Here is a 69,411-nt window from a genome sequence, read left to right as displayed (position 1 = left end):
GGTCAGACTAGAAGACCTCTAAGGTCCCTTCCAACTCTTCTTATCCTTTAATTCTGGCTCAGCAGAGCCCCTTTGCAGCTCTATTCCGATGAATTGCTTGTGGTTTTGAAGAGAAGGGGGAAAAACGGAGCCTAGAAATTCAGTGATGAGTGACAGATTTAAAGAAGATTCTTTGGCGTGACAGTTGGTGCAATTGTGTAATGTTTCTCTGAGTCACGCTACACGGTTCTGGACCATCCCAGCGAAGCTGCCGTGAGCTCACACGTGTGTCCTGACACCGTCATGCAAAATGTCCAGCGTCACACAATGGGCGTCATTTGAGGAACGTCATGTCCCTCATGGGCTGATTCAAGTCCACCTCAAACTTACGACGATAATGCAGCCCTGGAATTTCCTCCATCCGTCAGAACAGTCAAAGTTTAAGAAACTCATGTGACCACATCTGATTTCCTTCCTTCCTTCCTTCCTTCCTTCCTTCCTCCCTTCCTCCCTTCCTCCCTCCCTCCCTCCCACCCTCTCTTCCTCCCTTCTTTCCTTCCTTCCTTCCTCCCTTCCTCCCTCCCTTCCTTCCTTCCTTCCTCCCTTCCTTCCTCCCTTCTTTCCTCCCTCCCTCCCTTCTTTCCTCCCTTAATTCCTCCCTCCCTCTTTCTCTTTCTTTCTTTGTTTCTTTTTTCCTTTTCTTCCTTCTTTTTTTTCCTTTCCTTCCTTCCTTCCTTCCTCCCTTCTTTCCTCCCTTAATTCCTTCCTCCCTCCCTCTTTCTCTTTCTTTCTTTTTTCCTTTCCTTCCTTCTTTTTTTCCTTTCCTTCCTCCCTTCCTCCCTCCCTCCCTTCCTTCCTCCCTCCCTTCCTTCCTCCCTTCCTCCCTCCCTTCCTTCCTCCCGTCTTTCCTCCCTTCTTTCCTCCCTTAATTCCTTCCTCCCCTCCCTCCCTCTTTCTCTTTCTTTCTTTTTTCCTTTCCTTCCTTCTTTTTTTCCTTTCCTTTCCTCCCTTCCTCCCTCCCTCCCTTCCTTCCTCCCCTTCTTTCCTCTCTCCCTCCCTTCCTTCCTCCCTTCCTTCCTCCTTTCTTTCCTTCCTCCCTTCCTTCCTTCCTTCTTTCCTCCCTTCTTTCCTCCCTTAATTCCTTCCTCCCTCCCTCCCTCTTTCTCTTTCTTTCTTTCTTTCTTTCTTTCTTTTTTTCTTCCTTCCTTCACTACTTCAGACAGATGGTTATCCAACATTTTAAAAACTTCCAGTGTTGGGGCACTCACAACTTCTGGAGGCAAGCAGTTGCACTGATTAATTGTTCTCACTGTCAGGAAATTTCTTCTTAGTTCTAGGTTGTTTCTCTCCTTGTTTAGTTTCCACCCATTGCTTCTTGTTCTACCCTCAGGTGCTTTGGAGAATAAGTTGACTCCCTCTTCTTTGTGGCAACCCCTGAGATACTGGAAGGCTGCTATCATGTCTTCCCTGGTCCTTCTTCTCATTAAACTAGCCATGCCCAGTTCTTGCAACAGTTCACTATTTATTTATTTTATTTTATTTTATTTTTATTTATTTGTTTCATCAAGTAGGTATTGGTGGTATACAAAGATATAATATTTATATACATGATACTAGTAAAAGCTCCGAGTCTTCGGTGAGGGGCGGCATACAAATCTAATAAATTATTATTATTATTATTATTATCATCATCATCATCATCATCATCATCATCATCATCATTAAAAGAGAAACATTAGGACAGGGGACGGAAGGCACTCTGGTGAACCTCTTCCTGGGGAGCAGATTTGGGTCCTTCCAAGAGCTGACCGGGCACTTCCCCCCACCCCCAAGAAAGGGGGGTGGGCAGGAAAGACCCTCCCCCTCAAAGCACCAAACTTTCTAAGTTATCACAAGTCCGTGGGAAAATTTGCTTGCGAAAGCCGGCAAGCGCCAAACCGCAGCTACGCGTGCCTGACTCGATTGCAAAACGAAGTGGGGTGTGTGTGTGGCAGCTGGATGAGGGTTCAACACACAAACACATACACACACACCGAGAGGGCTTGGCCCACGAGGCAAACAAGGCCCTGCCCTGAACCCTTGGCTGATTTTGGCGGAAGAGGCAAGAAGGGGGACAGAAATGTGCCTGCAAGATAGTTTTTTTCCCCTAGTGTACTGTTGAAATTTCTCTCTTCAATTGAAAGAAAGAAGGAAAGAAAGAAAGAGAAAGGAGGAAGAAAGATGAAAGATGAAAGATGAAAGAAAGAAGGAAAGAAGGAAAGAAAGACAGAAGGAAAGAAGGAAAGAAGGAAAGAAGGAAAGAGGGAAAGAAGGAAAGAAGGAAATAGCAATAGCATTTAGACTTATATACCGCTTCACAGTGCTTTTACAGCCCTCTCTAAATGGTTTACAGAGAGTAAGCAATCTGGGTTCACATTTTACCAACCAAGTGAAAGCAAGCAAGGAGGAAGGGAGGGAGGGAGGGAAGCAGGGCGGGAGGAAAGAAAGAAAGATAGAAAGAAAGAAGGAAAGAAAGAAAGAAAAAAAGAGAAAGGAGGAAGGAAGATGAAAGAAAGAAGGACAGAAGGACAGAAGGAAAGAAGGAAAGAAGGAAAGAAGGAAAGAAGGAAAGAAGGAAAGAAGGAAAGAAGGAAAGAAGGAAAGAAGGAAAGAAGGAAAGAAGGAAATAGCAATAGCATTTAGACTTATATACCGCTTCACAGTGCTTTTACAGGCCTCTCTAAGTGGTTTACAGAGAGTAAGCAATCTGGGTTCACATTTTACCAACCAAGTGAAAGCAAGCAAGGAGGAAGGAAGGAAGGGAAGGAAGATGAAAGAAGGAAAGAAAGAAGGAAAGAAAGAAAAGAAAGAAAGAAAGAGCGAGGAGGAAGGAAGGTGAAAGAAAGAAAGAAAGAAAGAAAGAAGGACAGAAAGGCAGAAGAAAAGGAAATAACAATAGCATTTAGACTTATATACCGCTTCACAGTGCTTTTTACAGCCCTATATAAATGGTTTACCAGAAAATAAGCTTATTGCCCCACACACTCTGCGTCCTCATTTTACCAATCAAGAGAAAGCAAGCAAGGAGGAAGGAAGGAAGGAAGGAAGGAAGGAAGGAAGGAAAATTTTATTGCAGGAACTGGGTATATCTAGTTTATACCTTCGGCCCAGGGGAGACATGATAGCAGCCTTCCACCATCTCAGGGGTTGCCCCCAAAAGAGGGAATCAAGCTATTCTCCAAAGCACCAGAGGGTAGAACAAGAAGCAATGGGTGGAAACTAATCAAGGAGAGAAGCAACTTAAAACAAAGGAAGAATTTCCTTACAAATAGAACAATTAATATGTGGAACAAAAGTTGCCTCCAGAGGTTGTGAAGGCTCCAAGACTGGATGTTTTAAAGAAGGCGTTGGATAACCATTTGTCTGAAGCAGTGTAGGGTTTCCTGCCTAAGGAGGAGGTTGGTCTAGATTCTAGAAGACCTCCAAGGTCCCTTCCAACTCTGTTATCATCATCATTATTAAAGGTGATTTATCCAACCTGCCTCCCTCACCTTGGCCAGACATCAAGCAGGACAGGAAGGGCTGTGGTCCTTCCCACACTTTCCCATCCTGGAGGAAGCTTTGAAGGACCAACTTCAATAGAGCTCTGAGCTCTCCACCTCCTCCTCTTTCTCTTCCTCCTCTTCTCCAGTTTCTTTCATCTCCTTCCAAACATCCCTCATCACAGGTGAGGGCAGGTAAAGTTCAACCTCGTGGGAACCGGTCTGTTTTCTTCAGAAGCTGCTGCAGGAGACGGTGGGTGAAGAGAGGGGGGGGGGGGAGAGAGAAAGACATTTATAGTCCTCAACCTATGACCAAAAGGAGCCCAGATATTTCCTTTGCTATCTTGCTGTTTCCTTCTTTCCTTCTTCTTTTCTTCTGTCCTTCTTTCCTTCTTCTTTCCTTCTTTCCTTCTTTCACTCTGTCCTTCTGTCCTTCTTCTTGCCTTCTTGCCTTCTTTCTTTCTGTCCTTTTTTCCTCCTGTCCTTCTTTCCTTCTGTCCTTCTGTCCTTCTGTGCTTCTTTCCTTCTTTCCCTCTGTTCTTCTGTCCTTCCTTCTTTCCTTCTTTTCTTTCCTTCTTTCATCCTTCCTTCCTCCTTTTTTGTTAAGGGAGTTTAGGCCGCATTTTTGGACCTTCCTGGCCACCATTGTTAACTGAATCACTGCACAGGGTTCATTAAGGGAATCCGGCTCATCCCCCTTCCAATCTCCAAGGTCGCTAAGAGGGGAATCACGTGACCCTGGGACATTACGACCTTTCATAAATGTGAATTGGGGGACAAACGGCTGGATTTTGGTCGCGGACCATAGGAAGAGCCAGCAGTTTGGAAAATGGTCCTGTCATTTTTTTTCACTGCCGCTAAAACGTCAAATGGTCAGTTTAAAAAATGGCTGTGAGTCGAGGACTATCAGTAATAACAGAATAATGAAGTTGGAGGAGGATTTCAACCCCCTCCTCAATCTGGAGACCCTGCAGATGGTTGTCCAATTTGGGATAGGACAGGGTAGGGCAGGATGGAACAGAATGGAATATAGATTGCAGAATATAGAATATGGAATATGGAATACGGAATACGGAATACAGAATATATTATAATATATTAGAATATATTAGAATATAGAATGTAGAATATGTAGTAGAGTAGAGTAGAGTAGAATAGAATAGAATAGAATAGAATAGAATAGAATTAATGGAAAATTGAAGAGAAGAGAAGATGAAATATGAAGTGGAATGGAATGGAACGGAAGGGAAGGGAAGAGAAGAGAAGGAATGGAGTGGATTGGAGTGGACTGGACTAGAACTGGACTGGCTACCCATTTAACGACCGCATGGTTTAACATCGTTATAAAATGCGGCAAAACTCATTTAATAACTCTCCCAGCCATGCAAATTTTGGGTTCAATCACATCCATGTCGAGGACTATCTACTGATCACAGTAGAAAAAAGTACATTTAAAAAAATTTTTTTTTATTGTTTTAAAAAGCTACATACGTAATGTATTTACGGTACAAAAATAACTTACAATATATATAATCATAATAATGGCAGTAATAATGGTAGTAATAACAAGCAAGCAACATTTTGATTGGGTAGCAAAGACCATCCTTCCCATTTACAGCCTAAAAACTCAGCATCTACTAATACTTAAGCAGAACCAGTGAAATATATTAAAAGCAGAAGTGGGGAGGGGGGGGAATTAAAAATAATCTGGGAAAGGACCTTCGGAGTCCCAAAGAGTCATTGTAAACAGATACAATTGCCTTTTAATAAAACCACCAGGACATAGATGAATAATCCTTTGTTACTTCAGCCTGAGAAAGTTCTTATTTTGTGGTTGTAAGTTGCATCAATTCGGTTGCTAAGCCACAAAACTTCTGCATTCCATCAAATTCAAATACAAATTCAGAATTGAGCTGGGAGGGGACCTCAGAGGTCTTCTAGTCCAGTCCCTTGCTCAGTGGTAAGCTGTTCCACTGGTTAATTATTCTCACTGTCAAAAAATTCTCACTGTCCAAACTTGACTGTAAAAAATATGATTTCAACAATCGAGTTATCGAAGCGTGGAACTCATTACCGGACTCAATTGTGTCAACCCCTAACCCCCAACATTTCTCCCTTAGACTCTCCACGATTGACCTCTCCAGGTTCCTAAGAGGCCAGTAAGGGGTGTACATAAGTGCACTGGTGTGCCTTTCGTCCCCTGTCCAATTGTCTTTCCTTTCTCTCACTTATCATATATATTTTATTTCTTTCATATATCCTCTCCTCTAAGTTCAGTTTTACCCTTATATATATTACTACATGTCTATTTTTCTTCCTATGTATTTGTGTATTGGACAAATGAACAAACAAACAAACAAACAAATAAATAAAATTTCTATTTGATTACTACATTAAATAAGATTATCATTCAATGTAAAAAGGACAGACAGTTCTTGATTGACAATTTGCATCCAAAATTTCCCATCGCTAAGACGGACGGTTGTTAAGTGACATTTTAAATGTTTTTCAGTCCCGTTGTAACTTTGAATTGTCACTTAGTGACTGGTTCTAAGTCAAATAGAGTACAATAAAACCCATGTTGCTTGGCTCTCACTATCCTGGCCTTTTATTTTCACATTTTTCCTTGCTGTTTCTTTTCTTTTTTAAAATTTTTACAGATTTTCTATTAAATACAATTCTTGGCGCTTAATAAATATCGTATTGTCTGGGTATTTAATTTGCTCAACAATACAAATGAAATTCTTAACCTCCACCCTTTTGTTCCAACCATTGGTAAAATAAATTCCATGTTTGATAATATTCCACGTCCCCTTTTCTGTTTAATTTTCAATGTCAAACTTCCCAGTTCTGCATAATTTACCAGTAGTATCTTCTTGATATATCTTTATTTTTTCCCAATATTTGGGGGAAATAATCTTCACTGCTGTTGAGGCATGATATATTAAATACAGTGATACCTTGTCTTACAAACTTAATTGGTTCCGGGATGAGGTTCTTAAGATGAAAAGTTTGTAAGACAAAACAATGTTTCCCATAGGAATCAATGGAAAAGCAATTAATGCGTGCAAGCCCCAAATTCAACCCTTTTGCCAGCCGAAGCGCCCGTTTTTGCGCTGCTGGGATTCCCCTGAGGCTCCCCTCTATGGGAAGCCTCACCTCCAGACTTCTGTGTTTTTGCGATGCTGCAGGGAATCCCAGCAGGGTAATCCCAGCAGCGCAAAAACGGGTGCTTCGCTGGCAATGGAAGTCTGGAGGTGGGGCATCCAAGCGGCGACGATGGGTTTGTCATGGGGGAAAATAGTTTGTAAGAAGAGGCAAAAAAATCTTAAACCCCGGGTTTGTATCTCGAAAAGTTTGTTTGACGAGGCGTTTGTAAGACGAGGTATCACTGTATATACTTTTCTCATCAAGTTTTCCCCCCTGATATTATACCTAATAAAAACAAATTAGGTTTAAAAATCTACATGTTTTGCTATCATCCTTTCTAATTGCCCTTTTTTTTTTCTTTGACACAAGTCCACCACAAATGATAAAATGTGCCTTTTTTTTGGTAACCGTTTCAACATTTGCTAGGCATATTTTTAAACATGTCAGCTGTTTCTTGTTCTTGTCCCTGATTTTTGTTTTCTTAGAGTTGGTCAACACTTGAGTCAATATATTCCTTTTATTTATTTCCTGTTCCACTGTCAGTTCTCACCTAACCTGCCTTCCACTGAGGACCTGTATACTGCACGAGTCAAAAAAAGGCTGTGAAAATATTGACTGACCCCTCATATCCTGGACATAAATTGTTTCAACTCCTACCCTCAAAACGTCGCTACAGAGCACTGCACACCAAGACAACCAGATACAAGACTAGTTTTTCCCCAAATGCCATCCCTCTGCTAAACAGATAATTCCCTCAACACTGACAAACTATTTACTAGGTCTGCACTAGTATTATTACAAGATTTTTGTCATCATTCCTCTCACCCATTTCCTCCCACTTATGACTGTATGATTGTAACTTGTTGCTTGTATCCTTAAGATTTTTATTAATATTGATTGTTTCTTCATTGCTTATTTGACCCCTACGACAATCATTAACTGTTGTACCTCCTGATTCTTGACAAATGTCTCTTTTTCTTTTATGTACACTGAAAGCATCTGCACCAAAGACAAATTCCTTGTGTGTCCAATCACACTTGGCCAATAAAGAATTTTATTCTATTCTATTCCATTCTATCCAATTCCATTCTATTCGATTCAATTCTCGATTCTCGATTCTCGATTCTCTCTCCTATTCTCTTCCATTCCATTCTCTTCTATTCCTTTATGGATTTTAAAATTATTACTTTATTCTTTCCTAGAGCGTGGAAGGATTTTTCTCCGTTTTCACCCCTTAATCCTTTTTTTGGGGAGGGGGTAATATTTGTTTTATTTTTTCCTCTATACAAAATTGAACGGGTCCAAAGATGGGCTACAAGAATGGTGGAAGGTCTTAAGCATAAAACGTATCAGGAAAGACTTCATGGACTCAATCTGTATAGTCTGGAGGACAGAAGGAAAAGGGGGGGACATGATCGAAACATTTAAATATGTTAAAGGGTTAAATAAGGTTCAGGAGGGAAGTGTTTTTAATAGGAAAGTGAACACAAGAACAAGGGGACACAATCTGAAGTTAGTTGGGGGAAAGAGCAAAAGCAACATGAGAAAATATTATATGACTGAAAGAGGAGTAGATCCTTGGAACAAACTTCCAGCAGACGTGGTAGATAAATCCACAGGAACTGAATTTAAACATGCCTGGGATAAACATAGATCCATTGTAAGATAAAATACAGGAAATAGTATAAGGGCAGACTAGATGGACCATGAGGTCTTTTTCTGCCGTCAGTCTTCTTTGTTTCTATGTTTCTGGTGTGAAAAATGCCCGCCCATCACTTTTATCTGTCGTAACTTGTGAACAGTCGCTAAATGAACTGCATCGCGTGCCTGTCAGTGTGGATCAGAAACTTGGACTTTCCTGGATGAAACGGTGGTCCGTTTTTTTCTTACGATCAAGTTCAACCATGCCAGGGGTTGAATTAATGACGTTCACTTCCTTCTTTATCGCCTTTGTATTGACAGAGATGGGGAAATACGGGTTTTCCCTCTCGCGCCTGGATTGACATCTTACTGGCAAATCCTTCTCAAGAGGAGGAAGTCTACCAAGGTTGACTTGAAGGAGATATAAAAACCTTCGGGTGACCCAAAAAGGATCATTAGGTGATGCTCAACGGTTGCATTGGCACCCAAGCCAAAAGAAGTGTCCTGCTGGAATCTTAGACCTTCGTAGTAAGTAATCTGATTTTTATTTTTATTTTATTTTATTATTAGAGTTGGAAGGGGCCTTGCAGGTCATCTAGTCCAACCCACTGCTGGTGCAGGAGACCCTACATCACGCTAATCCAATAGCAGTCCATTCTTTTATTTTATTTTATTTTAGTTTATTTTAGTTTATTTTAGTTTATATTTTATTTTGGTTTATTTTAGTTTACTTTAGCTTAGTTTAGTTTAGTTTAGTTTAGTTTAGTTTAGTTTATTTAAGTTTATTTTATTAGTTTAGTTTAGTTTAATTTAGTTTAGTTTATTTTATTATTTTATTTTATTTTAGTGTATTTTATTTTATTTTACTTTATTTTACTTTATTTTATTTTGTTTTGTTTAGTCTGTTTTATTTTATTTTATTTTAGTTTTTAGTTTTTAGTTTTTAGTTTTTAGTTTTTAGTTTTTAGTTTTTAGTTTTTAGTTTTTAGTTTTTAGGTTTTAGTTTTTAGGTTTTAGGTTTTAGTTTTTAGGTTTTAGTTTTTAGGTTTTAGGTTTTAGGTTTTAGGTTTTAGTATTTGTTTGTTTGTTTGTTTGTTTGTTTGTTTGTTTGTTTGTTTATTTATTTATTTATTTATTTATTTATTTATTTATTTATTTATTGTTAGAGTTGGAAGGGACCATGCGGGTCATCAAATCCAACCCCCTGCCTAAGCAGGAACCCTATAGCATCCCAGCCAAATGGCAGTCCAATTTCCTCTTAAAAATGTCCAGGGTATTGGACTTCACAACGTCCGCTGGTAGGTTGTTCCACTGGTTGATGGTTCTGACCGTCAGGAAGTTCTTCCTTATTTCCAGGTTGAATCTCTCCTTAGTCAGCTTCCAGCCGTTGTTCCTCGTCCAGCCCTCCGGTGCCCTGGAGAATAAAGTGATCCCCTCCTCTCTGTGGCAACCCCTCGTATACCTGTAGACTGCTGTCATGTCCGCTCTGGCCCTCCTTTTCTCTAGGCTATCCATGCCCAGTTCCCACAGTCTCTCTTCGTAAGTCTTGGTTTCTAGACCCCTGATCATTTTGGTTGCTCTTTTCTGCACCTTCTCCAGAGTTTCAATGTCTTTTTCTTGAAGATCACTAGTGTTCGAGCATTTACCACCTCTGCAGGCAACTTCTGTTCCACTGGTTGAGCGCTCTCATCATCAGAAAGTTCTTCCTTATTTCCAGGTTGAATCTCTCCTTGGACAGCTTCCATCCGTTGCTTCTTGTCTGGCCCTCTGGTGCTTTGGAAAATAATGTGTTCCCTTACTCCCTGTGGCAGCCTCTCAAGTATTTGTAGACTGCTATCCTGTCCCCCCCAGACCTCCTCTTTGTTAGACTATCCATGCCACGTTCCTGCAACCTCTCCTCGTATGTTTTGGTTTCGGGTCCCTTTATCATTCTGGTTGCTCTCTTCTGCATTTTTTCTAGAGTATCAATGTCTCTTTTGTAGTGTGATGACCAAAACTGAATGGTTTACTCTAGGTGTGGTCTAACTGGGACATTATATAGAGTGGGTTTTTTTAAAAAAAATTTTTTATTGAATTTTTAAAAAAATGTAAGACAGACAGAACTAACAACATTTAACATATATAGGAGCTACCATTGCTCCTCTTATTATAGAGTTCTTCCTAATACAAAAATAAAAAGCTAATTCTATTTTAGACCAATACAGAAAAGTAAGCTTATCGGTGAAATATCTGTTTGTATACAATACTAATATGCAAAGAAAAATAAACCTACAATTTCAAACATTTTCTATTAATTATATGATTATGATTAAATAGTTAAACTCAGTTATTAGAAATAGTGTTGTTCATTGAATTTCACTGTAAGTTGTAGTCTCAAATATACATTTTACTGTTTCATACTTTGTTTTATTATATTCAATAATCTTTTTTTCTCAAATTCCACCATTTATACACTTTCTCCCAAATTTTATAAAATTCAAATTCCACTTGATTATTTAACCTTCTCGTCATCATATCTAATTCTGCACATTCCATAATTTTCCTAAAAATCTCTTCATCTTTTGGAATTTCCTTTTCTTTCCATTTTTGTGCAAATGCAATTCTAGCTGCTACTAATATATGAATTATTAAATAATATACTTCTTTTTTATATTTAATATCCGTGATACCTAATAAAAAGAATTCTGGTGTCTTCCTAATTTCCTTATTTGTAATTTATTTCAACAATTTTTTCCACCTTGTTCCAATAAATTTTAGATTTTGGACATGTCCACCATGCGTGGTAGTATGTGCCAATTTCCTTTTTACATTTCCAACACAGAGGTGAAGCACTAGGAAACATCTTTGAAATCCTGTTTGGTGGAAGATGCCATCTAAAACACATTTTAATCTGATTCTCTTTGAAAGAAATCAATCTAGTTATCTTCCAATTATATGTCCACACCTTTCCCCATGTATCTAAGTTTATTTTATCTGCCGCATGAATCCCAGAGACCAGTTAGGTCCCACAGAGTGGGTCTTCTCTGGGTGCCGTCAACCAAACAATGTTGCTTGGCGGGACCCAGAGGAAGAGCCTTCTCTGTGGCGGCCCCCACCCTCTGGAACCAACTCCCCCCAGAGATTAGAATTGCCCCCACCCTCCTTGCCTTCCGTAAGCTGCTTAAAACCCACCTCTGCCACCAGGCATGGGGGAACTAAGATACACTTTCCCCCTAGGCCTTCACAATTTTATGTATGGTATGTTTGTATGTATGATTGGTCTTTATATAATGGGTTTTTAACTGCTTTTTTAGTATTGGATTTTGTTGTACTGTTTTACTGCTGTTGTTAGCCGCCCCGAGTCTGCGGAGAGGGGTGGCATACAAATCCAATAAATAATAATAATAATAATAATAATAATAATAATAATAATAATAATAATAATAATTATTATTATTATTATTATTATTATTATTATTATTTCTTTTCCAAAATTTTTACACCAACTAATCCTATTATCTTTCAATATCCAGCCTGTCATCCTATAGTTTATTAAAAATTTATATAGGGACATTATATAGAGTGGTATTAGCACCTCCCTTGTCTTGGAGTGCACTCTGTTCCTCTGTTGATGCAGCTCAAGGTTGTGTTGGCTTTTGTAGCCCCCGCTGCACATTGTTGGCTCATATTTACTCAAAGATCTCTTTCACATTCAGTGCTGTTGAGAGTGTTTTCGCTCAGTTTGTATGTATGTTTTGGGTTTTTCTTACCTAGGTGTAGGATCCTACTTTTCTCTGCATTGGACTCCATTGATTTGATTTGAATTGAATCCAATACTTTGCATGGGCGTGCAACACTGAAATTTAGTACTTTATTTGGCTGAGGGAGATTGGAGGCACGAGAAATAAATTTGGAAAAGTGCAATTAGATGCAAGAGGAATAGACTCAATACTTTATTTGTCCACGTGTGATTAGACGTACAAGGAATAAATTCAGTATTGTCTTTGGACGAGTGTGATTAGATTCATAAGGAATAAAATCAATACTTTATTTGTTCCAGTGTGATTAGAGGCACCAGGAATAAATTCAATTCTTCATTTGGTCACGTATCATTTAAACACACAAGAAATAAATTCAATTCTGTATTTGTCCAAGTGTGATTTGGGGAAAAAATACTGCACGAGGAATAAATTCAATTCTTTATTTGTCCAAGTGTGATTTGGGGGGAAAACACTGCACAAGGAATAAATTCAATTCTGTATTTGTCCAAGTGTCGTTAAATGCACAAGGAATACATTCAATTCTTTATTTGTCCAAGTGTGATTCGAGGCATGAGGAATAAATTCAATACTTTATTTGACTGAGTGTGATTAGACACAAGGAATAAATAGGATAGGATAGGATAGGGAAGGGTAGGGTAGGACAGGACAGGATTACAGAATAGAACGGAACAGAATAAAATAATAATAACAACAACAATAATAATAACAACAACAGAGTTGGAAGGGACCTTGGAGGTCTTCTAGTCCAACCCCCTGCGTAGGCAGGAAACCCTACACTACTTCAGAGAGATAGTTATCCAACATCTGCTTAAAAACTTCCAGAGTTGGAGCCCTCACAACTTCTGGAGGGAACTTCTGTTCCACGGATTAATTGTTCTAACTGTTGGGGCATTTTTCCTTTACTTTGAGGGTAAGTTACAGTCATACAGTCATAAGTGGGAGGAGATGGGTGATAGGAATGATGAGAAAAAAGTAGTAGAAATAGAAGTGCAGACTTAATAAATAGTTTGACAGTGTTGAGGGAATTATTTGTCTAGCAGAGTGATGGCATTCAGGGAACAAACTGTCCTTGTGTGTAGTTGTCTTGGTGTGCAGCGCTCTGTAGCGACATTTTGAGAGTAGGAGTTGAAAGTTTGTGTCCAGGATGCGAGGGGTCAGTCAATATTTTCCCCGCCCTCTTTTTGACCCGTGCAGTCTACAGGTCCTCCACGGAAGGCAGGTTGGCAGCCATTGTTTTTTCTGCAGTTCTGATTCTCCTCTGAAGTCTGTGTCGGTCCTGTTGGGTTGCAGAACCGAACCAGACAGTGATGGAGGTGCAGATGACAGACTCAATGATTCCTCTGTAGAACTGGATCAGCAGCTCCTTGGGCAGTTTGAGCTTCCTGAGCTGGCGCAGAAAGAACATTCTTTGTGGTGCTTTTTTGATGATGTTTTTGATGTTAGGTGACCATTTTAGGTCTTGAGATATGATAGAACCTAGGAATTCATTCATTCATTCATTCATTCAATTCATTCATTTATTCAATTCATTCATTCATTCATTCATTCATTCATTCATTCATTCAATTCATTCATTCATTCAATTCATTCATTCATTCATTCATTCAATTCATTCATTCATTCATTCAATTCATTCATTCATTCATTCATTCATTCAATTCATTCATTCATTCATTCATTCATTCATTCAGTTCATTCATTCAGTTCATTCATTCATTCATTCATTCAATTCATTCATTCATTCAATTCATTCATTCATTCATTCAATTCATTCATTCATTCATTCATTCATTCATTCATTCATTCATTCATTCATTATCTTCTCTTCCAGAATTCTCCAAGGCCGGAATGTCTAACCAGCACCTAACCATAATGTTGTGGCTCCTTTTCCTGCCGTTCTTCGAGCCTCGCCTCCTTTTTAAGGAAGAACGGATGCCCCCAGGAGCCTTGAAACTCCAAATCAACCAGAGAGGGCTGGTCTATGGTGAGTTGCCCCTTGGAGTCCTCCGGTAGCAGACAAATTAAGCCAAAAAAGGGTCTCTGCACAATAGGCATCATGGGAAGGAGGGCCTCATCAGCCAATCATGGCTTTTGGCGGTTGGCATGATGGCTCATTAGATCCTGATTCTACCTACAATCTTTGGTTGAAGCTCCATCCTCTGGTGGAAATTAAGTGGGACGGTATTAACTTCAGCCATTTTAAGGCCTATGGACTTCAACTCCCAGAATTCCCCCACCAGGATGCTGTTCTGGTCAAGCGGAAACTGCTCCAAAAACTCTCTTTCCAAGGCTTGGATTTTCAAAATAATAAGTCTTTATTTCTCTCCCATTCTGGAAAATCGTCCAGGTTACAATACTGTATGCTAAAGCACTTTCCAATCTCACAGGCTCACAAAGCTATAAATTCCCTCTAATGAGCTGATAAAAGATTACTTGGCAGTAGTTTATCTCTGATTCATGTTAAACCTAATTTGGCACAGTTTATCATAAAGTATCAAACGCTTACTTCTCGGAAGCGACAACAGATGTCCATTTTCAATATGCAGTTTGCACGAAAGTGACTTTCTTTTCTGGGCATTTCAGGATGTGATGTATTAATTGATTTACATATTAATAAAAGTCTGGAGGACAGAAGGAAAAGGGGGGACATGATCGAAACATTTAAACATGTCAAAGGGTTAAATAAGGTTCAGGAGGGAAGTGTTTTTAATAGGAAAGTGAACACAAGAACAAGGGGACACAATCTGAAGTTAGTTGGGGGAAAGATCAGAAACAACATGAGAAAATATTATTTTACTGAAAGAGTAGTAGATCCTTGGAACAAACTTCCAGCAGATGTGGTTGGTCAATCCACAGGGACTGAATTGAAACATGCCTGGGATAAACATATATCCATCCTAAGATAAAATACAGGAAATAGTATAAGGGCAGACTAGATGGACCATGAGGTCTTTTTCTGCCGTCAGTCTTCTATGTTTCTATGAAACCAATAAATAAAACCTTTAACCTTCGTTTTAACTCTCTGCAGCGAAGGACGTGTTGATGCAAATGATTTTGCCACAACTGAGGAAGGAGCCAATCAAATACCATAGCAGCCGTTACTACCTCCCTCCATTGGGAGAGGTCTCCATATCGTTCTCAGAGTAAGTGTGGGCCCAGTTTCCTCCTCCCTGACTTACGACCACAATTCACCCCCAAAGTTGTTAAGTGAGGCATTTGTGAAATGAGTTTTGCCCCAGGTTATGACTTTTCTTAAGCGAATCACCACAATTGTGGAGTTAGCCTGGCGGTTGTTAGGTCAGAAGGTTTCAAACGGAGGTCGTGTGACCCCGGGACACTGCAATGGTCATAAATCCAGCTAGTCCTATGACCGGGGGTGGGCTACTGCCCGGACTAGAGGGGGAACGCAGTGGGGTCCTGTCGACCAAACAATGTCAGCTGGCAGGACCTACAGGAACAGCCTTTTCTGTGGGGGCCCCGGTCCTCTGGAATCAGCTCCCCCCGGAGATTCGTACTGCCCTGACCCTCCTCGCTTTCGGAAAGAGTTTAAAAACTCATCTTTGCCGCCAGGCCTGGGGTTTTTAGATCTTCCCCCCATGACCAATGAATGTTTTTAGTATGATTGTCGAATGAATGGTAATGATAGCTTTTTAAAATTAGAATTTTAAGGATTGTTTTAATGTACTATTATTAATTGGATTGTTTATTACTGTTTTCTGCTTTTTGTATATGCTGTGAGTTGCCCCGAGTCCTTGGAGAGGGGCAGCATAAAAATCCAATTAAATCTAAATCTAATTCTAAACTTTATGACCATTGCAATATCCACAGGTTCTCGGGATTGACAATCAGATTTATTATTTATTGATTGATTGATTGGGTTTCTATGCTGCCCCTCTCCGAGGACTCGGGGAAGCTCACAACATATAATACACAGTATACAAAATCTTGAATCCAATTAATTAATTAAGAATGTAACAACCCCCCCCCCAAAAAAGGCATATAAAACAATCATTCCATTCACTCCACATTCTGTCAACACGTTCATTGGCCAGGGGGCAAAGATCTAGTAGCCCCAGGGCTGGTGGCACGAGTCTTCGGATGTTTGACAACTGGTTTGAATAGAATAGAATAGAATAGAAAATATGGAATGAAATGGAATGGAATTAGAATAGAATAAAATAGAATAGAATAGAATAGAAAATATGAAATGGAATGGAATAGAATAGAATAGAATAGAACAGAATAGAATAGAAAATATGGAATGGAATGGAATAGAATAGAATAAGGAATAGAATAGAATAGAATTCTTTATTGGCCAATTGTGATTGGAGACACAAGGAATTTGTCATTGGTGCAGATGCTCTCAGTGGACATAAAAGAAAAAGAGACATTAGTCAAGAATCATGAGGTCCAACACTTAATGATTGTCATAGGGGTCAAATAAGCAATGAAGAAACAATCAACATTAATAAAAATCTTAGGATACAAACAACAGGTTACAGTCATACAGTCCTAGGCCAAGTGGGCTCTTCTACGAACTTGTGGACTTCAACTCCCAGAATTCTTCAGCCAATCATGCTAGCTCAGGAATTCTGGGAGTTGAAGTCCACAAGTTTGTAGAAGAGCCCATTTGGGCTACCCTTTTCCTAGGGCAGTGATGGCGAACTTTTTGGGGTTTGTGTGCAGAAAGGGGAGTGTGTGTGTGTGTGTGTGTGTGTGTGTGTGCTAGCATGTGTGCACATGGCCACACCCCTTCCCTTCCTCCCCACACATGCGCACCCACTGCGCACTGCCCCCAGGTTTTTCTGAAGCCTGATAGGTGAAGCAAACCAGAAGTTCGGGAAAATGCAATTCCAGTTTGCCGTTGTGTTGTATTTTTGTACTTTGGAGGGTTCAGGGAAGCTTTCCCTGAAGCTTTCAGATGTCACTGCACAAGGGATGAAGACGGGTGTTTGAAATTCTCTCATAATGATTTGACTGTTTTGCTGGGGCTGGGGGTGGCCAACGTCCCAGCGCTACGGGTATCTCCGCACTCCCCGGGGGAATCCCCCAATCCCAGCTGTTTGGAGAGCTGGGACCGTATTGGAACCGGGTCAGATAATATGCATGCTCTGAGGATGAAAAGCTTTCAATCGGCTGACGTCCCTCTCCTGTTCACAGCACCAAAATCCAACAACTTCAGATGAATGATTCGGTGGCTTCTTTCGATGAAGGCACAGGTGTCCGATTGACCATCCGAAATGCTCAGATTGTGCTCAGTACCAACTGGAAGCTAAAACATTTATTTGGGTAAGTAATTTTTGTAGGATGAGTGCAGGGCCGCCATCAGGAATTTTGGGGCCCCAAACAGCCTAAGTGTCTGGGGGCTCCCCCGCCATTTTAAAACTACTGCCCTCCAAATCCCGTGCCATGCCACCATGGCCACACACCCTGGGCAAGCCCTCCCCCAGCCCTCTGAGGTCAAACACAGCCCTGATGTGGCCCTCAATGAAATTGAGTTTGACACCCCTGGCCTAGAGGCTAAATCCTATGATCAAGGGCTAAGAGAACGAGTATGTTTAGCTCAACAAATAGAAAACTGAGGGGGAATATAATAGTAATTTCCCAATCCTTAAAGGGCTGCCACAGAGCAGATGGCATCTATTTATTCTCCATGCCACCTGAAGGTAGTACAAGAAGCAATGGGCGGAACCTCACCAAGAAGAAATGCAATCTGGAAATAAGGAAAAACTTGGGACTGGGCTGCATATAAATAAATAAATAAATAAATAAATAAATAAATAAATAAATAAACAAACAAACAAACAAACAAATAAACAAACAAATAAATAAATAAATAATAAATAAATAAATAAATAAATAAATAAATAAATAAATAAATAAATAAATAAACAAACAAACAAACAAACAAACAAACAAACAAACAAATAAATAAATAAATACTCCCTTCTTTTTTCTTAAAAGAAATTAATAATTTAAAAAAACCAAAATCCATTACTATTAAAATTAAAACAAGCAGCAAAACTATTAATAAAAACAGGTGAGGGCTGGGTTTTTTTCCTGTTATTATTTAAGTGCTTTTACCATATGCTTTAAATCAAGAGTCACTTCTCTCTCTGTTTCTCTCTTTCCTGTCATTCTCTGCCTCAATCATTTTCTCATTTCTCTTTTTTTCTTCCCTTTTTTCTATCATTTCTCTCTCTCTCTTCCTTCCACTCTTCTCTCTCTCTTTCTTCCTCTCTCTCACTCTCTTCCTTCCTTTTTCATCTCTCTCTCTCTCTTTCTTTCTTTCTTTCTTTCTTTCTCTTTCTCTATCTTGCTTTCTTCCTCTCTCTCACTCTCTTCCTTCCTCTCTCATCTCTTTCTTTCTTTCTTTCTTTCTCTATTCTGCTTTCTTCCTCTCTCTCACTCTCTTCCTTCCTCTCTCATCTCTCTCTCTCTCTCTTTCTTTCTTTCTTTCTCTCTCTTTCTCTATCTCTCCCCCTCTTGCTCTCTCTTTTTCTCACTTTGCCTCTATTGTTTTCTCTCTCTCTCTCTTGCTTTCTCTCTCTCACTCTTTCTCTCTCTCATTCTCTCTCTTTTGCTATCTCTTTCTCTCCCCCCTCTTTCTCTCTCTCTCTTTCTCATTTTCTCTCTTTCTTGCTCCGAACACTCTTCAAGGGTAGCCCCATGTAGAGCCCATTGCAGTAGTCAAGACGGGAGGTGATGAGGGCCTGAGCGACTTTGCATAGAGCCTCCTGGTCCAGAAAGGTCCACAGCTGGTACACCAGGCGAACATGGCCAAAGTCCCCCTAGCCACAGCTGAGAGATGGTGGTTAAAGCTCAGCTGTGGATCCAGGAGGACACCCAAGTTGCGGACCCTTTCTGAACGGGTTAGAGTTTGATTTGAGCAATTCACAGATTCTCTCCACCCCCACAGACAAGATAACGGCACAGTCCAGGTCGACATCACTTCGTTCTCCCTCTCGGTTCTACTCGGGCTGGATGTGGATACTTTGGGACGGCCTCTGGTTCAGTCCATCAGCTGCTCGGCCGACATTATGGGCTTTGAGTTGAAATTTTCTGGACCAAACAGGTAGGTCACAAACCGCTGTCCTTGTTTGCTGTCATTGTCGTCTTAATAATAATAATAATAGTAATAATAATAATAATAATTTATTAGATTTGTATGCTGCCCCTCTCCGAAGACTCGGGGCGGCTCACAACACAACGCCGATACTATATAAAATCTAATGTTAAAAAAACTAATTTAAAAATATATTGTTATTAAAAAATTATCTGCTACACAATCATACACAGTCCAGCTGAACATAAACGTAATAAAGGTCAAGAGAATAAAGGAGGGGGGAGATTAATCCCCCCCAGGCCTGACGGCAAAGGTGTGTCTTCAACATTTTACAGAAGGCGAGGAGGGTAGGGGCAGTTCGAATCTCCGGGGGGAGTTGATTCCAGAGGGCCGGGGCCGCCACAGAGAAGGCTCTTCCCCTGGGTCCCACCAGATGGCATTGTTTTGTCGACGGGACCCGGAGAAGGCTGATTCTGTGGGACCTAATTGGCCGCTGGTATTCGTGCGGCAGATGGCGGTCCTGGAGATATTCTGGTCCGATGCCATGTAGGGCTTAAGTCATCAAAATCCAACCATGTTGGGTATAAGATTTTTAATTTTTTTTTCTCCACCTAAAACGTTTCGTCTTGCACAGCAGTCAGTGGGTAGTAAGCCCCAAATTAAAACTCAAACACAAAGGTTTCAAAATGAACAAGACTCTATCGACAAAGGCGCTTGTTGAACTGCACAAACACGAACCGAAACAAAGTCTAATACAGTAGTACCTCTAGATACCAGCTGCTCCACATGCGAGTATTCCAAGTTACGAGCTGAGACGCGAGCAAAATTTCTATTCGACACCCGAGCTCAAATTTGGGATACGAGCCGAGCGTCCACTAGGTGGCGCAAGAATTCCATTTTTTCCAGTTATCTCGGCGCGAAAAGCCAAATCTAAATTGATTCGTTCGAGATACAAATTGATCGACATACGAGCTCGGCTCTGGCACGAATTAAACTCGTATGTCGAGGTACCACGGTAATTTGAACATTCGATAGATCTTTATGGTTATTGACCTGTCTCCTTGTATGCAGTTTCAGCCACTGATCAGGACAAGAAAAGAAAATCCCGCCTCTTCCCTCTCCCTCCCAATTTGCCTCCTTGCAGCTAAAGCTGCTCTTTAGTTTCCCTTGAGGCTTTCGTAAGACCCTCCCCCTGCTGAAACATGCCCCCTCCCCATCAAAAGCCATGGCAGTGACCCGGCTGGGATGGAACCTGTTTCATCCTGAGATGCTTCCTTTCTTCTTGCAGCCAACTCTACAACTGGATGGCTCAAGGTCTGAAGAGGACCCTCATCTCCGATCTCAAACAAGAGGTAAGATTTGGGGGCGGGGGTCCCTTCCTCCCAAAGGAGGCCCTTCCCTCGACCAAGGTCAAAAGCCACCGGGTGCCTATCCATCTTCATTATCCAAGACAGATAAATTTTTATAGCCGATAAACTATAATCTACACAGGTAACATATTTTTGCTGATAAATGATCTAGGTGCTAGTGCTATTTATTCATGTCTCCCCCTTCTCTCTCTCTCTCTCTCCATATTTATCTGTCTAATCTGGACTGTCTGTCTGTCATCCACCCACCCACCCACCTACCTACCTATCTATCTCTCTATCATTCTAACTATATCTATCTATCCATCCATCCATCCATCCACCCAATCTACCCACCCACCTACCTACCTACCTACCTACCTACCTACCTACCTACCTACCTACCTACCTATCTATCTATCTATCTATCTATCTATCTATCTATCTATCTATCTATCTCCAAATCATCTAAATATATCTATCATGAAGCATATCTATTTACCATCTAACTATATCCCTCCATCAATCTATCTCCCTCTCTCTGTGGTCTGTCTGTCTATCCTATCTATCTTTCTGTCTGTCTGTCTGTCTGTCTGTCTGTCTGTCTGTCTACATACTGACCTACCTATAATCTAAATATATCCATCTATCCATCCATCTATTTATCTGTCTGTCTCCTATCTACCTAACTACCCCTCTATCATCTAATTATATCTATCTATCCATCAACCCACCCACCCACCCATCCATTTATTGGCCTGCCTGCCTGCTTGCCTGCCTATCTCTATCAATCTATCTATCAATCTATCTATCAATCTATCTAGCTATCTACATCTGTCTGTCTGTCTGTCTGTCTGTCTGTCTGTCTGTCTGTCCCTCTATCTACCTACCTACCTACCTACTATCTATCATCTAAACATATCTATCATCTAACTATATCTATCTATCTATCTATCTATCTATCTATCTATCTATTCATCTACATCTATCTGTCTGTCTGTCTGTCTATCTATCTATCTATCTATCTATCTATCTATCTATCATCTATCTACCTATCTACCTACCTACTATCTCTATATCATCTAAACATATCTATCATCTAACTATATCTATCTATCTATCTATCTATCTATCTATCTATCCATACATACATACATACATACATACATACATACATACATACATACATACATACATACATACACCCATCTACCCACCCACCCACCCACCCACTCATCCATCCATCTATCTGTCTGTCTGGTTGGTGCAGTGGTTAGGAATCAGTATTGAAGGCTGACTCTGCCCACAGTCTGTCGTTTGATCCTGACAGGGTTCAAGGTCCACCCAGCCTTCCACTCCACAGCTGGGTAAAATGAGAACCCAGATTGTTGTGGAGCAAGAGGCTGGTTCTGTAAACCGCTTATAGAGGGCTGTAAAAAGCCCCATGAAGTGGTATATAAATCTAAATGCAATTGCTATCAGCAACTTTTTTTCAGCAACGCAACTTTGAAGTTTCACCAAACGAATGGTCGTAAGGTGTAAGGACTCCCTCCAAGTTATGGGTCTGCTTCTCTACCAGTGCACCTATCGGGAGTGAATGGCTCCCACAAAGAGCCCGGCATAGGATCTTCCGGCAGGCGTGAAATCTGCATCTGTCAAGTGACAGGCGTCAGATTCTTGGCCCGCACACGGTTCTCATGAAGCTTTTTGGAACGAGATTTATGGAAACGGGGAAGGCGAGGGGCAGTTTCCCCTGATTTCAACACATAGATTGTCTTTCATTCGAGAGCCCGATTTTGTTAGCGCCGAGATTATTCTTCTCCAAGTTGGGGGCCTCGGTTACTATTTCTCCCCGCCAACCAGGTGGAATGAACAGGTGTGGGGCGATATTTTCCCAGCCGTCCTCCTGCATCGTTACGCAGAAGATGGGCAGGTGGCAGGTGGAAGGAAGGGCTCTGATTTCAATCAAAGAGCTCACCTGTCCGGTGGTGGAAGATAGTGAGCAGGTGATGTGCCAGACAGTGAACCTAGAAATGGTCCATCCATCGTCCTCACCCTACCTGTTTACCTGTCCAATTTGCACACTGTTTTTTGATTCCAAAGATTTCAAGGTAGTCTAGAGCAACCCTTTGTCCACCCTGCAGTGTAGCCTCCCAAAGTCCTTCATGATTGGACGGCATACAAATCTAATTAATTAATTAAATACAGATAGATAGATAGACAGATAGACAGATAGACAGACAGAGATAGATAGATAGATAGGTAAGTAGGGATGGATAGATAGATAAATAGATAGATAGATAGGGCCTTCTCTGTTGTTGCCCCAGCTCTGTGGAATCAACACACATACACCCCGATGTCCATACTGCTCCCACCCTGCGGGCTTTTCCTGAGCCCACCAAGACCTTGTTAAAACAGTCATACCAGCCAATTAAACCATGGGTTTTCAGTAGTTTGCGAAAGGCAAGGAAAATAAATAAAATAAATACAATTTATTTTAAGAAAAAGAGAACATTTGATACAGGAGTTTCTGGCTTTGGTGGCCACTTGACTTTTAGTAAAATAAAGGTTTCACTGCAAACAGAGTTGACCAAGTCTTTTAACATCCTGCCTGTCAATGATTACTTCAGCTTCAACCGCAGCAACACAAGAGCACGCAACAAATTCAAACTTAATATTAATCGCTTCAGGCTTGACTGTAAAAAATATGACTTTAGCAATCGAGTTGTTGAAGCGTGGAACTCATTACCGGACTCAGAAGTGTCAACCCTTAACCCCCAACATTTCTCCCTTAGACTATCCACGATTGACCTCTCCAGGTTCCTAAGAGGTCAGTAAGGGGCGTACATAAGTGCACCAGTGTGCCTTTCGTCCCCTGTCCAATTGTCTCTCCTTATAGATTAGAATAGAATAGAATTTTATTGGCCAAGTGTGATTGGACACACAAGGAATTTGTCTTGGTGCAGATGCTCTCAGCGTACATAAAATAAAATATACATTTGTCAAGAATCATGTGGTACAACACTTAATGATGGTCACAGGGGTCAAATAAGCAACGGAGAAGCAATATTAATAAAAATCTTAGGATATAAGCAACAAGTTACAGTCATACAGTCAACATGGGAGAAAATGGGTGCTAGGAATGATGAGAAAAAGTAGTAGAATAGAAGTGCAGATTTAGTAGAAAGTCTGACAGTGTTGAGGGAATTATTTGTTTAGCAGAGTGAGGGCGTTTGGGAAAAACTGTTCTTGTGTCTAGTTGTCTTGGTGTGCAGTGCTATGTAGCGATGTTTATCTCATATATCATATATCTTTTCTTCCTTTCATATATCTTCTCCTCTATTTTTATATCTTTTCTTTATATATACAGTAGTACCCCCAGATACGAGCATAATTCGTTCCAGAAGGGAGCTTGTATGTCGAGGCAACTCGTATCTGGAACAAATAACTTTAGACGTTGTTTTTCCCCTCCGAGATAACCAAAAGCAAGGATTCTTGCGCCACCTAGTGGACGCTCGACTCGTATCCCGAATTTGAGCTCCCCTTGTGGCTCGTATCTTGAAATACTCGCATGTAGAGCAGCTCGTATCTAGAGGTACTACTGTATAATACTTCATGTCTACTCTCTTCAATATGTATTGTGTATTGGACAAAACAAATAAACAAAAAATAAATAAATAAGTTGGGGCCGGACTGACAGCAGAGAATTGAAAAAGTCTATTTTTCTGTGCTGCTTTCCACCTCTACGTCTCTTTCACGAACAGGTTTTTCCTTCCTTTCCAGGTGTGCAGAGAGGTCAAGGAAGCCGTTGACGACTTTTCACTGAATTTGAGAAAGACAGAGAGTGAGTTCGCCCACCACCACAGTCCAGTTCAAACCCAGCTCCTTCTCCCATCCCAGGCTCCCTTCAGGTCTTGAACGTTGCTTTTCTCTTGTTTTCTTTAGTCTGGGCCCAGATCGACTCCATAGCGGGACTCGACTACTCCTTGGTGAGCAAACCAGAGATTACAGAAGACCAATGCAGTCTGGACTTCAAGGTAATTGACCGGTGGAGGTACACAGCATCCCAGGTCAGGTTGGAAGGATGCAACAAAATGGACAATGCAAAATTGGTCTTGGATGCTTGGCTGCATAGCTAGAGGTATAACAAGCAGGAAGAGGGAGATTGTGATCCCCTTATATAGAGCGCTGGTGAGACCACATTTGGAATAATACTGTGTTCAGTTCTGGAGACCTCACCTACAAAAAGATATTGACAAAACTGAACGTGTCCAAAGATGGGCTACAAAATGGTGGAAGGTCTTAAGCATAAAACGTATCAGGAAAGACTTCATGAACTCCATCTGTATAGTCTGGAGGACAGAAGGAAAAGGGGGAACATGATCGAAACATTTAAATATGTTAAAGGGTTAAACAAGGTTCAGGAGGGAAGTGTTTTTAATAGGAAAGTGAACACAAGAACAAGGGGACACAATCTGAAGTTAGTTGGGGGAACGATCAAAAGCAACGTGAGAAAATATTATTTCACTGAAAGAGTAGTAGATGCTTGGAACAAACTTCCAGCAGACGTGGTTGGTAAATCCACAGTAACTGAATTGAAACATGCCTGGGGTAAACATATATCCATCTTAAGATAAAATACAGAAAATAGTATAAGGGCAGACTAGATGGACCATGAGGTCTTTTTCTGCCGTCAGTCTTCTATGTTTCTATTACCGGACTCCATAGTGTCATCCCGGTTGACCTCTGCAGATTCCTAAGAGGTCAGTAAGGGGCATGCATAAGCGCACTAGAGTGCCTTCTGTCCCCTGTCCAATTGTCTCTCCTATATCTCCTATTTCTTCTCTACTATATCCTCTATAACCTTCATTATCTATTATTGTGTATTGGACAAATAAATAAATAAAATAAAATAAATAAATATAAAATAAAGCTAGTGGAACTGCTTGCCACTAGAAGATGCGGGTGCTCCGTCATTGGAGATTTTTAGGAAGAGACCTGATGTAGATTGTTCTGAGTTCGGGTTTTGCCCTGTGTAATATTTTGCATGTTTATGCGATGTTTCGGCGAAATCACATTCACCATCATCAGGCTAAAGTTCCAATCTTTGTGTTGTTGTAAAATGGAATGTTAGCAACTGTCATTTCTTCCTAGTATATAGTGTGGGGGTGGAGATTTGTTTTGAATGTAGCAAATAGATTGGGTGATTATGTTTCAGTGATCTGATTGGTTGGTGTAATCATAATTATTAGAAGGAATGACATGGAGATTTTTATGAAGTGTTTTGTTTAAGGCTGATTTCCAAATATCAAATTTCTAAAATCATAATTAATGATCTGATTGGTTAGTGTAATCATAATTATTAGAAGGAATTATAATTATTAGAAGGAATGACATGGAGATTTTTATGAAGTGTTTTGTTTAAGGCTGATTTCCAAATATCAAATTTCTAAAATCATAATTATTAGAAGGATTGACATGCTGATTATTATGAAGTGTTTTTTTTGTTGTTTAAGGCTGGTTTCCAAATTTCTGGTAGTCGGGACGTGTCATCTCTTTTATTTATGCAAAGGGGTCTCCTCTCAATTTCTATAGCTTCTAGAGCAATTCTTCTGTATAAATTCTCTGTCAATTTCGTGCCCTGTTTTTTTAATGTGCTGGACAAGGGAGGAGGTCTTTTCTTCTTTTTTGACTGCATTCACATGTTCTGCTATGCGTTGGCTCACTCTTCGGTTAGTTTGTCCAATGTATGTGGCTGCACATGTTTTGCAAGGGATTTCATAGATTCCTTGGTATTCCAATTGGATTTTATCTTTGGGGCTCCTTAGGATATTAGATATTTTTTGGTTGGTGCAAAATGAAGTTTTGATGTTATGTTTGTGCAGAATTTTACTAATTTTATCCGTGGTGCCTTTGATGTAAGGAAGGATGGTGGTGCCATTGTCCTGTTCTTGATCTTGTTTTTTGGGGGGTGTCTCTTTTTTGATTAGGTTTGTTATTGTTTTCTCTTTGAATCCATTAGAAATTAATACATCTTTGAGTTTGTTCATTTCAGTTTTTAAGTGCTCATGGTCAGCTAAGCGTTTGGTTCTGGTGATGAGAGTTTTGGCCACTGAGGTGATTTGTGCGGGGTGGTGGTGTGAGTGTGCATTTAGATAACGGTTGGTATGGGTTTTCTTTTGGTAGATAGTATGTCCTAGGCTGCCATTGGGTTTTTTATAGACCAGTACATCTAGAAAGGGAAGTTGATCATTGATTTCTGTTTCCATAGTAAACTGTATTTTGGGGTGTAGGCTGTTGAGATGTGTGAGGAAATTGTCTAGTTTTTCTTTACCTTGTGGCCAAATTACAAAGGTATCATCAACATTGTAATTTGGACACATGGTAAAGAAAAACTAGACAATTTCCTCACACATCTCAACAGCCTACACCCCAAATTTGATATTTGGAAATCAGCCTTAAACAAAACACTTCATAAAAATCTCCATGTCATTCCTTCTAATAATTATGATTACACCAACAAATCAGATCACTGAAACATAATCACCCAATCTATTTGCTACATTCAAAACAAATCTCCACCCCCACACTATATACTAGGAAGAAATGACAGTTGCTAACATTCCATTTTACAACAACACAAAGATTGGAACTTTAGCCTGATGATGGTGAATGTGATTTCGCCGAAACGTCGCATAAACATGCAAAATATTACACAGGGCAAAACCCGAACTCAGAACAATCTACATACATATATATATATATATATATATATATATATATATATATATATATATATGTTAAAATGTTTTCAGCTGGAATTTTAAAATTAAGGGAGACTAGGATGGTCCCATTCCGACATAAGAAAAACATATATATATATATATATATATATGTCACATGTTTAAGCTGAATTTGAAAATTAAGGGAGACTAGGATAGATCTATTTCGGCCTTATTTTGGCCTCATCAGCTAGCCATACCCACTGGGACTTGAACCTGCAACCTTTGCCTTGTAAGGCAGTGAATTATCCTCTAGGCTACAGTATCCAATCCCTTCAGCTCTGTACCAGGGAAGGGTTACATTTTGTGTCGAATCACCCTGGTATATGGAAGGAACATCACAGCTCCTGTTTTGCCTCTCGGCCCAACCCAGGGCCATTTCCAAGGCAGTTAATTTTATTGATAGCCGACAATTCTATCTGTATGTGTCACATGTTTAAGCTGAATTTGAAAATTAAGGGAGACTAGGATAGATCTATTTCGGCCTTATTTTGGCCTCATCAGCTAGCCATACCCACTGGGACTTGAACCTGCAACCTTTGCCTTGTAAGGCAGAGAATTATGCTCTAGGCTACATTATCCAATCCCTTCAGCTCTGCACCAGGGAAGGGTTACATATTTAAATACTTTACTTAATACTTTACAATTCTGTTTCCGTGGATTCCTTCTTTTTCTTAAACGTTAGTTCAATTTTTTCCCCTTTTCTATCCAACTATATAATTTTTCCCAAACTGTGTAATAGTCTTTATTTTGTTTATTCTGTAATCTGTATGTTAATTTGCTTAGCACTATCTAGCATTTTCCTAATCACCATTTCTTCCTTTGGTATACATGTATTTTCCTTTTTTCCAAGTTTGTGCAAACACCAACCTTGCTGATGTTAATATATGTGTTATCAAATAGTAATCTTCCTTATTATGCTGTCCTCTACTTATTCCCCAAAAATACGTTTCCAGTTTCATTTTCAGTTGATAATTTAACATCTCTTTCAACCAGTTTTGAATCCTAGACCAAAATTTTCCTGCTTCCGGACATAACCATAATCCCCAAACTTAGCAACTTTAAGAGTGGTGGACTTCAACTCCCAGAATTCTCCAGCCAGCACAGCCACCAGTCTTAAAGGTGCCAAGTCTTAAGGTCTTAAGCATAAAACGTATCAGGAAAGACTTCATGAACTCAATCTGTAGAGTCTGGAGGACAGAAGGAAAAGGGGGGACAGGATCGAAACATTTAAATATGTTAAAGGGTTAAATAAGGTTCAAGAGGAAGTGTTTTTAATAGGAAAGTGAACACAAGAACAAGGGGACACAATCACAATTACCCTACTCCTCCAGACTTCAAATACTAAATCTAGAAAATTTACAACTACGTTGTCTCCGAACTGATTTAACTGTTGTTCATAAAATCATACATCATAATGTACTCCCTGTCAGTGACTACTTCACCTTTAACAACAACACAAGAGCATGTAATAGATACAAACTGAATGTAAATCGCTCCAAACTTGACTGCAGAAAATACGATTTCAGAAATAGAGCGGTCAACGCCTGGAACTCATTACCTGACTCTGTTGTTGCTTCCCCCAACCCCAAAATCTTCAACCTTACATTATGTACAATTGACCCTTTTCTAAGAGGTCTGTAAGGGGCGTGCATAAGTGCACTTTTGTGCCTAATGTCCCTGTCCTACTGTCTTATTATCCTTTCTATTACTACGTTCTACTTGTGTTATGTTATGTTATGTTCATATGTACTATAATACTATACTTGTTTGACAAATAAATAAATAAACAAACAAACAAATAAATAAATAAATAAAAATAAATCTGAGGTTAGTTGGGGGAAAGATCAGAAGTATTATTTGACTGAAAGAGTAGTAGATGCTTGGAACAAACGTCCAGCAGACATGGTTGGTAAATCCACAGTCACTGAATTTAAACATGCCTGGGATAAACATATATCCATTGTAAGATAAAATACAGGAAATAGTATAAGGGCAGACTAGATGGACCATGGGGTCTTTTTCTGCCGTCAGTCTTCTATGTTTCTCAGTTTGAAGCCCTCTGGTGTAGGGATGACTCTACCGTTTCTCCGCTTGTCTTTCAGGGGGAATTCTTCTTGATGGAGCCATACAAAAGACGCCCCCACATCGTGCCAACCCCCATCCTCCTCCCCAACCGGTCGCACTCCATGGTCGTAGTAGGGATCTCCGATTCTTTGGTCAACTCGGCAGCCGCTGTGTACTTCGCTGGAAACGTGTTGCGGGTGAACTTCACAGACAAGAAGGTAAGGGTCCCAGCTTGGAGGAGACCTTTCTCCTTTGAGGAGGAGGGAATGAGGAAGGAAGGAAGAAGAGAAAGAGGAGGAAGGAGGAAGAGGAGGAAGGAGGAAGAGGAGGGGAAAGGGAAAAAAGAGGAAGGGGAAGGAGGAAGAAGAGAAGGAGGAAGAGGAGGAAGGAGGAGGAAGGAGAAAGAAGAGAAGAAAGAAGAGAAGGAGAAAGGGAAAAAGGAAAAACAAGGAGGATGAAGGGGAAGGGAGGAAGAAGAGGAGGAAGAGAATGAGGAAGAGTAGAGGAAAGGAAAGAAAGATGAAGGGGGAGGAAGGAGGAAGTGTAGAAGGAGGAAGAGGAGTTGAATGGGAAGAGGGGAAGAAGAAGAAGAAGAGAAGGAGGAGGGAATAGAGGAAAGGGAAGAGAGGAAGAGGAAGGAGGAGGAAGAGAAGGAAGAAAAGAAGAGGACAAGGGAGAGGAGAAGAGGAGAAGAAGGAAGGGGAAGAAGAAGGACAAGGAAGGAGGAAGAAAAGGAGGAGGAAGAGGAGAAGGGAGAGGAGAGGAAAGGGAGGAAAGAGGAAGGAGGGGAAAGGAGGAAGAAGAGAAGGAGGAAGAGGAGGAGGAAGGGAAGGGGAAAGGGAAGAACGAGGAGGAGGAAGAGAAGGAGAGGGAGGAGTACGAAGAAGAAGAAGAAGAAGAGGAGGAGGAGATGGGAGAGTCTCCTGCTTGAGCAGTGGGGGTCAGACTAGATGATCTCCCCGCTCTTCTTTGCCCACCTTCTGAAACCGGCCTGTTTCCCCTTCCAGCTCTCCAAAAAGATCCCCTTCCGCTTGACCACGCCATACGTCGGAGCCCTTTTCCCCGAGGTAGGAAAAGATCCGAAGTGGGCAGAGGGGGGGGGAGCCGTGGGGTGGCGGTCTGGAGTGGGGGTCACCTCCTTCTTCTTCTTCTTCCTTCCCAGCTGAGCCGGCAGTTTCCGGAGATGCCGATGGAGCTCCAGCTGTCAGCCCAGAAGGCGCCCCAGCTCCACTTCCACCCCGGGGGCCTGGATGTCTCCCTCCTGGGCCGGGCGGAGGCCTTCGTGGTCCTCCCCAACAGCAGCCGGGTGCCCGTCTTCACCCTCGGCCTGGTAAGCCTCCAGGAAGGGCAAGGGGTTCCAGCGGGCAGAGGGAGCAGGCGTGGGAAGCTTCGGAGAGGCCAAGAAAGGGAGGGGGAAGAGGAGGAGGAAGAGGAGGAGGAAGGGAGGGAGGAAGAGAGGAAGGATGGAAGGAAGGAAGGAAGAGAAGAAAGAAGAGAGGAAGGAAGGAAGGGAGGAAGGGAGGAAGGAAGGAAGGAAGGTTGAGTCAACCTTGGGCCAGTCAGGATCAAACTGCTGGCAGTGGGCAGTGAGCCTTTAATAATGCATTCTAACCACTGAGAAAGGAAGGAGAGGGAAGAACAGAGGAGGACAATGAGGTCCCCAAACACAGGTGTCCATAGGAACATGCATCTAACACGCATGTAAATAAGACTCCACCTTACTCAATCCCACGAGTATTCCCAGAGGGTCTAGCTGCCTTCTGGAGTGGCTCCCTGAGAAACCCCCCCCCCCCAATGCCTGCTTCTCCACCTCCTCCTGGGAGGCCACCGTGGAGTAGACACTACTACAGACTCTTCTGCACCTAAACTACGTCTCCTTGTTTCTCCTAGAACTGCAACCTCACGGCACAGATCTTCCTCAAAGGGGTCCAGTCAGGAAACTCCTTTGCCAGGGTTGGCGGCTCGGTGGTCCTCAAAGGGTGAGTCCCCCCCTTCCCCTTCCGACTTATGGCAACCCTTGAGTAGCAGCCTGTGTTACATAGAAACGTAGAAGATTGATGGCAGAAAAAGACCTCCTGGCCCATCTCGTCTGCCCTTCTACTACTGTATTCCCTGTATTTTATCTTAGGGTGGATATATGTTTATCTCAGGCATGTTTAAATTCAGTTACTGTGGATTTATCAACCACGTCTGCTGGAAGTTTGTTCCAAGCATCTACTACTCTTTCAGTCAAATAGAGAGAGAGAGAGATGATGGGTGGATGATGGATGGATGGGTGAATGGATGGATAGATAGAGAGAGAGAGAGAGAGAGAGATGAAAGAGAGAGACGATCGACAGACGGACAGATGGACAGACAGGATGGATGGATGGATGGATAGATAGATAGATAGGGTGGATGGATGGATGGATGGATTCCTTCTTTCTCTTCCTTCTCTTCCTTCCTTCTCTTTCTTTCCTTCCTTCCTTCTTTTCTTCCTCCCTTCCTTCCTCATCTATAGAACCATAGAAGATTGACGGCAGAAAAAGACCTCATGGTCCATCTAGTCTGCCCTTATACTGTTTCCTGTATTTTAGCTTAAGGTGGATATATGTTTATCCCAGGCATGTTTCAATTTAGTTACTAATAATTATTATTACTAATATACTAATAATTATATATTAACATAATAATAATTATAATTATACTGTATACTAATATAATAATAATAAAAATGATTGTCTGCCCTCTTGTGCCCCATAGTTTGCGCCTGTCGCAGGAGTGGTCCGGAATCGGAGAGATCAAGGTGAGTGTGAAATCGGAGGGCAGAAAACTGCCAAGCGAGGCGGTCGTTATCTGAGGCGCGCTTTGTTTTACGACCGTTTTGGCCATGCTTGTTAAGCCAATGGCAGGGGAAGGTGGTTCTCAACTGACAACTGTCCATTTAGTGACCGTTCAAAGTGACAGCTGGGGAAAAAAAGGTCTCTTCTGACCGTTTTTCACACTTATGACCGATGGAGCCTCTCCGTGGCCATGTGATCAAACCAGCCGTTTCGCCCTCTGGAGGCTTCAGGGAAGCCGCTCCGAGTCCACGGAGAGGGGCGGCAAAGAAATCTAAATAATAATAATAATAATAATAATAATAATAATAATAATAATAATAATAATAATAGTTGTTATCATCATCATTATCGTCATCATTATCATTATCATTATTCCAGAAAGCCCCAGAGTGGGAAAAACCAGACCAGACTTTAGTGAAGGAAAGCCAATGGGAAAACCTGATTCACTTAATGACCGTGTTGCTAATTTAACACCTGCCAAGGATTCACTTAATGACGGTGGCAGGAAAGGTTGTAAAATGGGGCAAAAGTCACTTGACAAATGTTTTGCTTAACAACAGAATTTTTTGGCTCCAATGAGGTCATAAGTTGAGGACCATCTGCAGTACTGGGGTTCCCTCAGATTATAAACCTCAAAGATCCCTTGCAGCTGTATTCTGATTGATTGATTGATTATTGATTGATCAGGGAGTTGGGCTAGAAGACCTTCAAGTTCCCTTTTAGTTCTATTGGTTAATTGATTGATTGATTGAGCAGGAAACCTCCAAGCTCTATTCTGATTAATTAGTTGATTGATTGATTGATCTATTGATTGAGCAGGGGGCTGCACTAGAAGACCTTCAAGTTCCTTTTCAGCACTATTCTGATTGATTGATTGGGTTAGGCTAGAAAATCTCCAAGCTCTATTCCGATTAATTAGTTGATTGATTGATCGATCGATTGATCGATTGAGCAGGGGGCTGGACTAGAAGACTTCCAAGGTCCCTTCCAGCTCTATTCTGATTAATTGATTGATTGATTGATTGATTGATTGATTGAGCAGGGAGTTAGTGTTCTGGTACAAGATCAACGATTGATTGATTGATTGAGCAGGGGGCTGGGCTAGAAAATCTCCAAGCTCTATTCTGATTAATTAATTGATTGATTAATCGATCTATTGATTGAGCAGAAGGCTTCACTAGGACTTTCAAGTTCCTTTCCAGCTTGATTGATTGATTGATTGAGCAGGGGGCTGGACTAGAAGATCTCTAAGGTTCCTTCCAGCTTTATTCTGATTGAAATAATTAATAACTTCATAATTCTGAGGCATTTGTTTTCTCGTGCAGCTGTCCCCTCTGGAGAATCTTCTGAATATTGCTGGGCCTGTGGTCTTGTCCAACCAGAACAGTGAGTCCCTAGGCCCCTCTGCCCCCCTTTCCCCCATGGGGTCCCCTCCCCTCCACAAGGGCCGGCAAGGGTGATGGGGGAGGGGTCCTGGAGGCCCTTCCCCTCCTCTGAGGCCTCCCCCCTTCCTCCTCCTTCCTCAGGGAAACTCCGAGCAGGAAAGCTGCTTCCTAACTTTTTCGGAGCCAGCCTGGTGGGCCCTGAAGTCTCCATGCATGAGGTGGGTACCTGGGCATTTGGGGCCCACCGCTTTTTCCTATCGGTGTGTGTGTGTGTATCTATGTCTCTGTGTGTCTCCCCCATAAAGCGGGGGAGAAGCCTCCATGGGGCCTCTCTAGGAATCTCCTGGGAGGAAACAGGGCCAGAAAAGGCAGGGAGAAGCCTCCGTGGGGCCTCTCTAGGAATCTCCTGGGAGGAAACAGGGCCGGAAAAGGCAGGGAGAAGCCTCCGTGGGGCCTCTCTAGGAATCTCCTGGGAGGAAACAGGGCCGGAAAAGGCAGGGAGAAGCCTCTGTGGAGCCTCTCTAGGAATCTCCTGGGAGGAAACAGGGCCGGAAAAGGCAGGGGGAAGCCTCCATGGGGCCTCTGTAGGAATCTCCTGGGAAGAAACAGGGCCGGAAAAGGCAGGGGGAAGCCTCCGTGGGGCCTCTGTAGGAATCTCCTGGGAAGAAACAGGGCTGGAAAAGGCAGGGAGAAGCCTCCGTGGGGCCTCTCTAGGAATCTCCTGGGAGGAAACAGGGCCGGAAAAGGCAGGGAGAACCCTCCGTGGGGCCTCTATAGGAATCTCCTGGGAGGAAACAGGGCCGGAAAAGGCAGGGGGGAAGCCTCCATGGGGCCTCTGTAGGAATCTCCTGGGAAGAAACAGGGCCGGAAAAGGCAGGGGGAAGCCTCCATGGGGCCTCTGTAGGAATCTCCTGGGAAGAAACAGGGCCGGAAAAGGCAGGGAGAACCCTCCGTGGGGCCTCTCTAGGAATCTCCTGGGAGGAAACAGGGCCAGAAAAGGCAGGGGGAAGCCTCCATGGGGCCTCTGTAGGAATCTCCTGGGAGGAAACTGGGCCGGAAAAGGCAGGGGGAAGCCTCCGTGGGGCCTCCCTAGGAATCTCCTGGGAGGAAACAGGGCCGGAAAAGGCAGGGGGAAGCCTCCATGGGGCCTCTGTAGGAATCTCCTGGGAAGAAACAGGGCTGGAAAAGGCAGGGAGAAGCCTCCGTGGGGCCTCTCTAGGAATCTCCTGGGAGGAAACAGGGCCCGGAAAAGGCAGGGAGAACCCTCCGTGGGGCCTCTATAGGAATCTCCTGGGAGTGAAACAGGGCCGGAAAAGGCAGGGGGGAAGCCTCCATGGGGCCTCTGTAGGAATCTCCTGGGAAGAAACAGGGCCGGAAAAGGCAGGGAGAACCCTCCGTGGGGCCTCTCTAGGAATCTCCTGGGAGGAAACAGGGCCAGAAAAGGCAGGGGGAAGCCTCCATGGGGCCTCTGTAGGAATCTCCTGGGAGGAAACTGGGCCGGATAAGGCAGGGGGAAGCCTCCGTGGGGCCTCCCTAGGAATCTCCTGGGAGGAAACAGGGCGGAAAAGGCAGGGGGAAGCCTCCATGGGGCCTCTGTAGGAATCTCCTGGGAAGAAACAGGGCCGGAAAAGGCAGGGAGAAAGCCTCTGTGGGGCCTCCCTAGGAATCTCCTGGGAGGAAACTGGGCCGGAAAAGGCAGGGGGAAGCCTCCGTGGAGCCTCCCTAGGAATCTCCTGGAAGGAAACTGGGCCGGAGAAGGCAGGGGGAAGCCTCCGTTGGGCCTCCCTAGGAATCTCCTGGGAGGAAAACTGGGCCGTAAAAGGCAGGGGGGAAGCCTCCATGGGCCTCTGTAGGAATCTCCTGGAGAAAGAAGAACAGGGCCGGAAAAGGCAGGGAGAACCCTCCGTGGGGCCCTCTATAGGAATCTCCTGGGAGGAAACAGGGCCGGAAAAGGTGGGGAGAACCCTCCGTGGGGCCTCGCTGGAATCTCCTGGGAGGAACAGGGCCGGAAAAGGCAGGGGGAAGCCTCCGTGGGCCTCCCTAGGAATCTCCTGGGAGGAAACAGGGCCGGAAAAGGCAGGGGGAAGCCTCCGTGGGGCCTCCCGAGGAATCTCCTGGGAGGAAACAGGGTCTCCACCCTCCCTGTGGTTTCTCCAATCACATTTCATTAGTTGCTTTTACGTTGATTCTCATGGGAAAAATTGCTCTTTCTTACAAACTTCAACCTTCCTTTTTGTTTCTTTTTTCCTCTCTTCAGGGATTTGTGCTGATCAAAACCGACCTGCAACTTGACCTTACATATTCGGTCCTGTAGCTCCCCCCCTTCGCTCCCCCCTGGGATGAGGGCACATGGGGGGGGGTGGAAAGGAGAAGGAAGGAGGAAGGAAAGGGGGAGACCTGGGGGGTCCCGCTTGAACCAACAAGAGACCCTGAAATCTTTGGAGTCTTCGGAGAAAAGCGGCGTACAAATCTAATAAATAGAATAATCAAATAGAATAATGGAAATAGACATCATGCAGGCTGTTTGGGGCATAGACCCAAAATTATGTCTGTGTCCCCCCCCCCCATCTTTTTCTGTTCAATCACAGCTGATTAAGGGCTTTCTGGGGAAGGTTTTCTTGGTTTAATTTAATGTAATATAATATAATTTATTTAATTTATAAGCCACCCAATTCCTTCTGGACTCTTCCGGTTTGCCATTGCCTCCTTCATAGGGCTCAGAAAAAGTGTCTGGCCCATGTCACCCAGCTGCCTTGCATGCCTAAGGCGGGACTAGAACTCACCATCACCTGGCGATTGGCCCAACGTCACCTAATCAGTTTTCATGCCAAAGGCGGGACTAGAACTCCCAGACTTCTGGTGATTGGCCCCAAATCACCCAGCTGCCTTCATGCCAAAGGCGGGACTAGAACTCACTGTCTCCTGGCGATTGGCCCAAAGTCTCTTAGGTGCCTTTCATGTCAAAGGCAGGACTAGAATTCACGGTCTCCTGGTGATTGGCCCAAACCCAATCAATCTTCATGCCTGAGGCGGAACTAGAACTCTCTGTCTCCTGTCGATTGGCCCATAGTCACCCAGCTGCCTTTCATGCAAAGGCGGAACTAGAACTCCCAGTCTCCTGGCGATTGGCCCAAAGTCACCCAGTCAGTTTTCATGCCTGAGGCAGAACTAGAATTCCTGGTCCAAAGTCAGGTCCCTTTTATTTGTAGGACTAGATTTCACCGTCGCCTGGTGATTGGCCCAAAGTCACCCAGCCGCTTTTCCACAGCTGCAAGCCTAGAACTCGCCGTCTCCTGGTTTTTTGGCTGCAGGGACAATTCATGGCACTCGATGCCTTTTGGAGTCAAACCGTTGATTGGGGCAGCGTATAAATGTAATCAATGAAAGAAATAAAAAAACAAATAAAACCCAATTGTGTGTTCCATCGAACGACGTTGAATCTCCACACCCCATTTCCCACAACCTTTGCCTTTATACTGCCTGGAAGTGACATCACGCCCCAAAGAGGCTAAGGCTGTACGCTAATACCTTTTACTATACAACTCCTCTCGCCTTCTCAGCAATGCCCTATAGCAGCGTTTCCCAACCTTGGCAACTTGAAGATATTTGGACTTCAACTCCCAGAATTCCAGGCGTTGAAGTCAAATATCTTCAAGTTGCCAAGGTTGGGAAACATTGCCCTATAGGGAGGATCTATCCACTGATTATCCACCCTAATGTCTTCGTCATCCTCTGACTGGGACCACTCTCCCATTGTCCCATCAGCCCACTCTAGTGGTTCCTCGGGCTCACTCAAGTCACTTTCTCCCTCACTCTCACTCATAGAAACATAGAAGATTGACGGCAGAAAAAAGACCTCATGGTCCATCTAGTCTGCCCTTATACTATTTCCTGTATTTTATCTTACAATGGATATATGTTTATCCCAGGCATGTTTAAATTCAGTGACTGTGGATTGATCAACCACGTCTGATGGAAGTTTGTTCCAAGCATCTACTACTCTTTCAGTAAAATAATATTTTCTCATGTTGCCTTTGATCTTTCCCCTCAACTAACTTCAGATTGTGTCCCCTTGTTCTTGTGTTCACTTTCCTATTAAAACCACTTCCTCCTGGACCTTATTTAACCCTTTCACATATATAAATGTTTCGATCCTGTCCCCCCTTTTCCTTCTGTCCTCCAGACTCCACAGATGGAGTTCATTAAGTCTTTCCTGATACGTTTTATGCTTAAGACCTTCCACCATTCTTGTAGCCCGTCTTTGGACCCGTTCAATTTTGTCTTTTTGTAGGTGAGGTCTCCAGAACTGAACACAGTATTATTCCAAATGGGGTCTCACCAGCGCTCTCTATAAGGGGATCACAATCTCCCTCTTCCTGCTTGTTATACCTTTAGCTATGCAGCCAAGCATCCTACTTGCTTTCCCTACCGCCCGACCACACTGCTCACCCATTTTGAGACTGTCAGAAATCACAACCCCTCAATCCTTCTCTTCTGAAGTTTTTGCTAACACAGAACTCACTCTCTGCTTCATCTGTCAATCCCCCTGGCCCTGGGTACCCAGAAGGGCCTGGGTCATCCCCCCCCCTGACAGGACTCAAGGTGGCCAAGGAGCACTCACAATAGAGTACTTAACAACTATGTCTCCTTCACTTAACAACCGCAGGGATTCCTTTCACAGCCCTGCCCAAGCAGGTCACACAATCAGCCGCGGTGGGAATTCCGGCCCCAGTGGAGGTTGTAAGTCGAGGACGGCCTCTGCAAGGCAGCATCCAGAAGTAGAAGAAGGGCAGGCTCAGCAACACGTGTGTGTGTGTGTGTGTATGCGTATTTGTGTAGGTGTTTGTTTGTATATGTTTGTGTGTGTAAGTGGGTATGTTGATCTTTGTGTCGGTTTGTGTTTGTCTATACCTTTGTGTGTGTATGTTTGTGTGTGTGTTTGTGTGTGTGTATATGTGTTTGTATCTGAGTGTATGTCTGTGTGTGTTTGTCTTTGTGTCTGTCTGTCTTTCTGTGTTTGGGTGTGTGTGTTTTGTGAATTTGTGTGTGTGTGTGTTTGTGTGTTTGCATGTGAGCATATTTTTGTGTGTGTTTGTATCTCTCTGTGTTTGTGTGCATGTGAGCATATGTTTGTGTGTTTGTGTTTGTATCTCTGTGAGTGTGTGTGTCTCTGTGTGTTTTTGTGAATTTGTGTGTGTGTGTTTGCATGTGAGCATATTTGTGTGTTTGTATCTCTGTGAGTGTGTGTGTGTGTGTTTTTGTGTCTTTTTGTGAATTTGTGTGTGTGTTTGCATGTGAGCATATGTTTGTGTGTGTGTTTGTGTGTGTGTCTGCTTTTGGGCTTTTGGGCTTGTGTCTCTGTGTGTGTGTGTTTGTGTGTGTTTGTGTCTGTATTTTGTTTGTGTTTCTCTCTGTGTTTGTATTTGTTTGTGTGTCTCTGTGGTTGTATGTGTGCCTGTGTTTGTGTGCCTGTGTGTTTGTGTCTCTGTGTTTCTCTGTGTTTGTGTCTCTGTGTGTCTGTGTGTTTATGTCTCTTTCTGAGTGTGTATGTGTGTGTCTCTGTGTGATTCCCAGACTTTCTTCTTAAAAGCTTCCCTGCAAAAACCAGCCTCTGTTCCCCATTTGGCCGCCAGAGGGCGGAAGCGGCCGGCGAGAGTCGCTCAGGACCGGTGCGGATTTTCGCATCCTTCCAAAATTCAGTGAAAAAGAAAACTGGGGAGCCCAATTGAAGGAGAAAAGCCGCATCAGGAGCAGAAAGGGGGGGGCGAGGGGGGGCTCCGAGGAGAAAGAAAGCCCCGCCCTTCCTGGGGAGGAAATGACTGTAATAAGGAAGACACAATATAATTAGCACAACCGCCCCCCCCTCATAAAACCTTCCTGCAGGCAGGGAGGAAATGCAGATTTATCACCCCCATAATCACAGGCTGTCTGAGCTTTTCTCCTCCCCATTAAGTCGCAACCAAGAACGGGGATTAAACGTGGACCGGAGACCGCGGGGCGTTTGCATTTCATTCCCTTTCCTGATTTACAACAGCCGCAAATTAAAAAGGGGTCTTTGGCAGCCTCTGAGTCTCTGCTGGGTGCAGGCATCACAATTCTATCTCTCCCACCCACCCACCCACCCACCAGGGAGCTGCTGATGGGATGGGGGCCAACCCCAGGAGGCCTCTCACGTTCTGGGGTTGGAATCCTCCAGGGGGAGGAAACGAGGGACTGGAAAAGGGATCACGGGCGAGGGGAAATAGCTCTTTTTATTATATTGTGAGCCACCTAGAATTGTCCCAAAACGGTGAGATGGGCAATATATAAATGAGAGGGAGGGAGGGAGGGGGGAGAGAGAGGAATGAATAGACAGACAAGCTAGCTAGTCAGATAGACAGAAGATAGATGACAGATAGATAGATGGATGGACGGATGGGTAGAGATGAGATAGATAGATAGATAGATAGATAGATAGATAGATAGATAGATAGATAGATAGATAGATAGATAGATAGATAGATAGATGATAGATATATAGAGAGAGAGAGAGAGAGAGAGACAGACAGACAGACAGACAGACAGACAGACAGACAGGTAGAAAGACATGATAGAGATAGATAGATAGAGACAGACAGACAAGATAGATAGATAGATAGATAGATAGATAGATAGATAGATAGATAGATAGATAGAGATAGACAGACAGACAGACAGAAAGATGAGAGACAGAGACAGACAGACAGACAGACAGACAGAAAGACAGATAGGCAGACAGACAAGATAGAGATAGATAGATAGAGAGAGAGAGAGAGAGAGAGAGAGACAGACAGACAGACAGACAGACAAGATAGATAGATAGACATACAGACAGGTAGAGAGACATGATAGAGATAGATAGAGAGAGACAGACAGACAAGATAGATAGATAGATAGAGAGAGAGAGAGAGACAGACAGACAGACAGACAGACAAGATAGATAGACATACATACAGACAGACAGACAGGTAGAGAGACATGATAGAGATAGAAAGATTGAAATATTAAAGATAAAGATTAAAGATAAATAAGGCAATGGGTCCAGATGGCATCCACCTCAGAGTTCTTAAAGAACTCAGATCTGTCATTGCTACCCCCCCTGACTGATTTGTTTAACAAATCCCTGTTAACAGGAGATGTTCCTGAGGATTGGAGAATGGCCAGTGTTGTGCCTATCCACAAGAAGGGCAGTAGAGATGAAGCTGGTAACTACAGGCCAGTTAGCTTGACATCAGTTGTAGTTAAAATGATGGAGACTCTACTCAAAAAGAGGATAAATCAGCATCTAAAAAACAATAACTTATTGGACCCAAATCAGCATGGCTTTACTGAAGGCAAATCGTGTCAGACTAATCTCATTGAGTTCTTTGACTATGTCACAAAGGTGTTGGATCAAGGTGGTGCCATGGATATTGCCTATCTGGACTTCAGCAAAGCCTTTGATACGGTTCTACATAAAGAGCTGATAGATAAATTAGTGAAGATTGGACTTAATCCCTGGATAGTTCAGTGGATTTCAAGCTGGCTGAAGCATAGACATCAGAGAGTTATTGTTAATGGCGAGTATTCTGAGCAGAGTCAGGTTACAAGCGGTGTGCCACAAGGGTCTGTTCTGGGTCCTATTCTTTTTAATATGTTTGTGAGTGACATAGGGGAAGGTTTGGTAGGGAAGGTTTGCCTATTTGCCGATGACTCTAAAGTGTGCAATAGGGTTGATATTCCTGGAGGGGTCTGTAATATGGTAAATGATTTAGCGTTACTAGATAAATGGTCAAAGCAATGGAAACTGCAGTTTAATGTTTCCAAATGTAAAATAATGCACTTGGGGAAAAGGAATCCTAAATCTGAGTATTTCATTGGCAGTTCTGTGTTAGCAAAAACTTCAGAAGAGAAGGATTTAGGGGTAGTGATTTCTGACAGTCTCAAAATGGGTGAACAGTGTGGTCGGGCGGTAGGAAAGGCAAGTAGGATGCTTGGCTGCATAGCTAGGGGTATAACAAGCAGGAAGAGGGAGATTGTGATCCCCTTATATAGAGCGCTGGTGAGACCACATTTGGAGTACTGTGTTCAGTTCTGGAGACCTCACCTACAAAAAGATATTGACAAAATTGAATGGGTCCAAAGACGGGCCTACAAGAATGGTGGAAGGTCTTAAGTATAAAACGTATCAGGAAAGACTGAATGAACTCAATCTGTATAGTCTGGAAGACAGAAGGAAAAGGGGGGACATGATCGAAACATTTAAATATGTTAAAGGGTTAAATAGGGTTCAGGAGGGAAGTGTTTTTAACAGGAAAGTGAACACAAGAACAAGGGGACACAATCTGAAGTTAGTTGGGGGAAAGATCAAAGGCAACATGAGAAAATATTATTTTACTGAAAGAGTAGTAGATCCTTGGAACAAACTTCCAGCAGACGTGGTTGGGAAATCCACAGTAACTGAATTTAAACATGCCTGGGATAAACATATATCCATCCTAAGATAAAATACAGGAAATAGTAAAAGGGCAGACTAGATGGACCAAGAGGTCTTTTTCTGCCGTCAGTCTTCTATGTTTCTATGTTTCTATGTTTCTATGTTTCTATAGATAGAGAGAGAGACAAGATAGATAGATAGATAGATAGATAGATAGATAGAGAGAGAGACAGACAGACAGACAGACAGACAGACAGACAGACAGACAGACAGACAGACAAGATAGATAGATAGACATACAGACAGACATACAGACAGACAGACAGACAGACAGGTAGAGAGACATGATAGAGATAGATAGAGAGACACAGACAGACAGACAAGATAGGTAGATGGATGGATGGATGGATGGATGGATGGATGGATGGAAGGATGGATACATAAAAAAACCCAAACTCCTGGGAGAAAATGGCATCCCCCCCCCCCCCAACCCAGAGCTTTCCAGCTCAACCGCACAAGATTAGAAACCTCTTTGGCCTGCAAATTTAGATTCTGCAGCCTCTAACTTTCTTGTTAATAAATGAAGATTGAAATGTTGTGGAGCAGGGACGGAAACAAACCGGGCAACATTAATCATAATTTGTTTTCACGTCACCGTCTGGGAGGGAAAGGGGGCTGGCTGAGATTGGCCAGGCCACGTGCCACGTTTCCTGCAGAGTGAAAAGGACGGAGGGACAATTTGGTCTCGACTTTAAAAGGCAGGGTGAATTTAAGTATACATACACACACACACACACACACACATCACAGATGCATAGACACTATTTAAAGTCCCTTCCAGCTTTATTCTGATTGATTGATTGATTGATTGATTGATTGAATGAATGAATGAGCAGGCGGTAAGACTAGAGCAGTGATTTTCAACCTTTTTTGAGCCGCGGCACATTTTTTACATTTACAAAACCATGGGACACATTGGGGGGGGGGGGGGGGCTAAAAAAAGTTTGGACAAAAAATTCTCTCATCCTTTCGCTTTATTTCTCCCTCCCTCTTTCTCTCCCTTCCTCTTTTTTTCTCTCTCTCTCCATCCCTCTTTCTTTCTCTCTTCCTTCTTTCCTCTTTTTTGCTCTATTTCTCTCTCCCTCCCTACCTCCCTCTATGTCTTTCTCTCTCCCACCTTCCCTCCCTCTCTTTCTCTCTCTCTCTCTTTCTTTCTTTCTTTCTTGCTTTCTCTTGCTTTCTTTCTCTCTTATTTTCTTTCTCTCTCTTGCTTTCTCTCTCTCTTGCTTTCTTTCTCTGTCTTTCTCTCTCTCTTGCTTGCTTTCTCTCTCTCTTTCTTTCTTTTTTTCTCTCTCTGAGCTTCGCGGCACACCTGACCATGTCTCGCGGCACACTAGTGTGTCACGGCACACTGGTTGAAAATCACTGGACTAGAGGACCTCTAAAGTTTCTTCCAGCTCTAGTTTGATTGATTGATTGATTGAGCAGGAAGTTAGTCTAGAAGACCTCTAATGTCCCTTCCAGTTCTATTCTGATTGATTGATTGATTGAGCAGGAGGTTAGACTAGAAGACCTCCATGGTCCCTTCCAACTCTATTCTGATTGATGGATGGATTGATTCCCATAGCTACGTTTGGGCACCTCTGCACCGAAGGGCTCTTCCCAGCAGAGGGCGCCTTTGCTCCAGCCCAGCTGTTCCTCCTCCCTTGCCCTCCCCCTCCCGGAGCCTCCCCTCTAGACCTCTGCCTGCAGTACCCCCCTCCCTCCCCAATGGCCAGGATCCCTGGGTGGGGCTGCTGCTGCTCTGCCCCTGGTTGGATGCCCGCTGCGCTCTTTCCTGGCCTTTTGCGACAACAACTCCGGGGCCATGCGAGAGGCGTGGAGGAGGCGGTGATCCAGGGGAGCCGGAAGGAGCCGGCCCTGCTCGGCCTTTGCACAGGCAAGACAGCTGCTGGCCTCCTGCGCTGGGCTTTGGGCATTGGGTGGAGCTCCCAGGGTTGAGGAGAAGTTCATGATGCCAACAGCCAGCCCACAAGGCAGAGAGAGGGCTGGGCGGATCCAGCCCTCCACTCCTCCACTTGCAACCACATTCCCTATGAAACCAGACTTCCAATCCCAGGTTTAGAAAGCTTAGAACTACGTCGCCTTACACATGACTTAAGCACAGTCCATAAAATCACCTGCTACAAGGTCTTTCCCGTCAACGACTACTTCAGCTTCAACCACAACAACACATGAGCACCCAACAGATGCAAACTCAAAGTGAACTACTCTAAATTTGACTGATTCTGATTGATTGAACAGGGGGTTAGACTAGAACTCCAAGGTCCCGTCAAGCTCTAGTCTAACTCCCTGTTCAATCAATCAGGAATCAGTCAAATTTAGAGCAGTTCACTTTGAGTTTGCATCTGTTGTGTGCTCGTGTGCTGTTGTGGTTGAAGCTGAAGTAGTCGTTGACTGGAAGGACATTGTAGCAGATAGAACTCCAAGGTCCCTTCCAGCTCTAGTCTGATTGATTGATTGAACAGGGGATTGGACAAGAATACCTCCAAGGTCCCTTCCAGCTGTATTCTGATTGATTGATTTGAACAAACGGTATTGGACTAGAAGAACCTCTAAGGTTCCTTCCAGCCCAATTCCGATTGATTGATTGATTGATTGAAAAGGGGGTTGGACTACAGTATCTTCAAGGTACCTTCTAGCTCTATTCTTATTGATTGATTGATTGAACAGGGGGTTGCACTAGAAGATCTCTAAGGTCCCTTCCAGCTCTATTCTGATTGATTGATGATTCAAAAGGGGGATTTGACTAGAAGACCTCCAAGGTCCCATCCAACGCTCTTGTTATTCTCTGGCTGTGGGTTTTGCCTCTCAAGAACAATTCCATCTGTCCATCCATCATCCTGGGGGGGGGAATCACTGACCCCCTCAGAGAGGGTCTGCAACCTGGGTGTCCTCCTCGATCCACAGCTCACATTAGAGAACCATCTTTCAGCTGTGGCGAGGGGGGCATTTGCCCAGGTTCGCCTGGTGCACCAGTTGTGGCCCTATCTGGACCAGGGGTCATTGCTCACAGTCACCCATGTCCTCATCACCTCGAGGTTCGACTACTATAACGCTCTCTACATGGGGCTACCCTTGAAGTGTTCGGAAACTCCAGATCGTGCAGAATGCAGCTGCGAGAGCAGTCATGGGCTTTCCCAAATATGCCCATGTTACTCCAACACTCCGCAGTCTGCATTGGTTGCCGATCAATTTCCGGTCACAATTCAAAGTGTTGGTCATGACCTATAAAGCCCTTCATGACATCAGGCCAGAATATCTCCGAGACCGCCTTCTGCCACACGAATCCCAGTGACCAGTTAGGTCCCACAGAGTTGGCCTTCTCCGGGTCCCGTCGACTAAACAATGTCGTCTGGCGGGACCCAGGGAAAGAGCTTTCTCTGTGGCGGCCCCAACCCTCTGGAACCAGCTCCCCCCGGAGATTAGAATTGCCCCCACCCTCCTTGCCTTTCGTAAACTCCTTAAAACCCTCCTCTGCCGCCAGGCATGGGGGAACTGAGACATCTCCCCCGGACCGATTCAGTTTATGCATGGTATGTTTGTGTTTATGTTTCTTTTTAAATAAGGGGTTTTTAGTGACTTTTAATTATTAGATTTGTTATATATTGTGCTATTACTGTTCTGAAATAGATAGATAGATAGATAGATAGATAGATAGATAGATAGATAGATAGATAGATAGATAGATAGATAGATAGATAGATAAATAAATAAATAAATGCTGGTGAGACCACATTTGGAATACAGTGTTCAGTTCTGGAGACCACACCTACAAAAAGAGATTGACAAAATTGAACGGGTCCAAAGACGGGCTACAAGAATGGTGGAAGGTCTTAAGCATCAAACGTATCAGGAAAGACTTCATGAACTCAATCTGTATAGTCTGGAGGACAGAAGTGAAAAGTGGGGACATGATTGAAACATTTAAATATGTCAAAGGGTTAAATAAGGTCCAGGAGGGAAGTGTTTTTAATAGGAAAGTGAACACAAGAACAAGGGGGCACAATCTGAAGTTAGTTGGGGGAAAGATCAAAAGCAACGGGAGAAAATATTATTTTACTGAAAGAGTAGTAGATCCTTGGAACAAACTTCCATCAGACGTGGTAGATAAATCCACAGTAACTGAATTGAAACATGCCTGGGATAAATATATATTCATCCTAAGATAAAATACAGAAAATAGTATAAGGGCAGACTAGATGGACCATGAGGTCTTTTTCTGCCATCAGACTTCTATGTTTCTATAAAAGTAATAAAAATAATAAAAATAGTAATAATAATAATAATAATAATAATAATAATAATGATGATGATGATGATGATGATGCAACGCTGTGGCCTCCTGCTTTGCCCTGCTGTGGTCAAAGCAATTTCTCTCCAACCGCGGCCACCACCGAGAGACCGCAATGCTTCCCCCTCCTGCTCCGAAGCCTCTTCCTAGCCAGGGGGGCCGCAGAGAGGTTGAAGGGCTGCCCTTTGATGTGTCAGGCGGTGTCAGGCCCTGGCTGGCCAGAAACACGAGACCTCCGCTCATAATGGACCTTTTCCGGTTTCTGCAGCATCGCAGGGGCCCTCTGGGGCCCATTAAAAGCCTCGTCCTCTGGAATCGTCCAGGGGACGCTGTAAACGGCATGTGGGGATTATCTGAACAAGCCGGGGCCTCCGTTCCCTTCCCCTGCAAACACCCGGCCTTGCCATCCACAGGGATCCTGGCATGTAATTTGTCAACGCAAGCAGGCGTCCCTCAAGGATCTCCAACCAAGGCTATGCAGCTTTGGGAAATAATCCTTTTAGATCTTCTGCGGGAAACCTGGGTTGGAATGGGTCATTCAAACCGGCCTCTTCAACGATCTCCCACCAAGGCTGCAACTTTTAAATGATTTTATTGATTGATTGATTATGTCCAATACACAATGAGGGTTTTAGTGGGTATATGCATAGTATAAGAAAGAATAGGAGAGAAGATATAGTAATAGAACATATCAATGAAAGAATAGAAGAAGAGATATAGGAATAGAAGAAAGGTATAGGAGATATAGGAGAGCAATAGGACAGGGGACGGAAGGCACTCTAGTGCACTTGTACTCGCCCCTTACTGACCTCTTAGGAATCTGGAGAGGTCAACCATGGATAATCTAAGGGTAACTGTTTGAGGTTTGGGGATGACACTATGGAGTCCGGTAATGAGTTCCACGCTTCAACAGCTCGGTTACTGAATCATATTTTTTACAGTCAAGTTTGGAGCGGTTAATATTAAGTTTAAATCTGTTGTGTGCTCTTGTGTTGTTGTGGTTGAAGCTGAAGTAGTCGCCGACAGGCAGGACGTTTCAGGCATATGATCTTGTGGGCAAGACTTAGATCTTGTTTAAGGCGTCTTAGTTCTAGGCTTTCTAGGCCCAGGATTGAAAGTCTAGTCTTGTAGGGGGTTCTGTTGCGAGTGGAGGAGTGAAGGGCTCTTCTGGTGAAATATCTTTGGACATTTTCAAGAGTGTTAATGTCTGAGATGCGATATGGGTTCCAAACAGATGAGCTGTATTCTAGAATGGGTCTGGTGAAAGTTTTGTAAGCTCTGGTAAGTAGTGAGAGATTGCTAGAGCAGAAGCTACATAGGATTGAAGCCTTCTTGGCTATGTTGTTGAGAACTGTTTTGATTGTAGTTTAAGAGTCTCCTCGACTCTGTGGCTTCTTCCCCAAACCCCAAAAACTTTGAACCATAGTCGACTTCACCCCATTTCCAAGAGGTCTGTAAAGGGGCATGAATAGAATATTAGGATGGGATAAATAAAATAAAATAGATTAGGATGGGATGAGTATGGGATGAGTAGACTAGGAAAAGGAATAGAATATTAGGATGGAATGAATAGACTAGACTAGACTAAACTGGATTGTCCTAAATTAAGCAAATTAACATATGAATTACAGAATAAACAAAATAAAGACTACTACACAGTTTGGGGGAAATTATATAGTTGGGTAGAAAAGGAAAAAAAATTGCACTAACGTTTAAGAAAAAGAAGGAATCAACGGAAACAGAATTGTAAAGTATTAAACTAATTCATTTTGTGTCTTGTTATTTGTTCATTATTAAATTTGTTTTTAAAAAAAATAAAAAATAGGATGGGGTGAGTAGACTAGGAAAAGGAATAGAATAAGAAAAGGAATAGAATAGAATATTAGGATGGGATGAATAGACTAAAATAGAATAGAAAAAGGAAAAGGAACAGAATGATTGGCCAAGTGTGATTGGACACACAAGGAATTTGTCATTGGTGCATATTGTCTCAGTGTACATAAAAGACATGTGTCAAGAATAAAGATAGAATTCAGACCGTGTCTCCCTTTAGATAGAACAGTGTATGTAACAAGAGTTGGAAGGGGCCTTGGAGGTCTTCTAGTCCAGCCCTTGCTCAAGCAGGAGACACTATTTCAGACAAATGGTTCTCCAGTCTCTTCTTAAAGGCCTCCAGAGATGAAGCACCCACAACTTGTGGAGGGAAGCAGTTCCACTGGTTAATTCTTCTCACTGTCAGGAAATGTCTCCTTGGTTCTAGGTTGCTTCTCTCCTTGTTTAGTTTCCACCCATTGCTTCATGTTTTACCCTCAGGTGCTTTGGAGAAATAGCTTGACTCCTTCTTCTTTGTGGCCACCCGATATTGGAAGACTTGCTATCATGTCTCCCCTGGTCCTTCTTTTCATTCAGCTAGACCAGGGGTCTCCAACCTTGGGCAGAATCCCTCAACTAGCCATGAATGATAGAGTTGGAAGGGGTCAGAAGAGTCATCTAAGTCAGGTGTCTCCAACCATGGCCACTTAAGACTTGTGGGATTCAACTCCCATAATTCCTCAGCCAGCCATGAATGATAGAGTTGGGAGAGGCCAGAAGGGTCAAGTCAGTCTCCAACCATGACCACGTTAAGACTTATGGACTTCAACTCCCAGAATTCTTCATCCAGCCATGAATGATAGAGTTGGAGGAGACCAGAAGGGTCTTTTGGCAACCCCTGGTCTACAGCATCCCATCTCTCTGGCTCTAGGTTGGAGGCAATGGGTGCTGTAGTTAAACCCATCTGGTGTGGGGTCCCTGGATGGGGAAAGAGCTCTTCTGCCTTGGCCAATCCTTCTGGGCCTGGACAGATTCAGGGATGTCCAAGTGCGACCTCTGTGTTGGTTGAGGCAGGCAGGATTCCCTTGGGTCCCATTTGTTGGGGGTCAAGTGAAAGGGAGAGTCTTGCCTTCTCTTTCTGCTCAAGAACCCCATGGACCATTGGTGGGCCACTGTGGGACACAGAATGCTGGACTTGATGGGCTTTGGCCCGATTCAGCAGGGCTCTTCTTAAGTTCTTATGGACTAGAACAGTGTTTCCCAACCTTGGCAACTTGAAAAGATCTGGACTTCAACTCCCAGAATTCCCCAGCCAGTCCAGATCTCTTCAAGATGCCAAGGTTGGGAAACACTGGACTAGATGACCTCTAAGGTCCCTTTCCAAATCTCTCCTTCCGGCTCAGCCCATCTCCTGCGAAGCAGCTTTGCCTCGGAGAGCCCACCGCCCCCCCCCCCTCGAGAAAGGAAAAAAAGTGGGACCCAAGAACCAGACAGGAAGCTCGGCTCAAACACCACAGGTTTCTTTTTATTATTATTATTATTATTATCATCATTATTATTATTATAATCATTGTCATCTGTCTTCAAATTCAGTTTCATCTCTTTTTCTTCTTCTCTAATAAGGGCATCGTTGGAGGATGGATTGGCAGGCTGGGAAAAGAGGGGGGAGCGGGGAACACCCCCCCCAAGACAGGCTGCCTTTGCAATCAATGGGGGTGGGGCTCGGGGTGGGGGTTTGAATGGGGCAGAGGGAGGGGGGGCAAGCACAGCCAAAACACATAAATACAGACATACGGTTAACAAAAATAGTTATTATTGTATTCACAACTGAATAAAAACTAGTCTTCCAATATATATACAACTGATCTTGTCGTATATCTTCGGGGACGGAGGGGGGGGGCTTTTTTTCTGTGAGGAGGGGGAGGTTAATAAAGGTCGGAGGTCATTTGAATCTGCTGGGGGGGCCAAATGGGATGGACCCCCCCCTGATGAGGAAGGTTAGGCTAAGGACCCCCTCCCCAAGGCCCAGAGAGAGGCTTTTCGGGGATGAAAAAGACCCCCCCCTCCTCAAAATGCCCCATGCCCTCGGCTGCTGCAGAGCTCAAGGGAGATGTCAACCCCCCCCCCCCCCCCCGGTCTCTGTCGCTTGCTCCCCCTAAAAAACTCCACCTGCCCCATTCTCCCCCTCCCACACACCTGCTACCCCCTCCCCAAATCCCCAAGCCCCTCCCTGACTCTAACCCTTGCAGGCAAAGAAGTGCAGCCCCCTGCCCACCCCCTACCCACGACCTTTCAGCTCCTGACCCCCCCCCCCCTGGCCCTTGGCTTGCTCCTCTCCCAGCCTCGGGGAGCCCCCCACCTGCCTTTGCCCCCCCCCAAGGGTCCCCTTCTCCTCCTCCTCTCCCACCCCCCCTGCAGCCACCCCCAAAGCGCCCGTTCTTCCTGGAATATCTTTGGGCCCAACGCCAAGGAGGCTCCCCGGAGGGGTCCGGCGTGCAATTAGCAGCTGATGGTAAACACCTTCATGGAGCTGCTGCAGAGAAGGCAGCGCGGGGCCTCCCCCCCAACCTCCAACCCCCCCCCTTCCTTCACCATGCAGCCAGATGAGGAGGGGGTAGGATGATGAGGGATGGAAGATTCTTTTTTGGGGGAGGGGCTGTCTGCTTTAAAGGGGGTCTGACCCACCCACGGCCGTCGTGGGGTACCCAGGTTTTGTCCTCGGCACAGCAGGACCCCTAAGTGAGAAAGGGGGGAGGCTGGGCAGGCCTGCCGAGCTGAAGCCATCGTCCCTTCCGAAAGCAGCTACCCTGCCCCTAAATTTAATTCCATTTATGAGCCTCCCGACTCCTTCCGGATTCTGGGCAGGGGCCATCCTTAGTGAGCCCCCGCCCCCACTTAGGGTACCACCGATCCAGGCCACGCACCCCCCCCCCCGACCAGCTATTAAGAAGAGCCCTCGGGCACAGTCACGGACAATATTGGGGGTGCAGGCTTTTGTGCCTTGAACCCCCTCTTCCTCTCCTCCCCCTGGCAAAAGCCCCCCCCCCAACACATTGGACGTTGTCTCTCCCCCCAGGCGCATGGGTTGTGTAGTCGTCCGGGCAGTTCCAGATTTATGGCGATGCCCATTGGGAGGGAGCGGTTAAAAAGTCCAGGGTTCACTTTTGAATGGCGGGCGGGGGGAGAAAGGGGACGGATCTTCTCACCCACCGAAGCCTTGGGGATGGGGGGGTGCAGTGGGGCAGACCCTCCCCTCTCTCCGGAGCAAACACCCCCACCATCACCCCCTTCTCACCAGCTGCTGGGGAGGGGGCTGCACTAGGGAACAGGGCGAAGGGGGGTCTTTTACAATCTGCAATTGGGATTAATTTGCAGAAGTGGAAATGGGAAAGGGGAGGCTTTGAGGAGGATCTGTGTGTGTGTGTGTTTTGTGTGTTGTGTTGTGTTGTCCCTCTACACAGCCAGGGGTCCCGCGTAGGGGGACAACCTGAGATTATTATTCTTTTGGGGAGGGGGTGGCGGTGGGGATGATGGCACCAGGAGGAGGTCTGGGAGTTGCTGGGAGGGAGGGAGGGAGGGGATGGAGTTGCCTGGGGTTGAAGTGGGGGGGGGGGTTGGGGTGTTGCAAGGCAGAGCCTCCTCCTCTCCCCCCCCAACCCGCTGGAATGATCACGAGAGGCCGAGGCCGGCAGAGGAGCGCTGGAGCTGGAGCAGGGCGGGGCAGGCGTCCCCGAGACGGGCTGGGCGGTTGGTCAGTCGTCGGTCGTTCAGTCTCTCTAGCTACTTGCGGCTGAGCAGGGAGCCCAGGAGAACCACGCCGGCTACGGTGGCCCCCGTCCACAGCCACTTGTTGAAGCGCTCCTGGCCCTTCCGGCTCTTGGCGGCTGCGTCGTTCCCGTAGAGGTCCACAAAACGCTCCTGCGAGGGAGAGGAAGAGGGAGGTGAGGCCGGGACGCTTCCACACAACATATAAACACACAAGAAGACAAAACAAACCAACAAAATCAATGAATAAAACACAAGCACAGGGAATAACTGAGCTGGGAAGGGACCCCCGGAGGTCTTCTAGCCCAACCCTAGGTGCCTATACACACATACACACTCACACACACTGGAGCATCTGTCTTGGGTCCCTTTCAACCTGGATCCAGCCCCTGCGGTAGGTCCACCCTTCATTTTGGCTTCCTATTGACTCGGGAAGTTTAAGAGGTGCGGACTACAATTCCCAGAATTCCCCAGCCCAGGGGCAGGCAAAGTGGGCTCTTCTATGACTTGTGGACTTCAACTCCCAGAATTCCTGAGCCAATCAGGCTAGCTAAGGAATTCTGGGAGTTGAAGTCCACATGTCACAGAAGAGCCAACTTTGCCCAGGCCCTGCCCCAGCCAACCTGGGTTGAGAGAGACTGGCTTTGAGGCGTAAGGCGGGACGAGAACTCGCCGTCTCGTGATTGGCCAAAAGTCAGCTTTGATATTTAAGGCGGGACTAGGATTCACCATCTCCTGGTGATTGGCCCAAAGTCACCCAATCAGTTTTCATGCCTCAGGCGGGACTAGAAGTCACAGTCTCCCACTGATTGGCCCAAATCCACTCGGCTGCCTTTCATGGGAAAGGAGGGACTAGAACTCCCAGTCTCCTGGTGATTGGCCCAAAGTCCATTAGCTGCTTTTCACTCCTAGGGTGGGACTAGAACTCCCCGTCTCCTGGTAATTGGCTCAAAGTCAGGCAATCAGTTTTCATGCCTAAGGCGGGACTAGAACTCCCCGTTTCCTGTCACCCAATCAGTTTTCATACCTGAGGCGCAACTAGAACTGCAAGCCTCCTGTCGATTGGCCCAAAGATATCAAACTGCCTTTCATGCCTAAGGTGGGACTAGAACTCCCCGTCTCCTGGTGATTGGCCCAAAGTCCCCCAATCCGTTTCCATGCCTGAGGCGTGACTGGAACTCCCAGCCTCCCGGTCCCTCAAAGCCTCAAAGCACCAAAGCCAGCTGACTGGAAGTCGTTTTTATCTCGGCTTTGCAGCTCGTGGAAACTGACAGGCGCTCCTCGAGGGAAGGCGGAGTTGGTGGAGCCTCGGCTCCATCCTGACAGGGCCTCCCCAGAGAGGCCTCGCCTAGCGACGTCCCTGCCGTCGGTTCAAAGCCGAAAACCCAGCGTGTGCGCTCTCCAAAAAATAAAAAAGAAACCTAGATTTTTCTGAGGGGATTTTGCTCCCTTTTTCAGGGCGGCTATTGCTGCTGCTGGGTTTTCCTCCCCCCCCCCTTATCGTTTGCGGGCTGGTTATTTTCATGTTTTTAATTTATCTCTCAACGTTTGCCCAGAGAGAAGCTCCGGTGATCGGATGACAGAAGCCTGCAATGAAGGGGATGGATTTTGAAACGACGCCATGACGTCTGTTTGGCAGTGATGGAAAACGTCTTTCCTCAATCATGCTGGACCTTTCCTTCCTTCCTTCCTTCTCCTTCTTTCCTTCCGTCCTTCTTTCTTCCTTCCCCTCCTTCTTTCTCCTTCCTTCCTTCTTTCTTTTTCCTTCCTTCCTTCTTTTTCCTTCCTTCCTTCTTTCTTTTTCCTTCCTTCCTTCCTACCTTCCTTCTCTTTTTCCTTCCTTCCTTATTTTTCCTTCCTTCCTTCTTTCTTCCTTCCCCTCCTTCTTTCTCCTTCCTTCCTTCTTTCTTTTTCCTTCCTTCCTTCTTTTTCCTTCCTTCCTTCTTTCTTTTTCCTTCCTTCCTTCTTTCTTTTTCCTTCCTTCTTTCCTTCCATCCTACCTTCCTTCCTACCTTCCTTATTTTTCCTTCTTTCCTTCCTTATTTTTCCTTCCTTCTTTCTTTTTCCTTTGTACCCTCCTTCTTTCTTTTTCCCTTCCTTCCTACCTTCCTTCTTTCTTTTTCCTTCCTTCCTTTTCCTTCCTTCCTTCTTTCTTTTTCCTTCCTTCCTTTTCCTTCCTTCCTTCTTTCTTTTTACTTCCTTCCTACCTTCCTTCCTTCCTTCTTTCGATATGCCACCCCTCCCGGTGTTTAAAATGGGCAGCTTACAAGATACTAAAACTAGAAATACAACCACCATTATAAACATATAAAATTGTACAAGATTAAATCCAGACTAATAAAAACCGCAGGCATTTCCCCCCCTCTTCCGTCCCAGAGCCCCCCCCCCCCACGCCCAGCCTCCTTCTCCCCGAATCGTTTCCCCCTCCTGACTCAGTACCACCAAAGCTTCTGCCACAACATTATTCGCGGGGGCAAAAATGTTCCTTTTACACACACAAGCAGAGAGACACGTCTGGTTATGAACACCCAACGGTCGCTGGATGCTGGTAAGGTTGGTGAAGGCTCACGGCCGCTCCGGGCATCGCCACAAGTGGCGTCCGTGCAATGCCAATGGTGCATGGGAAGCAACTGGCCAACACACCCAAAGCCATGTTTTTCCAAGCCAGCCTCCATCCCGAAGTTCTGTGGACTCAGAAAAGGCAGCATGGAGAAAGAGAGAGAGAGAGAGAGAGGGAGGGAGGGAGAAAGAGAGAGAAAGGAAAATGAGAAGGGAAAAAGAGAAAGAAAGAAAAAGAGAGAGAGGAAAAAGAGAAAGAGAGAAAAAGAAAAAAGAGAGATAAGGGAAAGGAAGAGAGAAAAAGAGGGAGAGGGAGAAACAGAGAGAGAAAGAAAGAAAAAGAGAAAGAAAGAGAGAGAAAAAGAGAAAGAAAGAAAAAGAGAGACAGAAAAAGAGAGAGGGAGAGAAAGGAAAAAGAGAAAGAGAGAAAGAGAAAGAGAGAAGGAGAGAAAGGAAAAAGAGAAAGAGAGAAAGGAGAAAAAAGAGAAAGAGAGAAAAAGAGAAAGGGAGAGAAAAAGAGAGAAAGAGAGAGAAAGAAAAAGGAAGAGAGAGAGAAAGAAAAAGAAAGAGAGAGAGAGAGTTCTGCCAAGGCCAGATGACCCAGCCACAAGACTTTGGGAGCACAAGACTGACCATGGAGGAGGAGGAAGAGGAGGAAAGAGGTTGCAGTCAGAGAAAGGAGAACTTTGTCTTGCCAAGCGTGCTGAAGGTCAAAGGCCCCTCCGCACCAAGATTCGGGCCCATAGCTTCTCCCCTTCAGGAGGGCCAAAGGAAGGAGGGCAGAGAGGACCGTACAGGAGGACACCTCTTTTGAGCTTGGGGCCATCACCTTAAAAGACCATCTGCTGATGTTTAGAAACGGGGGGGGGGGGGGGACTGTTGCATTGAGGGGGCAAGGATTTTAACGGAATAACAAGGGTTGGAAAGAAGGCCTTTAAAGGTCTTCTAGTCCAGCCCCTTGCTCAAGCAGCAGACTCTGATGGTTATCCAACATCTCCTTTAAAACTTCCAGTGATTCACAACTTCTGGAGGTGAGCAGTTCCACGGGTTAATTGTTCTAACTGTCAGGAAATTTCTCCTTAGTTCTAAGTTGCTTCTCTCCTTGTTTAGTTTCCACCCATTGCTTCTTGTTCCACCCTCAGGTGCTTTGGAGGAGAACAGTTTGACTCCCTCTCCTTTGGGGCAACCCCTGAGATACTGGAAGGCTGCTCTCCTGTCTCCCCTGGTCCTTCTTCTCCTCAAACTAGCCAGGCCCAGTTCCTGCCACCGTTCTTCACATGTTTCAGCCTCCAGCAGTTCCCAAATGTTTAGGATTAGCCAAGTCTGGGCAGCCCCAAAGCCTGTTGCCTCATCCCTGGCTGGTCTGGAGCTTCTCCTGCTGCAGCCAATGACCACAATGCTTCTCCTGTCCACCCACCTCTGGGTCACATGCACGTCCCACATGCGGTCTGTGGAGAGATGCCCCCCCCCCCCAGCACACACAAACCCACATGGCCTGGCTCATGATTTCCCTTGTGATGTTTTGGGGATGCTCAAATGGATCTCGGCACAGAGGTCCTTGCTCTCCCCACCCTCCAAGTTGTTGGACTAAAAACCAGCCAGACCCATTTAAGCAGCCCCAAAATTATAGGGTGGGAGGGACCTTTGGAGGTTATCTAGTTCAAAGGTGTGTGTGTGGAATTTATATAAATAATAATAATAATAATAATAATAATAATAATAATAATAATAATAATAATTTCCAGTACAATAAAATGCAGTATTTTGTTAGTAACTCTTGTATAATCCCCCCCAAAAAATCACAATACAAAATTATTAATTTCTCTATAAACCTTTTGTTCCTTATTGCAAAACCCCCCCTATTTATCTAATCTTGTCGTCCAGCAATCACAATCATTAATGTTCCCTCAAATATATACTGACAAATAATATTTCTAACATTGTAATCAAGTGATAGGCCACAGTGCCTCCTAACTAAGTAACATTATCCATGAACTCCCAGAATTCCCCAGCTAGCAAGTTTTAAGACGTATGGACTTCAACTCCCAGAATTCCCCAGCCAGTGGGCTTTAAGATGGGTGGGCTTCCACTCCCAGAATTCCCCAGCCAGCATCTTCAAGTGGCCACGACTGAGCCAAACTGCTTTAGAGGAATGGAGTTTGAATCTTGGTGAGCTGCCATCAAAAACATTTCAGGGGAAATAAAGCTGCATTCCAGGAGGATCAGATATCTGGGTGGCTGATCTGATCCCAGACTCAGCACTCTGCAAAACCAGGAAATGGCCTTGCACATCGGACTCTGGGGCTCCTGGACCAGAACTGAGAAAGGAGGATTTGAGCCAGGGAGGCTCACTTAGGATTACAAAGGATGCTGAACCTAATTGATCTCTTCTGCTTTCCGAGGAGAGGGATCCGGTAGAGGAGAGCTCAGAGCAGCCTTCGGATCTCTGGGACGGAAGAGCTCTGCCTAAAAACCTCCACCTAAGAATGTTACAAACTTTTCTAGATAGGAAACAGGTGTTCAAAGGTTTTTTTGCCTCTTACCAAGAACCATTTTCCACTTACGAACCTGACCCTCCAAAACTGTAACTGGAAAAGGCAGAGAGAAGCCTCCATGGGGCCTCTCTAGGAATCTCCTGGCAGGAAACAGGGCCGGGAAAGGCGGGGAGAAGCCTCCGTGGGGCCTCTGTAGGAATCTGGGAGGAAACAGGGCCGGGAAAGGCGGGGAGAAGCCTCCATGCGGCCTCTCTAGGAATCTCCTGGGAGGAAACAGGGCCAGAAAAGGCAGGGAGAAGCCTCCGTGGGACCTCTCAAGGAATCTCCTGGGAGGAAACAGGGCCAGGAAAGGTGGGGAGAAGCCTCTGTGGGGCCTCTGTAGGAATCTCCTGGGAGGAAACAGGGCCGGGAAAGGCGGGGAGAAGCCTCCATGGGGCCTCTCTAGGAATCTCCTGGGAGGAAACAGGGCCGGAAAAGGCAGGGAGAAGCCTCCGTGGGGCCTCTCTAGGAATCTCCTGGGAGGAAACAGGGCCGGAAAAGGCAGGGAGAAGCCTCCGTGGGGCCTCTCTAGGAATCTCCTGGGAGGAAACAGGGCCGGAAAAGGCAGGGAGAAGCCTCCGTGGGACCTCTCAAGGAATCTCCTGGGAGGAAACAGGCCTAACAAGGTGGCACATAGGTTAGAGTGCAGCATTGCAAGCTCCTTCAGCTGACTGCTAGCTGCAGGTCAGCAGTTCAAATCTCACCACCGGCTCAGGGTTGACTCAGCCTTCCATCCACCGAGGTGCATAAAATGAGGACCCAGATTGTTGGGGCTGATTCTGTAAACACTTAGAGAGGGCTGGAAAAGCACTAAGAAACGGTATATAAGTCTAAATGCTATTGCCCTTCCTTCCTCCCTCCCTCCCTCTTTGTTGGGTAAAATAAGGACCCGGATTGTTGGGGGCAACAGGCTGATTCTGTAAACTGCATAGAGAGGGCTGCAAAAGCACTAGGAAGCGGTATATAAGTCTAAGTGCTATTGCTATTCCTTCCTTCCTTCCTCCTCCCTTCCTCTCTTCTTCCTCCCTTCCTCTCTCCTTCCTTCCTTCCTTCCTTTCTCTCTCCTTCCTCCCTCCCTTCCTCTCCTTCCTTCCTTCCTCCCTCTCTCCTTCCTTCCTTCCTCTCGCCTTCTTTCCTTTCTCTCGCCTTCCTTCCTCCCTTCCTCTCTCCTTCCTTCCTTTCTCTCTCCTTCCTCCCTCCCTTCCTTTCTCTCTCCTTCCTTCCTTTCTCTCTCCTTCCTCCCTCCCTTCCTCCTTCCTTCCTTCTTTTCTCTCTCCTTCCTTTCTCTCTCCTTCCTCCCTTCCTCTCTCCTTCCTTCCTTCCTCTCTCCTTCCTTCCTCCCTTCCTCTCTCCTTCCTTCCTTCCTTTCTCTTGCCTTCCTTCCTTTCTCTCTCCTTCCTCTCTCCTTCCTTCCTCTCTCTGGCCTTCCTTCCTTTCTCTCTCCTTCCTTCCTTCCTTCCTTGGTGGGTACAATGAGGACCTAGATTGTTGGGGGTAATATTTGCTGATTCTGTAAGCCGCTTAGACAGGGCTGTAAAAGCAGTGCAAAGCAGTATATAAGTCTAAGTGCTGTTGCTATTAATTGGGGGGGGGGGAGTTAGTAGTTCCACCAAGCTTTGGTGCTGTTGCTGGCAAGGCCCGGCTGCAATCGGAGGGAAGGCGGAAACCAGACAATGATATTTTCTTTCCTGGGAAGGGAGGCGTCCTTCCACCCACTGCAGAGATGCGATGACCGGGAACATCCATGCTGTTTTAAGGTCACTCCCTAGGCCGGATTTCAGCCAACAAACGGGAGGGGCCGGAAGGCAGCGCTTAGCATTCTCAAACCGGCCACCCACCATGCGGGACCCCCGTCTCCCCATCCAGCAGAAACAGGAAGGGGGGGGGTTCAGGCCTTTGCAGAGAGCAAGAGAGGAGAGAGATGCTGAGCTCGGGAAAGGCAGATGTTGGGAGAAGGGTGACGCTCTGGGACTCAAGCTCTCTGGATTTCATTTATTTTTTATGCATTTGTTTGTTTGTTTTGCCAAGTACGTATTGGTGGTATGCAAAGATATAATAATATTTAATATTAATAGTAATATTTTTGTGTTATGTACTGTTGATTTACTTTGTGTTCATTTCTCTTCTCTTATTATCTTAAAACTTAATAAAGATTATTTTATTTATAAAAAAAGATATAATAATATTCACATACATGATAGTAGTAAAAGAGAAACTTTAGCACAGGGGACGGAAGGCACGCTGGTGGACTTATGCACGCCCCTTACTGACCTCTTAGGAATCGGGAGAGGTCAACAGTGGAGAGTCTAAGGATAAAGTTTTTGGGGTTAGGTGATGATACTACAGAGTCTGGTAGTGAGTTCCAGGCATCAACTACTCAGTTACTAAAGTTGTATTTCCTGAAGTTGAGTTTAGAGCAGTTTACTTCAAGTTTATATCTGTTGTGTGCTCGTGTGTTGTTGTGGTTGAAGCTAGTTGGTCCCTTCCAACTGTTCTTCGGTCATTCTATTCTACTATTCTGTTAGAAGAGGACTGAAGTTTTATCAAGTGAAGGCAGAAGGCAGGTTTTGCCACTGGTATCCTTGGTACTGTCCGAACTGGGCTGTTGCTCAACTATGTCCAACGTGCTTTCCAGCTGACAATGTCACCATCCATCCCGTCATGTTTTCATCATGTCTTCTGACTTCTGGTTGGGGTTTACTCATCATTCCCACTGACAGGGCAAATCACCATATGTTTAAAAACAGAAAGCAAACCCCTTCCTTCTAGCATTGATGATGTTACCTGGTTGGGTAATGAAACGTCTGCCAAGAAACAACAAGCTCAGAGAGCACCAAGGACCATGGAGTCCTCTCCTCCTCCTCCTCCTGTTCTTCTCTCTCTCTGCAATCCTCACTCCCTTCAAGCCCTGATGTTATCACCTAGTTTGGTCATAAAACTACAAGTAAACTGTCAAGCTCAGAGAGCACCAAGGACGCCATAGTCTTCCTCCACTCCATTAACCCCACTCCCTTCTAGAACTGATCATGCATAGTTGGGTCATGAAACATCTGTAAGAAAATCAACAGCTTCAGCAAACACCAAGGGCCCCCACAGTTGCTGTCCTCCTCTCTGCAATTCCCACTCCTTTCTAGCCCTGATGCTACTACCAAGTTGGGTCATTAAATGTCTACAAGAAATCTACCAACTTCAGAGAGCATCAAGGACACCTCAGTTCCAACATAAGCTACCCAGATTGCTTTCTACAAGTTTTGCCATAGCACACATATTGGATAGAGAAGAGAGAAACGTTTGTGGGTTTTTGAGGGAGCATGTACTCCAAGAAGCACAGGAAACCATGAAGTTGGATCAACAAAACTAACGGCCAATGCCTGGGTCACTCCCGATATGCCTCTGGTCTTGTGAGGACCTGCTCAAATCCTTCAAAATAGCATTGCAGTCTGAGAGAGAAAGACGATGGCGGTCTTGCAACACAACCAAATGGCCAGTGAAAACTTTCTTTCTTTCTTTCTTTCTTTCTTTCTATCTATCTATCTATCTATCTATCTATCTATCTATCTATCTATCTATCTATCTATCTATCTATCTATCTATCTATCTATCTATCTCTTCTCTCTATACACTAATGACTGCATCTCCTACGATCCATCTGTTAAACTACTGAAGTTTGCAGATGATACAACAGTGATCGGACTCATTCGAGACAATGATGAATCCGCATACAGACGGGAAGTTGAACAACTATCCTTGTGGTGTGACCAGAACAATCTAGAACTGAACACACTCAAAACCGTAGAAATGGTGGTAGACTTTAAGAGAAACCCTTCCACCCTTCCACCTCTCACAATACTAGACAACACAGTATCAACAGTAGAGACCTTCAAATTTCTAGGTTCTATCATATCTCAAGACCTAAAATGGTCACCTAACATCAAAAACATCATCAAAAAAGCACAACAAAGAATGTTCTTTCTGCGCCAGCTCAGGAAGCTCAAACTGCCCAAGGAGCTGCTGATCCAGTTCTACAGAGGAATCATTGAGTCTGTCATCTGCACCTCTATCACTGTCTGTTTTGGTGCTGCAACCCAACAGGACCGACACAGACTTCAGAGGAGAATCAGAATTGCAGAAAAAACAATTGCTGCCAATCTGCCTTCCATTGAGGACCTGTATACTGCACGAGTCAAAAAGAGGGCGGGTAAAATATTTACTGACCCCTCACATCCTGGACACAAATTGTTTCAACTCCTACCCTCAAAACGTCGCTACAGAGCACTGCACACCAAGACAACTAGACACAAGAACAGTTTTTTCCCGAACGCCATCACTCTACTAAACAAATAATTCCCTCAACACTGTCAGACTTTCTACTAAATCTGCACTTCTATTCTACTAGTTTTTCTCATCATTCCTATCACCCATTTCCTCCCATGTTGACTGTATGACTGTAACTTGTTGCTTATATCCTAAGATTTTTATTAATATTGCTTCTTCATTGCTTATTTGACCCCTATGACAATCCTTAAGTGTTGTACCACATGATTCTTGACAAATGTATATTTTATTTTATGTACGTTGAGAGCATATGCACCAAGACAAATTCCTTGTGTGTCCAATCACACTTGGCCAATAAAAATTCTATTCTATTCTATTCTATTCTATTCTATTCTATTCTATCTATCTATCTATCTATCTATCTATCTATCTATCTATCTATCTATCTATCTATCTATCCATCCAGCAGCGGCTAAAAAACCCAACACAATCCTAAGCTGCATGAACAGGGGGATACACTCCAAGACCAGAGAGATAATAATACCACTCTATAAGGCCCTGGTCAGACTGCACCTGGCGTATTGATCCAGTTCTGGTCACCACACTTCAAAAGAGATATAGAGACTCTAGAGAGGGTGCAGAAAAGAGCAACTAAAATGTTAAGGGGACTAGAGACCAGGTCATACGAGGAAAGGTTGCTGGAACTGGGCATGGATAGTCTAGTAAAAAGAAGGGCTAGGGGGGACATGATAGCTGTATACAGGTACTTGAGGGGTTGCCATGGAGGGGAGGGGGACACACTGTTTTCCAGGGCACCAGAGAGCTGGACGAGGAACAACGGTTGGAAGCTGACCAAGGAAAGATTCAATCTGGAGATAAGGAAGAATTTCCTGACAGTGAGAGCGATCAACCAGTAGAACAGCCTGCCAGCGGAGTTTGTGGACTCCCCAACTTTGGACATTTTCAAGAGGAGATTGGACTGCCATTTGGCTGGGGTGATATAGGATTTCCTGCTCAGGCAGGGGGTTGAACTTGATGACCTGTAAGGTCCCTTTCAACTGTAATACTAAATTAAAAAAAAAAAATCTATCTCTCTATTTATCTATCTATCTAATCCATCCATCCATCCATCCATTTTATTTGTTTTGTCAAGTATGTATTCAAAACATTTTGTGCATTAAAGATTTCCCTCTTGGAAAAACCGTGTCTAGATATAACAATGTTTATATATCTGATACTAGTAAGAGATAAACATTAGAACAAGGGACGGAAGGCACACTGGTGCAGTTATGCACGCCCCTTAATGACCTCTTAGGAATCGGGAGAGGTCAAGAGTGGACAGTCTAAGGATACAGTTTTTGGGGTTAGGTGATGATACTACAGTCTGGTAGTGAGATCCAGGCATCAACTAGTTGGTTATTAAAATTGTATTTGCGGAAGTCGAGTTTGGAGCGGTTTACTTTCAGTTTGTATCTGTTGGGTGCTTGTGTGTTGCTGTGGTTGAAGATGAAGTAATCGTTGATAGGAAGGAGATTTATTTATTTGTTTGTTTGTTTGTTTATTAGATTTGTATGCCGCCCCTCTCCGTAGACTCGGGGCCGCTAACAACAGTAAAAAGACAATATGAACAAATCTAATATTAAAAGTAATGTAAGCTGATGACTTTATGGGCTACGCTTAGGTCGTGTTTAAGGCGACGTAGTTCTAAGCTTTCTAAACCTAGGATTGTAAGTCTAATTGCGAAGGGTATTTGGTTTCGAGTGGAGGGCTCTTCTCGTAAAGTGTCTCTGGACATTTTCTAGAGTGTTTATGTCCGAAATGTGGTGTGGGTTTTAGACAGATGAGCTGTATTCAGGGATTGGACTGGTGAATGTTTTTCATGCTCTGGTTAGTGGTGTGAGAGTACCGGAGCAGCACCTTTTTAATAAGGTGGTACTGATAATTCTGGGAGTTGAGTCCACCCATCTCAAAGTCTCCAAGAGGTTTGGGAAACCTGTCTCTCTTCTTCCAATGAACTCTCAAGGCCAATGACAGGAGGGGTGGGTTTTGGTGTATTTTGGTGTATTCAAGATATTGACATAATTGAAGGGGTCCAAAGACGGGCTACAAGAATGGTGGAAGGTCTTAAGCATAAAACGTATCGGGAAAGACTTCATGAACTCCATCTGTATAGTCTGGAGGACAGAAGGAAAAGGGGGGACATGATCGAAACATTGAAATATGTCAAAGAGTTAAATAAGGTCCAGGAGGGAAGTGTTTTTAATAGGAAAGTGAACACAAGAACAAGGGGACACAATCTGAAGTTAGTTGGGCGAAAGATCAAAAGCAACATGAGAAAATATTATTTTACTGAAAGAGTAGTAGATCCTTGGAACAAACGTCCAGCAGACATGGTTGGTTAATCTACAGTCACTGAATTTAAACATGCCTGGGATAAACATATATCCATCCTAAGATAAAATACAGGAAATAGTATAAGGGCAGACTAGATGGACCATGAGGTCTTTTCCTGCCATCAGTCTTCTATGTTTCTATGTACAGTGGTATCTCATCATAGGAACTTAATTGGTTCCAGGAGGAGGTTCGTAAGGTGAAAAGTTCGTAAGATGAAACAATGCTTCCCATAGGAATCAATGGAAAAGCCAATAATGCGTGCAAGCCGATTAGGAAAATCCAAAACATTAAGGCTTTAAAAAAAAAAGCTGCAAGCAGACGAAGCTGAGGCGAACGGAGTGGGGGGAGGGAAACCCATGGGGATCCAGAGGGGAGAATGGGGCAGGACAGGGTGGGAAAAAACTGGGAGGAACTCAAGTCTGGAGGTGGGGCATCCCAGCGGCCGGTGGCAGGTTCGTAAGGTGAAAAAAGTTCGTAAGAAGAGGCAAAAAACTTCCGAAGCCTGGGTTCGTATCTTGAAAAGTTCGTATGACGAGGGGTCCGTATCATGAGGTACCACTGTATTGTGTGTCATCTGTGATTAAAAAAGCTGGTGCAAAGTAAACAACACCGTTGTGTGCAGCCGCTGGCAAACCTGTGCGCCACCGAGAGACAATGCCATCCATTGCATCACCCCAGGTCATACACAAGGGCCTCACTTTGCATGAGGAAATCGTACGTCTCACTTCCCCAAAGTCGTAAAATTGCCTTTCTTGGGAAAGGTTGACGGGATGCCAAGGCGCTGATGTAACTGCTGCAGACGTGCAAACTCCACATGGGTGGAAAGATACCAAGCTCGTAAAGGAAGCGGCCTGTAGGTCCTGTGTTTCAGAAGGTAGAAGGTGAAGGACATACATAGAAACATAGAAGACTGACGGCAGAAAAAGACCTCCTGGTCCATCTAGTCTGCCCTTATACTATCTCCTGTATTTTATGCAATGTCCCTTCCATCTCTGTAGTAGTAGTAGTAGTAGTAGTAGTAGTAGTAGTAGTAGTAGTAGATGTTGTTCCTGCCTAAACAGGGGATTGGGCTATAAGACTTCCAATGTCCCTTCCAACTCTGTAGTAGTAGTAGTAGTAGTAGTAGTAGTAGTAGTAGTAGATATTGTTCCTGCCTAAGCAGGGGATTGGGCTACAAGATCTCCATTGACCCTTCCATCTCTATAGTATTAGTATTAGTAGTAGTAGTAGATGTTGTTCCTGCCTAAGCAGGGGATTGGGCTACAAGACCTCCAATGTCCCTTCCAACTCTGTAGTAGTAGTATTAGTAGTATTAGTAGTATTAGTAGTAGTAGTAGTAGTAGTAGTAGTAGATATTGTTCCTGCCTAAGCAGGGATTGGGCTATAAGATCTCCATTGACCCTTCCATCTCTATAGTATTAGTATTAGTAGTAGTAGTAGATGTTGTTCCTGCCTAAGCAGGGGATTGGGCTACAAGACCTCCAATGTCCCTTCCAACTCTGTAGTAGTAGTATTAGTAGTATTAGTAGTATTAGTAGTATTAGTAGTAGTAGTAGATATTGTTCCTGCCTAAGCAGGGATTGGGCTATAAGATCTCCATTGACCCTTCCATCTCTATAGTATTAGTAGTAGTAGTATTAGTAGTAGTAGTAGATGTTGTTCCTGCCTAAGCAGGGGATTGGGCTACAAGACCTCCAATGTCCCTTCCAACTCTGTAGTAGTAGTAGTAGTAGTAGTAGTAGTTCCTGCCTAAGCAGGGGGTTGGGTTAGAAGACCTCCAAGGCCCCTTCCAACCTCTGCTATTCTGTGATGGGCAGAAGGCAGGCGATAACGGAGACATTTTAGCTAGGCATTTCCAAGGAAGGAGGAGATTTCCCAATTAAAGGAGAAGGCCTCCCCCCCTTTGTGGAAATCCGAAAGCAGCTGATCCTCCCGCCACAATCCCGCAACGGCGCATCACACTGCAGCAAATGTGGTTCCGCCGATGCGTTGCAACCAGGGGGCTCGTTATGGGAATAAAACAGCTCAGAAACTTGATTAACGTGACCTATATAACGGTGGGAGGATTTTGCAGCCGGCAAAAGGGGGAAAAACGCAAAACTGCGGCAAGGCTGCAGCCCCTCGACTGGGGGGGGAGACACATGCGTCAAAAGGGGCCAAGCGAATAAGGCAGGAAGGGACGGTTTGATTCGATTTGGAGGAGGAGAACTGAAGGAGGACGGCGGCCAGATCTTTCCCTTCGATTAGGGGGACGTTCTGCAGATCTCCGGCTAAAGAAAAAAGACGTCGTGGGGAGGTGGGGGGAATCTGGAGAAATTGGCATTTGGAGTTGGGGGTGGGGGGGCCCTGTTAGGATCCTTGCAGATGGGGTGGTCGGGGGGGGGGGGTGAAGTGGGAATAAAGCAAGAAATGGCTTTCCAAAAAGTGGGAAATACCATCTGCATTGTCATTTGGAGCCGTTATTTGGGAGGGAGGGGCAGATCTGGAGGGGGGGGTCTATTCCTTGCAATAGCAGGAATCCCCCACCTACCACCCGGGAGCACTGATGAAGTTATCTAGTTGGGTCACGAAACGTCTGCAAGAAAATTAATGCCTTCTTAAATGGATTTAATTTTTTTTATGATTAGCTCAGGGAGCACCAAGGACCCCCCCAATCCCCCTCCTCCTTTTCCGTCTCCTCCTCCTCCTCTTCCTCCTGTTCCTTCTACTCTTCTTTTCAACCCCCACTTCCTAGCACTGGTGATGTTACCTAGTCGGGTCTTGAAACGTCTGCAAGAAAACGATCAATCTCGGAGAGGAACCAAGGACCGCACAATCCTCCTCTTCCTCCTCTTCCTCCTCTTCTTTTCAATCCTCACTTCCTTCTAGTTTAGTTTATTAGATTTGTATGGCGCCCTTCTCCGAAGACTCGGGGCGGCTCACACCATAACAGTAATACAATACATTACAAATGAAATAATAAAACATTAAATCCATTTAAGAAGGCATTAATAACATAATAAAACCCCTAATTATGCAGTCACACACATTCAACCTAAACTATCACACAGTAAGGCCAAAAACGTAATAAAAAAGGGGGAAAGATGGTCATTATCCCCACGCCTGGTGACAAAAGTGGGTCTTCAGCATTTTACGGAAGATGAGGAGGGTGGGGGCTGTTCGAATCTCTGGAGGGAGTTGATTCCAGAGGGCTGGGGCTGCCAAAGAGAAGGCTCTTCTCCTGGATCCCGCCAGATGACATTGTTTAGTCGACAGGACCCGGAGAAGGCCCACTCTGTGGGACCTAATCGGCCGCTGGGATTCGTGCGGCAGAAGGCGGTCCCGGAGATATTCTGGCCCGATGCCATGAAGGGCTTTATAGGTCATAACCAACACTTTGAATTGTGACCGGAACCTGATCGGCAGCCATTGCAGGCTGCGGAGTGTTTGCGAAACGTGGGCAGATCTTGGAAGCCCCACGACGGCTCTCGCGGCTGCATTCTGCACGATCTGAAGTTTCCGAACACTTTTCAAAGGTAGCCCCATGTAGAGAGCATTACAGTAGTCGAGCCTCGAGGTGATGAGGGCGTGAGTGACTGTGAGCAGTGACTCCTGGTCCAAATAGGGCCCCAACTGGTGCACCAGGCGGACCTGGGCAAACGTCCCTCTAGCACTGATGGTGTTCCCTAGTTGGGTGATGAAACGACTGCAAGAGAACCATCAATCTCGGAGAGGAACCAAGGACCCCACTGTCCTCCTCTTCCTTTCCAAAAACTCTCCTCCCTTCTACCATAGCACTGATGAGGTTCCCTAGCTGGGCCATGAAACGTCTGCAAGAGAACCACCAAGCTCAGAAAGCACCACGGACCCCCACCGCTGTCCTCATAGAAACATAGAAGACTGATGGCAGAAAAAGACCTCATTTATTTATTATTTATTATTTATTTATTACTTGGATTTGTATGCCGCCCCTCTCCGAAGACTCGGTGCGGCTCACAACATGTAAAAGACAAATCATAAGTAATCAACAATTTAAAATTTTAAAGATTTAAAAACCCCCACAAACTAACAGACTCACACACAAGCATACCATATATAAATTCAACGTGCCCAGGGGGGATGTTGCCCTTACACTATTTCCTGTATTTTATCTTACAATGGATATATGTTTATCCCAGGCATGTTTACATTCAGTGACTGTGGATTTATCAACCACGTCCGCTGGAAGTTTGTTCCAAGGATCTACTACTCTTTCAGTAAAATAATATTTTCTCATGTTGCTTTTGATCTTTCCCCCAACTAACTTCAGATTGTGTCCCCTTGTTCTTGTGTTCACTTTCCTATTAAATCCTCCGATTCAATTTGAGTGAAGAATCATCCCAGAACTTTGAAGGTCCTTCCGTTGGGTTAGGACTGGGTTCCAGAGAGGCTGATGGGACAAATTTTGGAGAAGAAGCTGGGAGCGAAATCCTGAGGATCCTTTTCCAGACTTGGGAGGGTAATAAAATGGGAATGAAGCAACCGAGGCCTTCCTAAACTGGATTATCTCAGTCCGGAGGCCCATTTCGGACAGCAGGACCTTTGTGAAGCCAGCAGTTTTTCTTAGTGATGTAACAGCTGAGAGCTCGGAGGAAGGCAGTGGGGAGACAATGCAGCCCCCCCACAAGCTGGCGCTCCCCAGATGTCTGGGCCTTGGGTTTTTTTTTAATTTGAAAGCTGCTTTGTAGGGCAGGAACTAGAATAACCAAAGCAATCCGTGTTTATTTTCGTTTTTAAATACAGTATAAGGAATGCATTGCTCATGTGTACCAGAGCTGTCATTAAGTGTTGCACCTTATGATTCTTGACGAACTTCTCTTTTCTTTTCCATTCCACGTTCTCTGTTCTGTTCTATTCCATTCCATTCCTTTATTCCCTATTCTACTCTATTTCTATTCTATTCTATTCCATTCCATTCTTTATTCCCACTCCGAGTGTACGGAGAGGGGCAGCATACAAATCTAATAAATTATTATTATTATTATCATTATTATTATTATTATTATTATTATTATTATTATTTTCTATTTCTACTCTATTCATTCTATTCTATTCTATTCCATCCTTTATTCCCTATTCTATTTTACTCTACTCTAATTTTATTCTAATTCAATTCAATTCATTGATAATTCTCCTCTTCTCTTCCCTATTTTCTTTTCTATTCCATTCCATTCTTTAGTCTCTATTTTATTCCATTCCATTCTTTATTCCCTATTCTATACTACTCTACTCTATTCTTCTCTATTCTATTTCTATTCTCAATACATTGAATTCCCTTCTCTTCCCTATTTTCTATTCTATTCCATTCCATTCTTTATTCCCTATTCTATTCTACTCTACTCTACTTCAATTCTATTCTTTATTCCCTATTCTATTCTGTTCTACACTGAGAGAGGGCTGGAAAGCACTTTATAAGCGGTATACAAGTCTAAATGCTATTGCTATTTCCTTCTTTCTTTCCTTCCTTCCTTTCTCTCCCTCTCTCTTCTATCTATATCTGTCCTCTGTCTCTTTCTTTCTTTCTTTCTCTCCTTCCTTCCTTCTTGCTTGCTTGCTTGCTTTCCCTTGGTTGGTAAAATGAAGACCCAGATTGTTGAGGACAATATATGTTGACTGTAAACTGCTTAGAGAGTACTGTAAAGTACTGTTAAGCAGTATACAAGTCTAAATGCTATTGCTATTTCCTTCTTTCCTGCCTTCCTTTCTCTCCCTCTCTCTTCTATCTATATCTGTCCTCTGTCTCTTT

General features: G+C 44.2%; 2 protein-coding genes across 3 annotated transcripts in view; one reads left to right on the top strand and one right to left on the bottom strand.

Moving 5' to 3' along the window:
- Nucleotides 1–8,736: 8,736 nt before the first annotated feature.
- Nucleotides 8,737–36,927, top strand: LOC139165549 (bactericidal permeability-increasing protein-like). The gene is made up of 16 exons (XM_070748738.1): nucleotides 8,737–8,819; nucleotides 13,884–14,036; nucleotides 15,081–15,195; nucleotides 17,213–17,341; nucleotides 18,972–19,127; nucleotides 20,407–20,470; nucleotides 24,248–24,308; nucleotides 24,410–24,501; nucleotides 29,352–29,531; nucleotides 30,321–30,380; nucleotides 30,476–30,643; nucleotides 31,204–31,292; nucleotides 32,056–32,098; nucleotides 33,461–33,521; nucleotides 33,662–33,738; nucleotides 35,778–36,927. The coding sequence occupies exons 2-16, from the start codon at nucleotides 13,901–13,903 to the stop codon at nucleotides 35,832–35,834; spliced, it is 1,488 nt and encodes a 495-aa protein (XP_070604839.1). The 5' UTR covers nucleotides 8,737–8,819; nucleotides 13,884–13,900; the 3' UTR covers nucleotides 35,835–36,927.
- Nucleotides 36,928–50,533: 13,606 nt separating this feature from the next.
- Nucleotides 50,534–69,411, bottom strand: part of BCL2L1 (BCL2 like 1) — a 67,224-nt gene continuing 48,346 nt past the window's right edge. For both annotated transcript variants that reach the window (XM_070744360.1, XM_070744361.1), the window contains exon 3: nucleotides 50,534–52,038. In XM_070744360.1, the coding sequence (XP_070600461.1) occupies nucleotides 51,901–52,038 (138 nt within the window). In that variant the 3' untranslated portion in view covers nucleotides 50,534–51,900. The remainder of the gene's footprint in view (nucleotides 52,039–69,411) is intronic.

This window comes from Erythrolamprus reginae, chromosome 3 (assembly GCF_031021105.1).
Source record: "Erythrolamprus reginae isolate rEryReg1 chromosome 3, rEryReg1.hap1, whole genome shotgun sequence".
Classification (NCBI taxonomy): domain Eukaryota; kingdom Metazoa; phylum Chordata; class Lepidosauria; order Squamata; family Dipsadidae; genus Erythrolamprus; species Erythrolamprus reginae.
The sequence above is the reverse complement of the archived record's forward strand: the minus strand, read 5'-3'. Positions and strand labels throughout refer to the sequence as shown.

What these genes read in the sequence shown, in the direction of transcription:
- LOC139165549 (XM_070748738.1), top strand. Translation starts at nt 13,901, where the DNA reads ATGTCTAACCAGCACCTAACCATAATGTTGTGGCTCCTTTTCCTGCCG. An exon ending in GAATTTGAGAAAGACAGAGA is followed by an intron (nt 24,309 to 24,409) that starts GTGAGTTCGCCC and finishes TGTTTTCTTTAG; the next exon opens with TCTGGGCCCAGATCGACTCC. An exon ending in TGAACTTCACAGACAAGAAG is followed by an intron (nt 29,532 to 30,320) that starts GTAAGGGTCCCA and finishes TTCCCCTTCCAG; the next exon opens with CTCTCCAAAAAGATCCCCTT.